At 44.9% G+C, this 71,552-nt stretch overlaps 2 protein-coding genes across 5 annotated transcripts in view; one reads left to right on the top strand and one right to left on the bottom strand.

Annotated features, from left to right (window-relative positions):
- Positions 1-12,898, top strand: part of Nudt9 (nudix hydrolase 9) — an 18,654-nt gene extending 5,756 nt beyond the window's left edge. For all 4 annotated transcript variants that reach the window (XM_052198704.1, XM_052198703.1, XM_052198705.1 and 1 more), the window contains exons 3-8: positions 1,885-1,980; positions 3,120-3,206; positions 5,814-5,925; positions 7,582-7,728; positions 9,160-9,244; positions 12,461-12,898. In XM_052198704.1, the coding sequence (XP_052054664.1) occupies positions 1,885-1,980; positions 3,120-3,206; positions 5,814-5,925; positions 7,582-7,728; positions 9,160-9,244; positions 12,461-12,639 (706 nt within the window). In that variant the 3' untranslated portion in view covers positions 12,640-12,898. The remainder of the gene's footprint in view (positions 1-1,884; positions 1,981-3,119; positions 3,207-5,813; positions 5,926-7,581; positions 7,729-9,159; positions 9,245-12,460) is intronic.
- Positions 12,899-23,782: 10,884 nt separating this feature from the next.
- Sparcl1 (SPARC like 1) lies at positions 23,783-56,970 on the bottom strand. Its single transcript, XM_052198913.1, has 11 exons — positions 56,572-56,970; positions 41,369-41,433; positions 37,660-37,788; positions 36,301-37,278; positions 33,983-34,052; positions 33,235-33,353; positions 32,288-32,408; positions 31,101-31,237; positions 29,730-29,878; positions 29,051-29,199; positions 23,783-24,295 (listed from the first exon to the last, which is right to left on the bottom strand). The coding sequence occupies exons 2-11, from the start codon at positions 41,420-41,422 to the stop codon at positions 24,267-24,269; spliced, it is 1,935 nt and encodes a 644-aa protein (XP_052054873.1). The 5' UTR covers positions 41,423-41,433; positions 56,572-56,970; the 3' UTR covers positions 23,783-24,266.
- Between the last annotated feature and the right edge of the window lie 14,582 nt (positions 56,971-71,552).

Below are 71,552 nucleotides of genomic sequence, written 5' to 3'. Positions count from 1 at the left end.
GTCAGTGCTCTTAACTGCTGAGCCATCTCTCCAGCCTCTGATATTTCCTTTTCTAATGTATTAACCATGTACTAGTCACTACATAACATCTTTATGAACATTGTTTTTATTTTCATATCTGGGAAGCAGACCGTCTGTTGGTCTGACATTGTAGGCTAGGGGATTGCTCGAGTAAAGTGCTTGCTGTGAAAGCAGTTGGGCTCCCGCACCAATGGAAGAAGCCAGGAGGGATGACAGCATGGGCTTGTAGCCCCAGTGCTGGAGAGGCAGGGCAGTGGGACCCCAGAGCTTGGCCAGCAGGTTTGGTCAGTTCCAAGCCTTGTTGAGAGGCTCTTCAACAAGTAGATGAGAGTCCTGAGGCTGACCTCCATCGAGCCTGGCCCACCAACCCCAGGCTTCTAACAGTAGTCAAACAGACCGGTTGATTGGGGTAGATGTTAGGAGAGCGCCAGGAAGCGGAAGTGGATGACTGGATAACCTGCAGCTCCCCACCTACAGGCTGTAGGGAGAGTGAGTTCTGCTGTCTTATGGCATAGTGGGTGTTACTGTTCACAATATGTTGTTATATATTCTATAAAGAGCTAGAGAAGAGAATTTCGAAAGTTCTCCATGTACAGAAATGGCCAGTGTGTAAGAAGATGTAAATGCTCATGCGGCCATCACATCAACATCACAGTTGTATGTGCATCAGATTATCACTCTGTACCCATAATGTTTACAGGGATTTGTATCAATTAACAAGGCAGAAAGGAGGCAGCACTGTTTGCCATGCTGAGCTGCGGTGTGTAACTCTTAGGAGAGCCCCAGGCCTCCCTCATATGCACGCAGTCTGTCTTGTACTGTATGTCTATATGTAAACAAATGTCCGTGTGGGGCGGTGTGGAGAGAAGGGAGAGGATGCGTGCAGGTAGTGGCGAGTTACGAAGGAGCACAGACAGCTAATCTCTGGCTCTGATTCTCATGGAGGGTTTGGCTTGGGTGGTAGATAACTACATAACATATATTTGATATAGAAAGAGTAAATGTAATATAAAAATTCACAGTGTCTGTTCCTAATTTGGGTCTATTGGCAAGGGTGGTTCTGTCTTGTTTGTTGGTTTTGTTCCTTTGTTTTTCAAGACGAGGTTTCTGTGTGTATCCCTAGCTGAGTTTCTGGCTGTCCTGGAACTCACTCTGTAGACCAGACTGGCCTTGAACTCTGAGATCCCCTGTCTTTGCCTCCCAAGCAGAGACTATAGGTGTGCATCATACCTGGCCTGTTTGCAAGTTTCTTAATACTATTTATTTACAGACTGTTTCTGCTGAGGCACAACATAAATGTAGTCAGTGTTCATTACTGAAGTGTGCAGATGCAACTCTGTAAACGTGCAGTTCAGGCCAGGAGCTCCAGCATTTCCAGAGGATTATGTCTTTTTAAATATCATATTTCTTTTACAGCTGATGGGATAAATTCACTCCTTGTGAATTTTGATACTATGCATATTTGACAGTATTAACCAATATGCATTAAATTAAAGTAATTAAAGTTACTTTGGAACAGTAGACATATCGGTGTTCAGAGAAATCTTGCATCTGGAACCTTGTGGGAGCCAGCGGTTGCCATAGCGTGTCCGCAGGCGGTTCTGTGCCATTGGTATCGTGCAGACATTTTTGCCCACGTAGGAGGGGCTTCCATCCTCCTTTCAAGAAGCATAACACAGCTCATAACAGTACAGCTTCTGCTGTGCCTGAAAGGGTGTTTGCCCCTAGAGCCGTTTTTGATTGAGAAATTGGTTTGTAAATCAGAACTCAGTCTGTGTTTATTATGGATAGCCGTGAGTTATATTGCTACGCTGTGGGTGATATTTAATCATTACTTTATGCGCATTGTTGTTCCCATTGCAGCGAGAGCAACTTCTCTCCCAGGTTTAATGAGAAGGATGGGCACGTGGAGAGAAAGAGCCAGAATGGCCTGTACGAGATTGAAAACGGGAGGCCCAGGTAGGAGCTGCGGCGGAGGGGCTGGGTTGGCCGGCAGGTGTTGAGGGAATAAACAGAGGCCAGAGTTTATATGTGCGAAGCAATAACATTTCCACCAAACTCAAATTGGGAAAGAATGTTAGCAGTTTGTATACAACTAGTAAGTGCTGGAGACAGGAATTAAAGGTATGGTTTCACAATTTTATCTTGAAGGTTGAAGTAATTAATTGAATAAATTATAAAAAGGATTAAAATTTATCTTTTCAGTCTAATAAATCTATCATTTATTTATTAAATGAACTAATGGTTTAAAGTAAGAATTTATCCAAACATCTAAGCCTTCTAAGACTAAAAATACTTTGTCATTCCTGGGGTGAGATAGCACAGTGGGTGAGTAAGCCTGAGACAAGGCTGCCTGCACTGGATCCCTGGACCCATGGTGGGGGGAGACATGGACGCAGATAGGTTGTTCTCTGACATACATACACATACATACATGCAGACAGACAGACACACACACACACACTAAACTACATTAAAATGTAATTCAAAAGACAAGTAAAACCCATTAATGTTAATATCAAGGCTCCTTTGCCTCACTTTCCAATCCTGTGATTTTGAAAAAAAATATATTGTCAATTATCCTGGTGACTTTTTTTAAAAAAACAAACAAACAGTGCTTGTGAGTTTAGTACAAGACAATATAAGAAGTTACTCAGTTTTATCAGCAGTAAAAAACATGGGCGTGAGTGTCTTGTGGACTAGATGAGTGAGTTAGTTGAAGGCTGGGAGGATGGCCTGTTGGATAAAGCTCTTGCAGGCTCAGGGACAGGAGTTTGGAGCCCCAGAGCCCACGGAGAGCCGGGCAGGCACGCTGGCTCCTGTAGCCTTAGGACTCAGCAAAGGAGCAGAGACAGGGTATTCCAGGGGCAAGCTGGCCAGCTGGGCTGCCTTCAACTGGCTGATTGCCCTTCCCTTACTAGACAGGAGAGCTGCTGATGAAGACCCCTCAGGCCACTTGTCATGTTCATGCCTACACACCCACCTGTACACAAACATTCACATGTGTGTACACATGTGCATGCAGTGGCAAGCTAGATTTTAAAAAGTGAATGCATTCAATTGATTGTATGGTGACCTTTTGTTCTTTTCTACTCTAGAAACCCTGCAGGGAGGACAGGACTGGTTGGCCGGGGCCTCCTGGGGAGATGGGGCCCAAATCATGCTGCCGATCCTATTATAACCAGGTAAAACTGGGTACGATGTTTCAGTAGCAAAGAGCTAAGTGATCAGAAAAATACAGATGTCAGCTGCGTGTGTGTGTGTGTGTGTGTGTGTGTGTGCGCGCGCGTGCGCGCGCGCATAGAACTATATGTTTGTTCTATAAGAACACGGGACTTTATGTAAAATCACAGTGATATATTATACAGACAAAGTTGTGGTTGTAGCTAGGTGTTGTGGCTTATGCTTGTAATCTCCATATATAGGAGACTGAGACAGGAGGATTGCTGTGAGTTTGAGGCCTGTCTCAAAACCTCATAATCAGCAATCGGCAGCCAGTTAATCAAGCTGCGGTTTTATGTTGTGGGTGTACACCAAGCACTATCTACCAGGCCTGTCCAGCTTACTGCCCACAAGCTACGTGGTGTGCCCAGCGATTGTGGCCCAGCCTAACATGATACCTCCAATTAAAACACGAAATGATGTTGGGCAGCGAGGGGGGTAACTCGAGAGCCCATTTCTCAAGCATGACGTTTGTAAATGACGTCATGTTGCAGTGTCGAAAGTTCGAATACACCTGGCAGATATTTATTAAATATCTGGTTTTTTTTTCAGCACTCAGGAGGTACATTAGAGAGTATAAAAAGTAGAAGAATGAAGGTTTTGGTCATTGAAGAGCTATAGCTTCATTTACAAGGTTGAAAATTTGAAATCTGAAGTAAGAAACATAAAATATGACTAAGTACAGTCATGCATTGCTCAGCACGGGAGACAAGTCCCAAGAAGTGCGTCATTAGGCGATTCCCTCATTGTGCTCCTGTCATGATGTGTACTGATAGGAGCTTAGATGACACAGGTGACACACGCCTGTCATTCAGCCCGTCCTCTTGATGTAAGAGACTTACTGAACATAAGGTGAGGTGTGGCTCAGTGTTCTCTAGGAAACCTGTTTGTTCATAGCGGCATCCGGGAAGGCGTGGCTGTCAGAGAGCTTGATGCCACTGAAAAGAATCCAGAGCTTTCAGTGGAAGGGTGCAGGGAAGACCTTGAGGCCTCTCGGGAAGGGACAGCTCACTCTTACCCCCTGGTTTCAAATGTCTGAAAGAGTAAAGTCATTTGCAAACAGTTACCTCTGAAGGGAGCCCTGGGGCAACCCGCTTGTACCGGGTCGCCACCCTTTCCAGAGAATGCCATGGAGGTAGACGGTCTGTGGGAGCTGAATTCAGTTCCCAGTGAGCGAGTTTATTACAGATGGGGCAGGCAACAGTAAAAGAAATGTAGCGCGTGCCAGTGGTGGCAGGGTCTCTCCTGGCCCTTTGGTCACTTTGCTTGCCTGAGTCACTCCCGGCCTCTGTGGCAGTGAGTGAGTGTTTGCAGTGTGAGCGGCCGTGTTGTTCCCCAGTGAACAGTACTCTCTGCTCTCTTAGGAACACAGAGTTGAGAATTCTGCTGTGTAAACATCCACCTGTATCTTTAGCTTCCCACTCCATCCTCCCTCTCACCTGCCAGACCTCGAGTTTCTTGAGCCAATATTTCATTCTTCTTTGTGATATTTAGGGGTCTGCTATCTTTTTTTGTTTTGTTTTGTTTTGTTTTTTGTTTGTTTGTTTGTTTTTTTGGTTTTTTGGACTTGGTTTTTTTTCGAGACAGGATTTCTCTGTATAGCCCTGGCTGTCCTGGAACTCACTCTGTAGACCAGGCTGGCCTCGAACTCAGAAATCCTGCCTCTGCCTCCCAGAGTGCTGGGATTACAGGTGTGTGCCATCACTGCCCGGCAGTGGGTCTGCTATCTTAAAAACAAACATTGCACTAACTATTCTTTGTTTCTGTCTGCCGATCTCTCGGTCTGAAGCTGCTTCTATAATGTAGCACTTTGGGGTTTAGCTCTGCCCGGGAACCTGAGCTCTTTGATGAGGAGTGGTTGGTTGATTAAGAACTGGAGAGCGGTCCAAACCCTCTGCTTGCACACGCCTCCCTGCGGTGAGAGGCGCCCCCTGGGCCTTCTTTTCCTAGTTGCAAGGACAAGATCCTTACCTTTGTCTAGACTACTTTTAGAAAGAGCCTGGAAGTTGTGGATGCAGAATAGGAAGGGAGATTGGTCTTCAGAAAAGATGATGTGCTCAGAGGTGTGCTCTGAACTGATTGTTGCCTGACCGAGGGATTTAACTCAAGATATAAGCAGTATAAGGTGGAGCCCCGCCCCATCTAAGACGGCATGAAGACTAACACCACACTCAGCTGACACTGAGTTCCTGCTTTTCTGACATCACAGGGTGACGTGACCAACAAAGGCATTGCCACATCCGTTTGATTATTTCAGTTTCTAAAAGGGATTCTCGGTGGAAAACACCATGCAGCACCTTTTAAAACCTTCTTCAAATTATGTTCTGCTTTTAAGCCTTTTCTTTCTTTGGCAGACTTTGAGTAGTGAGAATTGTGTGTGATCTAAATTTTCCTCATAGAGAATACAGCACTCTTGTGTGAACTAAACTTCCTTAACTGGGGCAAACAGTATTTGTCTAATAAAAACAGGTTTTTAAACTGTCCTGTTTTAGATAAATGTGTACTTTGTTTTTCTGATGTCGTTGAGAGTGACAGCCGGAGCCTTTGCTGTTCTGTGTTCCTGTCCACAGGTGGAAAAGGGATGAGAGCGGGAATAAGATCACACACCCTGTCTCCGGGAAATGCATCTTGCAGTTCGTTGCGATCAAGAGGAAAGACTGTGGAGAGTGGGCAATCCCGGGGGTAAGCATGGCGCCCCCTGCTGGGGCTGCTGGTGCGGCATGGCGCCCCCTGCTGCTGCTGCTGTGGCTTGGCGCCCCCTGCTGGTGGCTCACTGCTTACTGCTTTGCTGCTTGCACCGAGGCTCCCATGTGAGGAGGCCGCTCCTTTGAGCTCACTGTTGCCAAGCCTAGGGTGATACAAGGCTCTTAGAATTCAAGGACAATTCTAGTGTCTTTGGAAGGAACATGAGCGTGTGGCTAGATCGAGGCTCGTGTTCTGTCCTGTGCACTTGCCGCTGGGTGAGTGCAGCCGCTCATCTTTAAAATGAAGGTAGCCATATTTACCTCAGAGAGGGAGCCTTTGGATATTTGGCATATGGTTGGCATTCATTATGTAAGGTCCATTTCAATCCCCTGCTCTTAACTCAGTTTTATATTTTTAGTATTACTTATTGGATTCCTATAATTTTTTTTTAAAGATTTATTTATTTATTTATTTTAAGTACACTGTAGCTGTCTTTAGACACACCAGAAGAGGGCGTCAGATCTCATTACGGATGGTTGTGAGCCACCATGTGGTTGCTGGGATTTGAACTCAGGACCTTCGGAAGAACAGTCAGTGCTCTTAAACCGCTGAGCCATCTCTCCAGCCCCGGATTCCTACAATTTTTAAACATAATGAGAAGATGACACTTGTTATAGATTTTTCCTAGAAGTTCTGCATCCCCATCAGGAGGAGTGCTCCTACTAACTTTGTACCATTGATATCTTTGAAGTGACTTTTAAAACATGTATTCAGTGTGGTAGAGGTTTTTGTAGTTTATGCCTTTTGTGAAGCGGAGGTGTGTGATGTGAACAAATACCCTGCTGTGGGCATGACTATGTTTTTCTTTGTGGTGTAAAAGCAGGGTGAGTTACAGATCGGAGCTGACTGATCCAGCACAGGCTGGTTACCATGAGCCAGCTGGCTTCTCTCACACGATAATGATTTCATGGTTTTTATTTCCAATTGAAATTCCGATCGCGGGAGCAGCTGCAGTACTTGCTGGTCTCCTTGACTGACTCTCTGCCTCTGTGGGTCAATACTGCAGACAGTGAGGTAGAACAGCACGTGAACACACACCCCTGTCTTTTGTTACATTCCAAAGGCAGACAATGTCGTAAGATAAGTATCTTGTGCTAGTAGGTGATAAAACTAAATTGGACAGCAAGTAAAAGATGATTTAGGGGAAGTGACATTTAAATGATGTTTCGAAGGAACTGAATGAGTTGGTTCTGGGGAGAAACATTTTCAATGAACCTAATAGTAGTGACGCAGCCCTGGGGGTGCTTCCGGTGTGTTCTGCGAAGGCGCCATGCCATCGCTGCAGTGGCTGCAGTGGAGAGCCTTTGTGCTGTCTCCTTGCCCCCAGGGCTTGCAGTCTGAGTTTGGAAGGTGTCAGGAAAGGATTGCCTGGCCAGTTTGCCATAGCCCAACGATGGACCTGTTACTGTGGCCCAGGCTATGTGCTGCCTTTGTTGGCTGCTTCTGTAGAAACGAGTGTTTTAAGAAGTGCTTCTCAGAGAGGGGTGGGGGTGAGTATTGTGGTTGCATACAACAAGATGTGTTTGTTGTACCACTCAGTAAATCTGTGTGCCGTGAGCCAAAGCTCACTGCTTCTCAAAACTGTGACTGCAGGGGATGGTGGACCCCGGCGAGAAGATCAGTGCCACGCTGAAAAGAGAGTTCGGTGAGGAAGCCCTGAACTCCTTACAGAAGTCCAGCGCGGAGAAGCGGGAGATCGAGGAGAAGCTGCACGCACTCTTCAGCCAGGAGCATCTTGTGGTAAGGGGCTCCTCAGTCAGGCTCAGCAGCGGCCTTGCGATCTGCTCACAGCACAGTGCTGAAGCCTTATAGCCTGGCCTAGCTCATGTGATCATTTCCTACTCTCCACCCGTTTGTCTTAGCTGAGGGCTGACCTCGCATGACAAATGGGCTATTTTCTTACACACTGTGACTCCAGTAAACAGATCTCTTGTTGTTTATAAAACTTCAGCTTGCTGTGAGAAGCTCTTTACATTTTAGATTTTATTTTACATTTTTCTATTGCTAATCATTTAAGGTTTATGTCTATATGACTGTCTGTGTACTCTGTGTTAGGAAAAGAAAGCACTACAGAAAACCCGTGGGTGTCAGTAATGAAATGACAGAGCCTCTTTTCTTTTTGACTGACATTTGGATTGCTTTGTTTTTCTTCCAAAATTGGGCTCTCTTAACTTTTTTTTTTTTAAGGGTTGTAACACAAATCTCAACCTGGTTAAGTATTTGCTGTATAAAGCAGGCTGTCTTTATGTGTGCATGTGTGCGCATGAATACATGTCTGTCTGTCTGTCCGTGTGTAAGGTCGAGGGGGACGACTTCTTCAGTTGTTCCTCGGGCGCCATTCACTTTGCTTTTGAGACAGAGCTCTCATAGGTTAGGCCTGGGTGGCAGGTCAGAAGCCCTGGGATCCTCGGGGCTCCCTCCCTGTGCCGGCCCGGCCTCCGCCCTGCTGCCTGAGCGCTCTCCAGCCCAGTACTGGGGCGCCTGATTCCTCCACCCCTCAGCCTCCCAGGCCCTTCTGTGTTTATATCTGCTGTCAGCATTGACTTACCTAAGTTTCTGTTGGATGATTAGATCTAGATTTTTTTTCTCGTATCAATAAGCTTTACATTTCAATTTATATTATATTTGTATTTATATATTATCTAGGCTTATCAATAATAACAAACCTTTCAATATATGAAGTTAAAATCACAGAAATTATTAAAATAGAAACATGCTTATATTATGGAACTTTGCAGAAAGTGTAGCTCAGAGTGACTCCTCTCAGTGTCCCCTTGGTGCTGTGGGACTTGGGGCCTCCAGCACCCTATGCATGTTCCACCCCGAGCGATGCCCCAGCGCCCTCTCACACTGTGCGTTCCTGAGGACTTTGTGAGTTTTAAAACTGCCTCAAAAGAGAACGTTGTCCCCTGAGAAATATAAACACGTCTATGAAGCTGTGTTACTGATTCTGTCACACACACACACACACACACACACACACACACACACACACACAAACACAAACATGTAGTATAACCGAGTTTAACCATTTTAATTGTCCAGTTCAGTGGCGTGGCGCGCACAGCAGGACATTTACAAGTGTTAATGAGGGAAGGAAGCTTCCCTCCACCCTCCCTCCATTCACGCTGCCTCACCCCAGACTGTTGTTCTCTCTCCTCTTGGAAACAGATCTATAAGGGGTATGTTGACGACCCTCGGAACACTGACAACGCGTGGATGGAGACGGAAGCTGTGAACTACCATGATGAAACAGGTAATTTTATACTCAAATATGACCACAACTGGAGGACCAGCTGAAGCCAAGATGTCAGCCAGGACAGCATCGGATCTAGAGCGTAGCTTCTTAAACCAGTGACTGTTGGGCTCAGAGTTGTTCATCTGCAGGTGAAGGTGTTGGACTAAAGGTGTACTTGAGACAAAGCTTGCAAAGTTTATCAGCAATGACTAAATACAGTCTTTAATCTACCGATGGCCTGTGAAGTTAAGGCTGGATTACAGGCTAAAATAATGCAATGTAGAACCAGCAGTTAGTGCAATTATTGCAAAAGCAGGTGAGACTCTGGGAGGGCAGTTTGTATGAGCCTCCTGGTGCTGCAGCCTTGGGCTGCCTTTCCATGTGGGTCATGAAGCATGTGTTGTTGAGTGCATGCTTTTCCTGATCTCTAGGTTTAAGAATTTATCAGGAGCGCCTGTCTGTTACTACAGAAGAGAAGGGAATCCCTGTCTTCAGAATGATTAGGATCTTTACACATCAGCCCGGTCCACAGAAAGCCTTTCTTGTGAGGCTGGATGGTGTCTTAAGCACTTGGCATTCATTTGTAGAATAATGAATCAAGGCCAGCGTTCAGAGAACTCTGTGTTCTTCTGGCTCTTGGCTGAACTGCCCAATCTCATGCTAATCACTTGTCCTCTCTGGGCAGCCAGGACTTGGGAGGTCTCCTTTCTCTCTGTCTTTCCTTGGCCTTGGGAAACTCCAGCACCGGCTCCTTTCTCTCTGCAGCAGCTCCAAGAAGATGCTGAGTTCATCCCTTAGCACAAGAACCTGGAAGATGTGCACAGACGGGGCTTCCACAGCCTAACTGTGCACAGCCCACTCTATCTGTGAGGCTAAAAGCAAAAGACCTTTTCTCCAGAGATGAACGTGGATTATTTATCTGATGCATGGTTGATCTTTCTTTCTCTGTAAAAAGAAAATTCTTTGTTCATAAATTCTGAGGTCATGGTTTATCTCACAAAAGGAATTAAGGCAAGTGGCGTAGACCTGTACAGGTTTGTCTGCTGGGGAGTATGTTCCATTGACTTGTCTCTTCGCCATAGCTGTGCTGTGGGGGCTGGGCCTGTCCCCTCAGCTCACTGGGCTGTCCTCCCCACACCTTTGGACGTCTCTAAGAGACTCCCTGGCAAGACCTAAAGGGTGTTCCTCCTTCAGCCCATCCCTTGTTGGTAAAATAATTATTCATGAGGGTGGTAACCTGTGTGTTGAGACTTGTTGTTCCCCCTCCCTGCTGTAAGGGGATTTTCTGCCCCAGGGGAGGCAGTGTGTCCCAGGACACGTGTTCTTTGCTGGATCTGAGAACTGTTTTCAGTTCAGCTTTCTTCTTATGAGAGAGGTGGCAGTTGAACTCTGTGTCTTTAAATATTAGTTTTGTTTTGAGTGATATATCAAGTAGTCAGAGAAGTAAAAGGAATTCTAGATACTATTGGTTCAGATAAAACACAGGATGCTGGCAGCTGTCCTGAGGTAAGAGCCTCATAATGGCTGTGGAGGTGCTGGGGCTGCAGTGGGGATGGATGGGGACTGGGGAGCCAGCCTGGCACTCAGCCCCTGTTGCCAGACATTATCCTCTAAGGAGGGCTTTGTTGTCTTACTGCAGTGGTGGGTGTTACATAGGTGGAGGAATTGACATTTACATAGAGACCATATGTAAAGAAGACACAGTAAGCCGCCACCTTTAACTAACATCTCGCCTTGGCTTCTTCCAGACTCTGTAGCTTTAGAGCGAATAGATAAAAAAGGTGCTTACACTGTGTGCTCTGTGTAAGGTCCTTGCTTGACCTTTCGCCTGAAAACATCCTGCACTGTTTGCTGGCAGTGCCTGAGCTCCAGCCACTCTCTGCTTCTGTGTTTGTGTTCTGAGATAGTCTTGCCACATAGCCCAGGTTATCCTGAGCTCACTGTGTAGCCCAGGCTGACCATGAACTCATGGGCAGTCCTCCTGCCGTTGACTCCCAAACACTGGGATTACATTTTCAGACCAGCGTGTGAGGCTCAGTCACCTCCATGTTTAAGGACCACCGTGTGAGGCTCAGTCACCTCCATGTTTAAGGACCACCGTGTGAGGCTCAGTCACCTCCATGTTTAAGGACCACCGTGTGAGGCTCAGTCACCTCCATGTTTAAGGACCACCGTGTGAGACCCAGTCACCTCCATGTTTAGTGAATGTGGCACTCTATTGTATATCACTGCCATTTCTTTAACCTGTTTCATAAAGGTGAAAAGTTTGATTCTGCCCATTTTTAAGAATGAGAGGTGCAATGGTCCTGCAGTTAGAGCACTGGCTGCTCGTCTTGAGGTCCCAGGTTCAAACCCCAGTGTCCTCTTCTGGCCTCTGCCAGCACCTGGTACACATGTGGTACACAGACATACATGCAGGCAAAACACCCATACACATAAAAATAAATAAAAATTAAAGAATATAGAGTATAATACTAAATGTTTATATGCACACAAAGCACACATATATGTTTATATACATACACATATAAAGCACATACACATGTTTATATTCACACATAAAGCACACATATAGATTATATATGCACATAAAGCATCCAGGCTGTGTCTGAGCAGCAGCAATGCTTCCGCCTTGGGCCTCTGGGGCACTGGCATTGTTCCCCAGAGTTTCATGCTTGCTAGGCAGGTCCTGACCACTGAGCTGAATCCTCGACCTGTAAACGCCTCATATCTCCAGTGCCTGCTGTAAACACATTCACACCTATTGAGAAAGTGGGAGAATTCATTTTCTAAAACACTGGGCACACACCATCAATTTGACCTGTAGAAATAGCCATTTACATGTCTAGCAATGATGACATTTATAAATAATAAATACAGTTGTAAATATATTGTATTTTAGTTTGTGGTTTGGCATCCATTATATAGCATTAGACCACAAAATGAGTTAGAAGTTTGCTTTTAGGCTATTTTTAATTCTAATCCTTCTGGAGTTCAGTTTTGTAGAGAGTTTTCATATAAAATGGCATCTATGCCTCTCTTTGTCTAAAGGAGAAATGCTTTCTTATTAGTACTTTCATTTAATATTTAGTCTGGTTTTTAATTCCTTGGTCACCTAATAATGATGAATTAATTTTATTTTTAGTAAGACTTTTGAAATCCAGAATTGCATTAAAAAATGGCATAAACAGTCCCCCCTCTTTTTTTTTTTGGTGCTGTGTCTTTGGAAACTAGGGGAGACGATGGACAACCTCACCCTGGAGGCCGGAGATGACGCCGGGAAGGTGAAGTGGGTGGACATCAGTGACCAGCTCAAGCTGTATGCCAGTCACTCTCAGTTCATCAAACTGGTGGCCGAGAAACGAGATGCGCACTGGAGCGAGGGCTGCGCTGCTGACAACCGCGGGCTATAGCCCGTCCCCGTCCCCGTGAACCAGCGGGCTGCAGGCCGCACTGCAGACCTCAGTGCCGCATAACTGACGCCCACGGAGGCCACCTGGCAGTGCTTGCAACAGGTGAAAGGCCTGGATATGGGGAAGAACATTAAATGCCCAGCTTTCTTCTCAAACGGATTAGAGACTGTCATTTTGTATATATTTACGCATGTGTGAACAAGATTTAAATAATTAATGTTCTTTGAAAAGTTGTAGTTACAATAAATATAAAACCTAACTGCTGGTGACTTGTGTTTGTGGTTCTTATTGTTAGCTTCTTGCACTGCCCTTAGAGGCGAGTGGTGTCCTGTTGAACTGGATGTCCCTTGGAGGGCCCTCAGTGCACTTAATGATTCCCTTTGCTTCCTATTGTTCCACGTGCATGCAGTGCCTGAAGAGGCCAGAAGAGGGCGCTGGATCCCTGGAACTAGATTTGCAGATGCTGTGAGCCTCCATGCATTTGAGCCCTCATCTTGTGCTGGGAATCAAACCCCTGCCCTGGAAGAACAGCCAGTGCTCTTAACTGCTCAGCCGCCCCTCTAGCCCGAGGTAACAATTTTTACAATGGAATTTCAGTTATCCCATTGATTGATTGATGATTGATTGATAGGCAGAGTCTTACTTTGTCTCAGTTATTCTTGTAGTCAGAGATCAAAATGAATAGAAATTCATATTCTCATTTTTAGCATATCTGGAACTTAAAAATATGCCTAGGTAAATTAGTAATTTATAGAAATATCACTTGATTGTATCTACTGTAAGACAGTGAACAGACACAGCAAACAACCAGTCAGCGTGAGCAGGAACCTTTGTGATTCCAGGTGGCCTTTGACAGGAGGGCAAGTCTAAGGACTGAAGGTTTTGGAGAGATGTGTAGGTAATATTATAAATCTTGGATGAAGAAGAGAATGTGTTGGGTGGGGTCCCTTCAAAAGAAAAAGGGAGGGAGGGAATGCTGCGAGCTAGTGTGAACTAGTTACCCTGTGAACCCGGTGTCGCATGCTGGCCTGGGCTGTCCCCTGCAAGTCCAGTCAGCTTGAATGGGGGACTCATGCTGGCTTTACTCCATCTGGACTGCAGTGGGACCTCTGAGGACTCGGGGGTAGGGAAAGGATTTGGTGCTTCCGTCTTCTGGGGATTTGACAATGCCGATCACTGTAGCTAGACGGTAACACAGAGGGTAGAGTGTGTGTAAACGGGAACTTCGCTGAGCAAGTGTAACGATGTCTTTGGAGGAGCTTTGAGATATTTGATTTCAAAGTGAACTCTTTTTGACGTTATTTTTCAAAGTCCAGAAATGCCTGGCACTGAGGCCTATCACGGGCTCTTGGTCTTGGTAAGGAAGGCTGCTCGGGGGTGGGGTGGGGTGGTAGGGGTGGGGTGGGGTTCTGGGTGAGCCTGGCTTGGAGGGAATGCTGTTTCCAAGCACTGAGACTGAACTGCTTTCAGAAGCTCTCAAGAAACTGAGTGGTCACTACAAGGCCGCACTGGAACCCATGCAGGTGTTTTAGCGGGAATTTTATTTAGAGCATATGGCTGTCGATAGTAGATTTGCCTGTGGTATTCGATGTTTTACAGAATGTTCCTTAGAGTCTACAAGATGGTAAGGTGGTTCCAAGCTGCTGAAAACAGAGCAGGTGACCGGATACCTGCACCATCTGCAATAGAAATGTTGAAACCGTTAGCTTCCGGCCTTCCAGTCAGGAGTCCTGTCAGGAGGTAGCTGGGGGTCGGCCCCCCCCACCTGTACTCAATCATATATGGTATGAGCAATGCTTTCTCTTCTTAGAGGCACTGGGAGAATCACTAAGAAAGCTAGGTTACTCTTATTGAGTAACCTCTGTCTGATTGGCCAGTGCTATTGAATGTATAGGCCCTGTCTGATTGACTAGTGCTATTGAAATTGTGCATAACTTTGGGCCAAAGAGAGTTTATTTCATAATTTCTTAATCTAAGGATAATGGCCATTATTATTATTATTTATTATTATTATTATTATTTTATTATTCCACACACTGGGCAAGCAGTCTTCCCACTGAGCCACAGCCCAGCCCACTTAAATACAGTTACAATACATTCTTGGAGAAACACACCCTGTGTAGTTATATTGGTCTTCTGAATTGTGTTTATCATGGTGTTAATTCACTAACAGACACCATCTGTGGTAGCAAAACTCTTATGATAAAAAATTGAAATATTTAATTTACATATTAGCTCATGAAAGATTTTTGAAGATTGTACTCACCGTGCATGTCTTCTGATGTAGCAGTGAAGATTATCACTGTTGGAATAGACAGTACATTCACTTACTGTCAATACTGAGACATTTTCAGAATTCCTCCTCTACCTCCATCAGCCTCTCCCATCTGATGATTCGTTTGTTGTTGATGTGTTAATACTGGTATGACTGGGCGACTGGCATAGAAAATCATGTGCTTTGGTAATTTGTGGATGCGGAGAAACTGAATCCCTAAGGATCTTGTGTTAAATAGGAGGCAGTTTCTTCCACATGGGTGTGGAGGCCTGACCGAGGGGAGTCTTCACAGTGCTAAATAAAAAGTACTAGTAATATTGCAGGGCAGTGAAACTTACTACTAGGAAGGCTGGTGGGTGAAAATACATTTTTTCCCATTAAAATTGGGATTGGGCGTTGCCGTGAGGTCAGGCCATGGCTGCGTTTGGTAATTTTACAATAGGCTTTTCTCAGTCTGCTACTGTGAATTGCCCATTAGTCAGAGGTAAGCCCAAGGTAAGGTGTTAAGTACTTGAGAGTTCATGACCTAGTGTTATGTTGATGTCTATAATCTTAAATTTTGTGAAACCCGCCTTGGAAAGGATACTTACTGTTAGAGATGCAGAAACTCAGATCTAAAGGTCTGGGAACTGGTTTGTGATTGGCTTAATGCATTGGGTTGATTTAGAGGAGTTATTCTCCCCTTCCCTGACAATGGATGTCACCTTTATCAATATAACCAGGAATAAAATCTTACCCCAAGGAAGCCCTAAAAATAAGAAAAAAATTAGTTAGATACTAACCTTAGTTCACTTAGTGACTTTGGAGATTATGAAAATAAGATTTACCTGCAGTTGGTTCAAAATAGAAGTGATTAACTGCAAAGGAAGAGAAGGGTAAGCACTGTCAGTGGGTTGGCCTTCTAATTTATATTTACCTTAGTACATGAGTCAGCTGAAATGTTTTATATGTGAATGTTTAAATGGAAATTATACTTGACTCATACAAGATTGGAGATAATTCAAATTTCTTTAGCTTACAGAAATACTTTCTTCTACCTTCTATCTATATTTACTGTATTTGAAAGTTGGAATGCTGAAGAAACTCTGGTCCACTTTGAGCTCGTGGCATTGTGGTCGTGGATGAGATGTCCCGTTGAATGGTTTATTCAGCACAGCTGTGAACGGGAGCTCTGTCTGGATTTGCTTACACAGCTGACTCACTGAAGATGTGTTGCTCTGCCGCTTCCTTAAGAGCTCGGCAGCTTCCTCAAGAGATCGGACTGGTCTAACGGTGAATCCCGTTGTGTACAAAGCTGCCTGCCCCAGAACATGTAGAACAGTGAAGCCACCCTCAGAGATCTTATGTATAAGCTGCATTCTGAGTACTGAGTGTTGGGGGAGGGTGAGAAAGGGGAGGAGGGAGGTGGGGAGGAGGGAGGTGGGGAGGAGGGAGAAGGTGGGCGCTCTGTGGGTATTGTTGGGATTCTCTAAGAAGGACCCTGGTGACTTGAGTGAGCCAGAGTCTCTGAAGAGAGCACACACTCACTCAGGTCAGGCAGGTCATTCTTTCCATGCTGGCAGACTGAGGAAAGCCACCAAGCTGGGTCAGCTCTACAGGTGACCCCAGGACCTAGTTTCCCAGCACTGGGTGCTGGGTGCTGGGTGCTGGGTGCTCCTGCAGCCAGGCTTGGACTGGAAGGCCAGCTTGGTGACTTTATAATCACCAGTAATCAGTCACGGAGGGGGGTCCCAAAGCACATTTAATAAAAGGGTGCTTGGAGTTTTGTGATTTGATCTTTGGAAATGGACTATGACATAAATGAGGTGTGCTGTGGGAAGAGCGCCAGTTTCTTGCACTGAAGTTGACTTCCTGGCATGTTTAAATACTCAAGATGACTTGAGCCAGTCTGTGTTTTAAAATCCTGGGAAATTTTATCTCACACACATAAGCTATTGTGGCACAGCTTTCTTACCTTTAGAAGAATACTGCGTGTCTATGTTTCTAAGACACCAGTAACTATGAAAATGCTTTTTATTAATAGTATTTGAAAGAATAACATGTATTTTATTTATTGTGAAAGATATTTCTATTTTAGAAATGTTTGTGTATTTTGGACAGAACTGGAATTTTATTTTTTATAATTATATTCAAAGTATTCCTCTGATATTTTTATAAAGTGATACTCTAAGGAACTTACTAACCAGTAAACAATTCATTAAACAGTTGAATTATGTGCAGTTAACTAAAAAAGCATCTTGTGAGTCAGACATTGTAGTGTATGCCTTTAATCCCAGCACTGTGGAGACAGAGGCAGAGAGGCAGAGAGGCAGAGAGGCAGAGAGGCAGAGAGGCAGAGAGGCAGAGAGGCAGAGAGGCAGAGAGGCAGAGAGGCAGAGAGGCAGAGGCAGAGAGGCAGAGAGGCAGAGGCAGAGAGGCAGAGAGGCAGAGAAGCAGAGGCAGAGAGGCAGAGAGGCAGAGAGGCAGAGAGGCAGAGAGGCAGAGAGGCAGAGGCAGAGAGGCAGAGAGGCAGAGAAGCAGAGGCAGAGAGGCAGAGAGGCAGAGAGGCAGAGAGGCAGAGAGGCAGAGAGGCAGAGAGGCAGAGAAGCGGAGAGAGGGAGAGAGAGATCTTAGAAGTTGAGACCAGCCTGGTCTATATATTGATTTCCAGGGTACCAGAAGACTATATAGAGCTTGTCTCAAAAACAAACAAGCAAGCCTCCTTTGGGGTTTAGATTTGATAAGGCTTCACATATTACATGCTGTGGCAATTCATCTATCTTCTCTTCCTAAGCCTGTTCCTCTAGGTTTTCTGACCCCTCACTTTGCCACCTAACTTGCACCAGTAATAAAGACATTGTCTTGTCACGATCGAGATGGATGAACTGAATGAATGAAAAGAACTCTTCTCTGCTCTGGGTTGGTTTTGGCCTTTGGATTTAACAGGTGTCCCGACTGTGGGTCAGGATGGTTTCTAGAATGGACTAGGTCATTTTTATGCTATTAAGTACTGTATTCTTACAGACCCTATAGATGGACAGAGTAGAATATATTTACCGTTAGAAGTTGATTGGGTGTCAGAACCTTGAATAAAAGAAACAAAACAAACCAAGAGTTTCAATTTAGTATTTCAACTTTGAGTTACAGCTTTGAATTAGCCTGATAAATGGAGGAAACATACTTTTAAGACCCTTAGCAGTTCTAAAATTCGTCTCACTGACAGTTTGCAACCCCTCCCACACCTTTTAAAAAAACATCTCTGGAAATGTGCACTCTACAGTGAGTGAGGTCTCAGCCCAGTAGGGACGTCTTGTGATGATAACTTGCATATGCTCACTGTGTTATATTTAGGAGAAACTGGTCATGAAAGAAAGCCAGTGGTTTCCTCTCACAATTCCAATAGAATTTAAAAATTAGATGATGTGGTATAATAAACACACAGCATAGGCACTTCATCACAGATGTGTGGCAATTGTACACTAAGTTCTTTAAGTCGAACAAAACAAGTTTTAAGTTTAAGTCATTTCAGTATCTTTTAAAGGGAGGTTTTAAGTACACTTACTTGATTTGGATCAAAGGGGAAAGGAAAAGGAATCGGGATCTACAAAAAGGAAAGAAAGGGTGAGTTGTGGGTGAGACAAACCAAGCCTGTTTCTCCTGCTGCTTTCTGTGTTTTATTCCCTTTAACCTCTGGTATGCAGTGTGCTGCGTGGTTTTCTGCTGCTAGGACTGGCATGGCAATAAACGACTGTCCTCACAAAGCCCTGGATCAGATCTGCTAGTTTCCTTTTAGGAGTCATAATTATTTTTTGCTTAACTAAGTGCCCAGGGGTCTGTCTTGTGTCTAGTGATTTTTTTTCTTTTTTTTCTTCTTCTTTTTTTTTTTTTTTGTAAGCCCATCAATTTCTTTATGCTTGCTTTAACATACAGGTGGTCACCCTCTGCTGGCGGGAAGGAAGAGCTTCCTCCATACACTGTGGATTTCTTTTCGTTGCCCAGGGCCTGTCTTTCTTGGGAAGGATTTGAGTTAAAACCTAGCCAACATCGCCTTTCATCTGGGAGCATGTATCAAAAGCACCCCTGTCATGTCCTCAGTATTTCTCCAGCCCTCACCGGGACTGGAGAAATCCAATGGTTAGGAGACACTGAGGGGTCAGCAAAGAAGAACAATAATATTTGCTTTGACTTTTAACAAAAACTTACAGAAACCCCAGGACATTTTTATAGGAGAAAAGAAGGCTGAAAAGCGGTTTAGAAACAGCCAAAGAGTGGCTGTCACAACGGCCACCATTCCACCTCACAAAGTGAGCGTCTTCACCATCAGCGTCATTGGCACAAGCATGTGTTGACTAGGAGGGTCATGGAGAGAGGCCACAGTGCCAGAGGCAAGTCACAGTGCTAGATGCAGGTTTACCAGTTGGCCGTCACTGTCTAATACAGGCTGCGCTGGCAGAGGATTGTGAACGGCCGGCAGCTTTCTTCTTTAGCGTGTTATATTTCTGGGTCACAGTTTGGAAAGTTTGATAGCCATCACCCAGCTGATAGATCTGAGACTTCCCACACCCTACTTACCAGAGGAGCCTGCGGAAGGGGAAACTGAGGAAAGAATGGCAGGATTTGTGGCGGGTAGAAAAATCTCTGTAAACAGAAACACAGCGTGAACTGTTCCGACTGTGAACTCGACAGTTCTTACGTGGCGAATGTGCTGTTTGAAGTACAGTGTACCTGCTCGCTGGAACTTCCGTCGGATTGTCCAAGCTTGAAAACAAGAAAAGCAGTAAGGTGAAGCAGCCGGAAGCTATATATACTATCCATCCAGACATTTCATTTTATACGAGAACAGCCTAAAAGAGTCCTGTGAGCATTCTGCCTTGATCCACCTTGGAAGTAAGTTTCATATTTAACGGGGAAATGCTTAGATGATTTTTGTCCAATGACTTAGAATGACACACACTTTTGGCTTTAAAGTTTTACCCCAAAAAGTTCTTTTTAAGATTACATACTTTATACTGGTAAGGTATACATGCCTTCAGCTGGCTCTAAACTTGTTTCCAGTATATAGAAGTTCAAGGTAAGGGAGTATGAGTCTTAGCTTAAATTCTGTAATCTCCCTACAACCTCATTCCTTTGAAAGCCCCCGTGTTGCAAAAAATGTGCATGGGAGAGGGTTTCATGCTTAACTGGTGCTGGACACTGTCTACAATAAATATAAGTTGTTCCTACAGGTCTCCCTTATTACAAATGTGGAGAGTGTGGCTGTAGTCAGTGCACAATGAAAGGTTCAGCTGGTGGTGTGTTTTAATGCTGTGTCTTACTGTTCAAAGTGGTGTCATAACACACACCATTATTTCACAGAACAGAGCGAGTGTTGCTATTAGGTGGGCAGGATGCGTTGTCACGCAGTGGGTGAGACAATACTCGTTTCAGAGACACTCACAGAAGAAGAAAGCGCATGTATTCGCATAGGAAAATGTGTATGCACAACAGTCTCGTTAGCACAGCGCTCCACAGAGACAAGTGGCGTCTCTCATTTGGTAGGCAGGACAGTCATGCTTGTAATGTAACTGGGCAAAAGAGAATATGCCCTGAAGGTGTAGTGCCCTGGGTTTGAGCCCCAGTTCTACCAAAAGTATACGCTACCAAAAGTCCTTATTAATGGTGCAAGGAGAGACACTGATCTAATACAACAGACTGGTCTGTTATCTGGGCATGCTGCACACGGGCATAGGTTGTTATCCAAACTCTTTTTCTAAGATGGTACAGAAAAGGCACCCACATGTAATATTCTAATGATTTGTCATGCTCCTGAGCTGTATATTTCAGATATAACTTTGTTTATTATTAGCTTAGAACTAGTGCAGGTAGTCCTAGATATCCTTCTCGGTGAAATCACGGCTGCCAGGCAGTAGTCTTTGTGTCAGGACATCTTTGAGAGAAGCCTTTACCCTGGGCGATGTAGGGCAGTATAAACTGAAACCCAGGTTACCTGCTAACTTCCCACCTGTCCCTGTAGAGTACTTTGTTTTATACTGCTAAGAGCTTTCTGTTGCAAGTAGGATTTTCAAGTGTTTTAGAGCCATTTTTAATCATTTATACACCCTGGAATCGTTCTAACTCATTCGACAGGGAAAGCCCCAGGTCCACCCATCTAGCAACTGTCTGCAGAAGCTGAGCTTGGACACACAGAGCCTTAGACCCAGGGAGATTACGGCCCCGCCACATTCCTGAAATCCACTTTCCTCTTTGGTCAACTGTGAAGATACTTCCTAGCCCAGAAATCTGAGGACTCTCCGCCATGGCGGTTGAGGGAAGGCCTGAGTACTTACAGGGATTGGCTGAGAAGCCGCAGCGCTCAGCAGGGCGGCCAGGAGGAAAAGCTTCATTCTGAAGGGAGACTCTGGAGGTGAAGGACTAGGTGCCCCTCTGGTTTCCTTCCTCGTCCTGTTTCTGTAGTGAATGGATGATTGAGGTAGACTTGCCAGCAGTGGGCAGGAGAAATCCTGCCTCTACACTTGCATTTTTTTTTTTTTTTGAGCTTGGAAAACCTCTGAAAAGCTTTTAGGGTAGACATTCTCTGGCTTGTTATAGTACTGGAAGCACCCCCACCCCCACCCCTTACACCTTACAGTTCTGCCTACAACCAGCTGTGCTGCCTTGAACTGACTTGAGACTGTGATGTCTGTGAGGCTCTTTTTGTCTTTAACGTTACGGCGAGGGCATGGCCATCCCGACTAAAAGGAGAGGACGGGTTTTTACGGAATGTATAGATAAAACTCGTGCCCCCAGGAGGCTGACCAGTTCCTACACCCTGCATGTTGTTGACTTCTAGGAAGGAAATTATATGAGAAAAATTTGCAAGGCATAATAGGCGGTTAAGAATACGCACAACAGAGTGAAGCGATAGAGCAACTGAAGGAGGCCTGCTCTGCCCTTCACAACCAATGTTTCTGAAGTCAGCCTTCACGCTTGTAAAATCGTGTTTTGAGTTAACTTACCCGCTGCAGTTTAAGCTACATCGTTGTACTATGGAGTTTGGTTATGAAAGAACAGCTTTGCCATACTTTTAAGGAGATTGGTGCCCAGCGGTTGAGACAGTCCCACCCGTCTACGGCTTACCCGCCCGCTGCTGAGACACGCTTAACTCGGGCTGAGCTTGAATCCCTCTGCTTGACCGTGGGCTCCCGTTTCTGCTTTCCTTCCTCATATTTTCCCTTGGTATATTTTCAGGATCCAAACTCTAAACTTTCTTATTTTAGTAACTGAACATGATATAAATCATCGAGCTACTCAACCCAAGAATATCACGCATACTTTGAATGGTAATAAATGATATTGCTTTAATTACCTGTGCTTCAAACGGTCCTTGGAGAGACAGATTTGGGAAGCAGTGTGGACTGACATCCCCACACCGGGCTAGTATTTAAGCTGTATCACTAATGCCTACATGGTCATGGGCAATGTGACTCACCAATTCAACACTAAACCGAGCAGTTGGCTTCAGACCAGGAGCTCAGCCTTCTAAAAGATCACAATTACAGAGATAGACTTAAAGACTGATTACTAAGAAGACGGCTTCATCTCCTGGGCTGGGATCAGAGTGATTCTTTATCAAAACCAACTGGTTATTAAAAACTAACTACCAAGAACATGAATGTGCTTCTGTGGTCTTCTAGGTCTGCATGTGGGGTCCTTAGATTCCTGTAAGATTTGAACATCTCTAGTCTTAGGATTTACGTTTCAAAATGAAAATGATTTTTCACATAAATGTTTTAAAGTAAATGTTTAGCTGGAAACCTTAACAATATTAAAATCAGTTTTCCTTATTTTTAAGGCATTTTTTACAAAGCCGCCTGAAAGTAAAATAAAATTTAAGTCTAAGTGACATCTCTAGTATAATTATAAAGTGTAGTTTCTAAAACTTAACTTCTAAAGAAGACTTCTAATTAAGAAACTTTGGCATACAGAAATGTGGTCAGAAGTTTAGAATAATTTCTAAAATTAATTTCCTATTTGATAAAAATTAATAATTAGATTTTGGCTAGTCAAATTGAACCTAACTATCTAGAAAGGACAAGTGGTTTGATGCGGTTTTAGTTAAAGAACAAGTGACTTATTGGTCTCCTAAAATATAAAAACTGAAGCTATTTATATTGATAGCTTTGATTTCAATAGAAAAACTACATAACCTTCTACTTTCTTATAAACATTATAAAAAGCAGAATTAAATGGATCCAAGGAACTTTTGGTAGTTTGCTTCAGATATTGGAAAACCATATGGTGCTTTTTATAATTATAGGCATATAATTATAAATATATTATATAGGTGAACATATAATATATTATGTATACATATAAATGAACAATATATAAGTATGTCATTGTAATTATATAATTGTTCTTTTATGCCCATGTTTGTAGCATAACAGGAAAGCCCAGCTAGAAGCATACCTTTCTAAGACACAATCAGGCCCTGGGAGTAGTGCTTCTCTCTTGCAGTGTTGGCCATCACAGCAACCCCACGTTTTCCCCTTTTTTCCCTTTCACTTTGAGAAATGAAACATGGGGAGTTTTCAGACCTCTGTCTTTCCAATGCACACGCCCTACTTTTGAATTGGTTGGATAAAGCAGTGTAGAATCACCCACATTTTAAACTGAACTTGGCTATAAAGCAATTAAATTCAATCCATTCCCCTCTCTTCCTGCTACATCTTACATAGTGACAAAGGCCATTCACAACTTGTAACGATTTGTTTGCCACAGAAAACACCTCTATGGTTCCTTTAAAAGCACTTTTTATTCCTAGGAGTAAACAAGCACCGTTCTGTTTTATTCTCTAATGTAAGCCCCGGGTTGGTCTTTTATATTTGACTGTTTTAAAAACTGGAAATAATCTTGAGCAGACATTTGAGATTTTATAGACTTTTTATTAGGGCATCAAGACACTGAAAAGGAGGCATGTTAATCTCAAAAGAGCAGTATTCCACTTCCTTAGCATGCTTAAGATGGTATGGACAATACAAACATTATTTTTTAAGTAGTTTATAATTATCAATTATAAATGTGGATGCACAGGGTGACATTACCATGGCTAACTGTCCCCAGACAGGGTAATCTTTTACAGACATCGACTCTACTTAATTTTAAAGTTTTATTTCCTAGGTTAATGTTAAGTGCCTGGCATATATATATATATATATATATATATATATATATATATATATATATCACCAAGAAGGAATTACTACCACTGTCTTCTCTCACATGCAGACAGATGTTTTGCTCCATATGGATGCGTAGCGTCACGGCTGCTCACATCTGCAACAATTGAAGCAGGCGAGGCGGATGGAAAGTTCCGATTCTCTCAGATCTTAATTCAAAAGAGGAGGTTTTCATCTATGTCCTCTGCAAAAATGAATAAATAAATAAATAGACAGACAGACAGACAGACAGACAGACAATGCTTTCTAAAGCCATCCAAGAAGCCACAAATCCGAGGAAGGCTAGAGCCACGAGTGAGCGAACTCATCTAAGAAGGCGATAGCACAGTGATTCTCATCATAGTTTGAACTTTAGAAGATGTTTCTAGGTTTCAGCCCTGGCTTCTGGCATCAGAATCCCTGGGGTAGACAGCTGTCAAATGGATCTTTAGGTGTGCTCCTGACATCCCTTGTACCGTTGAAGACCATCGACAGAGGAAGGGCAGGTGATTAGGAGGATCAGACCAAGAGGTGCCAAGTACAGGGTGGCTATAGGGTGGCTGAGGTGCTGCAGGAGGAGTCCAGGCACAGCTCGGCTAAGTTTGAACGGAGTCATCTGCTGATCGGCCTGTAGCTGTTGGATGGCAGACACAGCCTCGCCCTCCCGGACCCCCCAGTGGACGCTGGACCAGGGTGGCCTATCGTGACTGCCTGGACATCCCTACAAAGGTCTCCATCAAAGGACCTGTGAGCATTTCCTGCTTTTGATCTTCCTACAATCGGCACACTCTCCTTCTCTCCTTCGCACTACCTTCTTTGACTTGGAATGATCCTGCAGTCCTTCACTTTGGGGGTGATGCCTCATCCTCCTTTCTGAACCCCTTCTCTACTGTCTGCAATCCACACTTTGTAATTCCTTGGTCTTTAATTATAGACCGTTCCCTAATGATGTAATCAAGTTTCTTTGGCATTTTTTTTTTTCCGAGACAGGGTTTCTCTGTGTAGCCTGGCTGTCTTGGAACTCACTCTGTAGACCAGGTTGGCCTTGAACTCAGAAATCTGCCTGCCTCTGCCTCAAGTGCTGGGATTACAGGCGTGTGCCACCACGCCCGGCATTTCTTTGGCATTAATAATCTCCTTCCTTAGTTTCAATTGCCTCCCATATGCCCAGATGCCTCTTTTCCTCTTGCTGGGGATAAACCCAGGGCCATGCACATGAGAGGTAAGAATTCTACTGCTGAATTACATCCACAGCTCTCAGTGTGTATATTTCAATTTCTAAACTTTCTGTTGAAACCCAGACTCAATGTTGAGCTATGGGTTTTATTTGTCTTGCAAGTAATTAAAATTTCATCATGTCCAAATGGAATTTGTCATTGCCTCAAATCTGCCCCTAGCCTTCCGTTTCCTACCTCAGGACAAAGTGCCTGTAGTTATCTTGCTGGGTCCAAGGCAGGTACGGGGACACTTGTGGCCACTCTCTGGATTGTCTCAGCTGCCTGCCTGATGTTTCCCTCCAGCCTTTGGCTCCTTATAGCCCAAGGCTGCACAGGCTGCGCATGCATATTTTTTCACCATTTCTTGACCATATTACTTTCTTCTCCACAACCACAACTTTCCGAGTGAGGTTCTTATCAACTCCTGGTTTTACCACAAGATCCTCAACATTCTTTACTCTTTCTACAATGCAACCACAAAACTCTCCTGTTTGGAGATGCCCCAGCACTCTTAAAATAAAGTCTTTAAAGGGCTTAGGAGACCCTGTGTGGTCTGACTTATTGCCCTACTAGTTTCCTTTAGAAGTTTTTCCCTAAGAATAATGGAAGTCGATGTTAATAGGTGGCGTATTGGTTTGGTTTTTTGTCAACTTGACACAGGCTGGAGTCATCCAGGAAGAGGGAACATCAGTTGAGAAAATGTTCCTACCAGATGGGCCAGTAGACAAGCCTGTGGGGGCATCTTCTTGATTGATGATTGATGTGGAAGGACCCAGCCCACTGTGAGTGGGGCTACCCTCCCAGCAGGCGGTCCTGGGTTCTGGAGAGCAAGCCAGTAAGCAGCATTCTCCATGGCTTCTGTGTCAGCGCCTGCCTCCAGGTCGACTTCCCTTGGGGATCATGTGACCCGAGGGTTGTAAGATGGAAGGAGCCCTTTTCTTCCCATGCTGTTGATCATCTCAGTAGAAACCCTAACTAAGACATGGTACATCACCAGTGCTAAATAAAGGAAGACCCTCCCACAACTTCTCTGGACTTGTTTTTACAGCTAAAGGTGAGACCGTCTTGGCATGGCATGCCCTGATGCACATAGCTGGCTAATGGCGGAACTGTGCCATTTGGGTGTGGCTGGTTTAGATCCCAGGCAGCTGAAATTCAGGAAAATGCTGGCTAAAGTTTATCATCTTCTTCTGTGTCCTTATTAGCTTCCCCGGGGAGGAAAGCACAGTTATAAAGAGATGCCATTCTCTCTCTGTCCCGCCCCGCTATATCCCAACGTGATAACTTGTTTACTTTTTCTAATGGAACATTTAATGATGGCCTTATTGGCTTGGTATGTGTTAATCTTCTCCTGACTGCAAAATAGCATCACGCCAGCCAGACCACAGGGACAAACAGGACAATTAGTAGTTCTGCAAGTCTCTGGGCTTTGACCTCTTTTGCTCCTCCCAGACAACCTCCCACTGCAGAGCCTGGGGAGTCTGAGATGTCTAAGAATTGCAGACACTTTTTGCAAAGGATCCAGAGAAGCAAAATTCTTTCCTTAAGTAAATTGCCTTTATGCACATTTGCCTTTTTTTTTTTTTTTTTTGGTTATTTGTTTTTTGTTTGTTTGTTTGTTTTAAATCAGGTCTTTAAAAATCCCAAGTCCTGTAAGAAAACCTATACAAAAACGTCCTGGCCCAGCTTAGTTCTTTATGCCAATATGCATTGGGTGACATGAACCTCAGCTGCGGGTCACTAAGGGAGAAACAGGTTCCATGCCGCAGGTGGCTACCACATGGTAGGGTCCTGAGGGCAGCTGCAGATAGCCCGCTGGGTTACCTTAGACGCTGATCCTACAGATGTCCACTACACTAGCTCACAGATTGATTACATGACCCTAAGCCAGACCGGTCCAGGCCAGTGGCTTCCAGACTCCAGACTCAGGCAGGAGGTTAAGCTCCTACTCTGGGGGTGATCTCTTATGTAGAATAGCGAGGTTCCCACAGAAACAGGTTCATCACGGTGTTTGCTCAGAACTGTTTACAGCAGCAGGATCTCACAGCAGCTGAGCTATAAACAACTCAGTTCTGACGCGGTCAGGTCTTCACTTCAGGGGATTCTGACCTTTGATGACCTTGCTTTTCTTGCTGCTTGAATCATCCATATGTGTTTTTAAATATACCCATAAAGCATCTCTGTGTGTGTTTGTGGCTGTGGGTGGGTGCACACATGCACAGGTGTTCACGGAGGCCAGAAGACAACCTCAGTGTTGTTACTCGGTATTTTCCTAGTTGTTGTTGTTTTGAGACAAGGTGGAACTCACTGTGTAAACCAGCTTGATCTGGAGCACACAAAGATCTACCTACTTCTGTCTCCTGAGTTCTGGGATTAAAGGCCTGTACACACAGACACACAGACACACAGACATGCACAGATACACACAGCTATACACACACATAGCATATATTATTTTGTTTTTATGAATATGTGTCTGTGTGTTCCTGAGTGCGGATGTGTGCTTCACGTGTATTCAGGGGCCTTGGAGGTCAGAACCATCAGGTCCCTAAGAACTAAGGCTGCGGGCAGTTGTGAACCTTTACCTACTGCTGGGAAGTGAGCCTGGGTCCTCTCTCAGAGCAGCAAGCACTCTGAACCACTGAGCTGTTTCTCCAATCCTTTTACCCATCTAGAGACATGGCCTCTCTACAGTCTGGAACTTTGTAAGGAGACTAGACTTGCTATCCAGGAAGCCCCGGAGATCCTGTCAGCACGATGATGACAAATCCTTGCCAACGTGCCTGGCGTTCTCACACGGGTGCTAGGGATCAAACTCAGGTCTTCATGCTCACATGATAAATAGTGTACCAAAGGAACCATCTTCTTGGTCCAACAATTTCTCTTTGTCTCTGTCAGCCTGCTTGTCTGTCTGTCTGTCTGTCTGTCTGCCTCTCTGATGATCACTGTTGATCCTATGAACAGTTTCAATGCACGGTGTTGGGGCATATCATAATTGGTTACCAAAAGTATTTTGACTCATGAAAGTCAACTCCTACTTAAGGAAAGGAAAGGATGTAGATTAAGATACAACGGAGTACAACAGTATATATATTTAAATTTGCTATTGTTAGAGTAATAAAAACCTTCTTCACTTTCGCCTGTTACTGAAGACACAGCTATCAGCCATTCAAGGAATAATACCTATGTTGTGCTTGTGATATGAGATCCTGTGTTGAGTTGGTGGATTCTGAATTCCAAGGTGTCACCAATACTTCCCCCTGTCAGAAGCCTGCTATTTTATCCCTGTATGACTTTGAAAGGTTTGACCTGTCCTCAGGCTAATGAAGATGTAAAGTTTTCCTTCTGAGATTCTGCATAGAACCCACATAAAAAGGCTGATGTGGTGGTGCCTGCTCGCAATACCAGCACTAGGAAGAAAGTGGTGAATACTCTAGGGCTTGCTGGCCAGCTATTCCAGGCCTATGAAAGACTTTGCCTAAAAAAATAAAAAAACAAAAAAACCCAAAAACAAACAAAAAATGAAAAAAAAGTAGATGGCACTCGAGGAAAGACAACCGAGGTTGTCTTCTGCCTCCATACGCATGTATATGCGTATGCACGTCCAAACGAACACATACACATGCGCACGCACCCTCGCACGCTCACACGCACGCACGCATGCGCCTTACATCAGGATCCAGTCCTTAGGCCACAGGATGCAGTGTTTATCTGAAGACATTGTTCTTTGCTAATGAACTTACCCTCTTTAATTCCGAAGCAGTGGCCCCATTCCTTCAAGGTGATGTGCTTATCCTTGTTGGGGTCACACTCCTCAAAGAAGCGCGTTATGCAGTGTTCCATGGGCACCAGGGAAGCTCGCAGAGGAGCAAGTTCAGAGTGTGTCAAGATCCTGCGAGAGGACAACGAACGTCAGCTAACTGCATGGCTTGTGCATGAGGACAGTCTCGGTCACCAGGGACATTTCCTTCTGCTTTGTATGCCAACAGAAAAGCTCCGGGCGAGAAGGGGTTACGGAGCCCGAGGCTCACCTCTTCCTGGGAATCCTCCAATCCCCGTCTCTGAATGTGCACCCGGAAGTTGTGCTTGGGAGAGCTGTTTTTCATTTCCTGGCCAGCCTGGTTTTTCCTAGAAGTGGCACTTGACCCAAGTTGGGCCGATAGATTACCCTGGGGATTTAGTTCAAGAGTGAGAACTGAAGGCATCTCTGTGGGAAACGCAGAGATTTAATAAGGAAACTCAGTATGGTAATTCAGGAGCTGAGCTGTTGCCGTGTTCAATTATATTCAAAGGGATTTTTTAATTAGCTTCCTAACCCGATGGTTTTATATTTAGTATTGGAAAATGAAGCTGGAAACGTTTCCAACTGGGTCTCTGTTTCACGTAGATATCATTTCATTAGAAAATGTAAAGGGTTTCTACCTGTCTGCAGGATGCTGATCCAGTTCGTTAAACTGCCAGTGCACAGGGTACACATACATGTGGTAGTTCTTCTTAAAGTCCCTCAAGAGAAGTTCGATGGGATGGTCTCCAGCCAAGAGTCTCTTCTCATCCAGGTAAATTTTCTTGACCTGAGATTAAGAAGGGAGAAGGTTGTCAGTTACCAGGTGACTGTGGTAGGACTGTCCCGTGTCAATCTTGCTTGAAGGGGAACAGAGGAAAGCCTGCACAGGGCTTGAAGCCTGGTTCAGAAAAAACGGATTCTAATCAATACAGCCAGCCCACCTGCCTTTCTTTATCTTTATTTTTGTTTTAGAATAACCCAGCAGAATAAAATTCCAGTTTATTGCCGGACATTATGTATATGCATTTTTGTATAGTAGTCTGTCCTCTTGCCTTGAATGTAAACGTCTTAAGGTGGAAATTTTATGTGCCCGCTGCTGTATCTTCAGAACTTAGGTCAATTCTGGCATCTAGGATATATTTGATAACTACCTGATGAATGACTCTTCTCTTGAAACATTGGAATCAATGCACTGCACTTTTAAACCCTAACATGTTGCTGATATTATGAGCAATTAATTCTCCGTATAGCAGAATTCATGTCTGCTCTATGAGGGCAGACATGTTAGATGTAACCATGTTGGGACTGAGAAGACAATGTCCCCCAAAGGCCCAGGACTAAACCTCCACAGACAGAGTCCCCAGCCCACGGCACTCACGGAGGTGGTGAAACCATTCAGAGACAGGGCCTAGTTGGACATTTGCTGGTCATATGGGGGCACACCCTTGAAGGGGATGTTATGGTGCCCGAGGCTCACCCCTTCACTGGGAATCCTCCAATCCCAGTCTCTGAAAGGAGCCCAGCACCTCCATTTTGTTCTGCTCCTGGTCCACCGTGAAGTGAATACATGTTCCCTGCCACAAGATCCCATCTCATCACAGGCCCAAAGCAACACAGCTGAGCTCAGTCACAAACTACAGCTCTCCAGTCAGCCAAGGCACCTGTCTTCTTTCTATAAGTTCTGTTCTTTCCATATTGGTTCCAGTCATGGAAAACTGTGATCACATAAAGGCTGAATGTCTTAACTTTGCTCCATCCCAGCTTTCTGTAGACACAACTGAAGGGACACTTTCCAGGCCACTGCCATTGAGTAGGATGTGGCCACTTTGGCCACGCCATGAAGGTAGTAACATGGAGGGTGACCACTGCGCTGTGGTAATGCATGCAGACTAACTGTATGCAGAGGGGAGAGAAGGCTTTCTCCGCCGCGCTATGCGATGCTCCCGCCACGCCCTTGCCCACTTAGGCTCTGAGGAGAGGCCATCGGGCAGCCGACCCAGGACGCTTACCTTACTTCTTTGCTTCTCGTTGAGATAGCTGCTGTGCTTGGGATTCGGCTCGTAGAGCTGCATGAGGATATTTTTGAGCCAGTCTCTCATTCGCAGGGGAAACTGAGTCACTTCGAAGTCCGTACAGGCGGGAATAGCTGGGGTAAGCAGGAAGCACGTGACTGACTATACTTCAAATAACAAGTCACAGGAGGCTCCCTGCATGCTCCAAGTTGTTGGGTAATTTTTTGTGCCTGGATTTCAGGATGTTTTAAGAGATTTCTGAATAATTTTGACATGCTGTAAGGGACTGAGGAACACTGTTATAAAATCAAGGACTAGGAGTTTGGAAATGGAGGTCACCTGGGTTGTCATTGAGCCCCAGACGTTAAGTCGAGCCGAGCTCCCGTGCAGTAGCAAACCACGCTACATCTCTGCATTTAAAGAGGCCAGCGGCTGTTCCCAGACCACCCAAGTCTGTGCCTCCTGCCGGGGGGTGGGGGGGATCATTTCATCACGGTCTCCCTGGGTCTCAACGATGTGGCTACTACTTCACCACAAGGCTTCAGAGTGTGTGGTGACAAGCGGAGAGAACACAGAGTAACACGCCAGCCTTCACGGGCTTCTGCTTAGGATGTACATGGCTGAATTTGTCCACATCAGTGGATGGAGCAAGTCAGAGGCTAAATACTTAATATCAAGGGGCCAAACAGTGTCCACCTTGTGTGTGTAGAAACTGAGGAGAAGCGAAAACATGAGTGGGCTGTACTAGTGTGGAAGAGCCAGGGGAGCCAGACACGACTGAGAAAATCCCAGAAGATGGTGTTCAACAACTTCTGGAAGAATTTACTGCAATTCAATTCTCGACAAAGAAGTTAAATTGAGAGGAATGATTCAGACAATTCCCATCTTTCATGTCTATAAGTGCTTATTACAATGGTGCCTCTGGACTTGGGGTGGGGAGGACTGGAATTGTCTAGGTTTCTTGAAAAAACAAATAGTAAAACAAAATTATGCTTCCAACATGGTCTCATGGAATCAGAGTCTCCTATGATCAGGGCCTGGGAATTCCTGAGCCCATCTTAGTTTCAGACTGCTCTCATAACGATAAAAACTTTTTTTTGTCAGTACATATAGAATTCAGAGAGGCACAAAAATCACCCCAATTCACCCACAAATGATGGTTGGCAGTAGTGGTCATGTCTTACATTTGCAAGCTCCAAAATAATCCAGCTGCAGTTGGTGTCCCTTTTTGGTCCCTTCCAGCCTGCACTTGGTAGCGAACAGGTGACAGGAGCTGGCGTAGGTCTGGTTGTCAGTGCCACAAGCCTAGGTAAGGAAAGCAAGGAGCGGACACTCACTGGAGAACATGTGCCTGAGGCTCACAGGACACCTGGCAAGGTGCTGTGCCGAAGATGAGCTCTGGTAGAGTCTATAAAAATAGCAGTTCTCCAGTTTGGCACACACACACACACACACACACACACACACAATCTGCTAAGTTAAACCAAGGTGACAACTTAGCTCCAGACATATCTGCATGGCACTATAATTGTCCCAAGGAAGGAATTCGAAATTTCTCCTCCTCAAATGCTAGAACCATCTTTTAAAAGTATGGGTATAATGCACACCACACTCCGTGTTTACGTATGTATTCACAGAGATGCACATGTGTGTGTGTGTGTGTGTGGCTTAGGCTGGTGTTGGGAGAACCTTAGCTGAAGATGGGTGGGGTAGGGGCAGTGTTAGGGCATGGTGGGAAGGGTGGGAGGAAGACTCTCTCAGTTGAACCCAGAGCTCATCTATAGCACCAGTCTTCTCAGTCAACTTGCTACAGCAGCCCCATCTCTGCCTTCTGAGTGTCCCGGAGTTACCACTCCCACCTAGCAGTTATGTGTGTACTGGGGATCCCACCTCCCGTCCTTAGACCCACACAGAAGGCTTTTCCCACTGAGTCATCTCCTCCACCCCACCATTAATTTTTAATGACATGGTTCAGATACTTCGATTTCTGTGGTATCTGTTCCCATTCAATATTACTTCAAATATTAAAAACCTGTGCCTCTATTTATAAAATAGATTCAATAGCAAACTGTTTCCAATCAAGAAACTAGAGTTTTGGTGTATCTTGGGGACCATTCTTCGGAATACTTACTTGGTCAAGGAGTTTTGCAGGGGGACAAGTCTCTGGATCTTGGCAAATACAGTGAGGTTTCCCTTGTGGATCTGTTTTGCAAGTGTGTCCTCGTTTGCATTGGAAGTTTGTGCAAGAATCTAACAGGAAAGATTGGAAAAGGAACAGAGACACAGAGAAATTGTGTATTAAACACACAGTCATCCAGACGGCCAGTTTCATTTTAACAAAATAAGACAGGAAGTCAGATCCTAGAGTATGCGAGAGCAGGAAGATGCTGGAAACCACTTTAATTGATGTGCTAATCTGCAGATAGATGCGTGTACAGGAGCTTAAATATCTTCTTACAACAGACTGGATTGGAGCTGGAAGAGGACCCTAGCTTTGCTTGGCTAGCCTAAGGTCCTCCACATCTCAGGCGTAGAAAACAAGGTGCAGAGAGGTCTGAAGCTAAGTCAGGAGAATTTAATTTATTGAGATTAAAGATGTCTGTGGTTGGGGAAGGATGGGTTTGAGAATAAGCAGCAGAATCAATCCTTGTCGGAATTGAAAGCGGGTGGGTTGTGGGGGGATAGAGATAACTTTGTGTATCATCTCAAAAGGTCGTTCAGCTTGTAAGCACATCGGCTTATCAAACATGTATTACAGATACCAACACGTTATAAACGATTTCCTTGGGGAGTCTGGGGACGGGGACTTCTGGGTCATAATGGAAGGGGTGCTCTGCATCCCTCCTGGACCAGTCGCAGCTCACCCAACGTCCACTCACCAGAACTGTGCCCTCTCGCGTCGCCCTCATCTGAAGGTTCAACCTTTGGTGAGCTCTCTGCTTCCTTGGCCTTTGAAAAGAGCAAGAGCAGAGTTTCAGTGCTGTTGAGAGAGCAGGAATTTGCTTTCTGTCCTATTGTGCACTGTGTCTAACTCCACAGGGCTGGGCAAACCCCTGAGGAGCTGTGCCTACCACTACAGAGCTGTGCATACCTTTGCAAAGCCATGCATACCCCCACAGGGTTGGGCATACCCCCACAGGGTTGGGCATACCCCCACAGGGTTGGGCATACCCCCACAGGGTTGGGCATAGCTCTGCAGAGCCATGTATATCTCCAAAGGGCTTTGCATAGCTCTGCATAGCTCTGCAGAACTGTGCCTACCTCCACAGGGCTGGGCATACCCCTGAGGAGCTGTGCCTATCACTACAGAGCTGTGTATATGTCTGCAAAGCCATGTATATATCCACAGGGCTGTGCATACGTTTGCAGGGTTGGGCATAGCTCTGCAGAGCCAGAGCTGTGCATGCCTTCAGAGTTTTTTTGCATACCTCTGCAGAGCCGTGCATGTTCAGATCTCAATTGGGAAACCCATGCAACAGTAGAGCAAGACAGTAACCCTTGGAGGGCAAGAGTCACCCCATGTGAGGTAGGATCACCCCTTTCATAGTTGGGAAAGCACTGTCTCCAAGACATTATTTTGGGATTCTGTCCCAAATGGGACTCTATCAGTCACCTACGTGGAGGTGTTGGTGAAACTTTCTTAGCAGATTTTGAGGTGTAAGACATTTCCTACCTTAGAATAACAGGAGAGGTCTGAGGACTTAAGACTGTTTGCCACCCTAAATGAGGTCAGTTTCTATGGGGTGCTGCTAGGAAGCTCCCAGAAAGTCCAAGGTGATTAAACCACCAAATCAAAGCAGAATCCTGCTTTCTCTCCACTGCAAGTTCCAGGTTTCCATCTGGGCATGCGTTTGTGTAATAGAGCTAGCTGTGCTTTGGTTTTTGTGGTTAACTTTACAAGTGTCGATGGCTTTCTGATTCTGTTGGGGGTATTCTGAGAGACACAGCGGCTCAGCAGGACCAGTGTGATGCCAGCTTTTGAGACAACAGCTCATTCTTCAGCTCTGTAAAAAATTTCCAGCCAGCTCCAGGCATGAAGTTGCTTGTGTATTTGTTTCATTTATTTATTTCAGAGACAGGGCTTATCTGGGTTTATTCTGAAACTCACTCTATCCCAGGCTGGCCTGGAACTCAGAGATCTGCCTGCCTCTGCCTCTTGAGTGCTAGGATCAAAGGTGTGTGCCACCACCAGGCAGCTGCAGGGATTTTTAATTCTATCTACATTTCTGAGCTCCCTCAACCATAGACATGTATGTGGTCTGTTCAAAGGACAGACTGCATGTGCTGGGGAATTATTACTTCTCTATCAAAGCCCAGACAAGCGTGCCAGCTCCCTTGCTCCCAAATGGAATAACCCTTGGAAGGTTTTTGTTTGTTTGTTATTTTATGAATTTAATGAGCGTTTTATTGTTAGTTTCTTTTCCTTCCCCATGTAACATTTACATTTCTATCTCTTTGTTTCTTGTTCTTCTCAAATAACTGTCACTCAAATTCAAGGTCAGCTTCTAATGGGAGGGCCAAATAAAACATGTTTTTGTCTGATGCTGGAGACAGGCAGAAAAAATATATACTTGTACAAGGTGAGAATCTCTAATCTGAGCACTTGAAATATGTAATTCTCCAAAATCCAACTCCTGTTCGAGTGCTGACATGGTCAGAAAAGTAGACTTGACACATGTGACAGGTCACAGTAAAAAAAAAGGCACATAAAAGATATTGTATAAAATGACACTTAAGTATATATACACACACAGAGAGAGTGTGTATAAAATGAATAAATTAAACAGGGACTCTATTTTCCAGATATCTCGTTATGTATACGCATTTTCCAAATCCCAAAAAACAATCGCAATGCTTTTGGTGCCAGTCACATCAGATGAGGGATGCTCAGCCTGCCCTGTATTTTAGTAACATACTGCTACAAACCCACACAACAGGGTGCGGGCTGCGGGGAGCACCCTGTTTTCTTTTATTGGATTTAGTTTTTTGAGACAGGGTTTCTTTGTGTAGCTCTGGCTGTCCTGGAACTCACTCTGTAGACCAGGCTGGCCTTGAACTCAGAAATCTGCCTGCCTCTGCCAGAGTGCTGGGATTACAGGCGTGCGCCACCACTGCCCGGCCTTTTTTTTTTTTTTTTTTTTTTTTTTTTTTGATCCCTGTTAACCGATTGGACAAGCGTCATCAGCAATAAGCTCACCCCGTGGTTGTCTCCAGCCTCACTTCGGTTCTCACTCTCGCCCATCGTTGCCTCCTCACCGTACTTGAGGTAATAGGAGAGGGAATGCATTCTTTCGGCCTCTAGGGATTCCTGGCTGGGGATGAAATAGTCATCGCTCGCAGCATGCTTAGAGCCTTCACCGTCCCTGTCATCGCCGGCTCCGTGATTCCTAGGCACCATGGCAGCATCGGTAGGTTCTGTGGAAACGGCCTTTCCGTCTGTGTCCTTCTGGCTGTCAGTAGCTTCAAGGCCGGCTTTCCCCTCTTGGCCTTGCCACTCTGTGTGTGGAATGTGTTCCCTGCTGCCTGCTGCCTTGTCCTCGCCTTCCGCATTAGAGTCACCCTCCTGCCCCTGGATTCCTTGCTCAAGCTGATTCTTCTGTGTCTTGCTTATCTGAGTTGGCTGACTGGACTCTTCTAAGGTGTCATCAGACCGGTCTCTGCTTCCCTCCTGATTGCTGGCAGGCTGCTCCTCGGGGAGTTCTTTTCCCTCCTGTTGGTTATCACTGGGAGCACCAACGTCTTCTGCCTCTTCTTCCCCTTCTTCCTCCTCCTCCTCCTCTTCTTCCTCCTCTTCATTGGAAATGCCAGGATCTTGCATCTGGCGCTCTTCAGCCATTAAGTCTTGGGTCTGCCTGCTGCTCTCTTTCGGTTCCTGGTGTGTGTCACTTAGAGGTTGCTCCCGACTCTCTTCTCCCTTTGTGTCGTTTGCACGTTGGTTAGAATCCACAAAGGAAGTGGACATCGTAGCGGGGAAATCAGCGCTCTCCGGGAGACTTTTCTGTTGGGGCTCACTTGTACCTTGTAGATCCACTGTTCCTTCCGTTGGATCTACACTTAAATCCCCATCTCCGTCCTCCTCGTCCTGCAGGTCCACCTCGAAGCTGTAGGTTTTGTCCTGCTCTGTTGGCTGTTCATGGGTTTCCTCTTCCGAGTTCAGTGCTGAATGCTTTTCAGCCTTAAATGAAAATGATAACATGGTATTCTTATTTATCGCTACAAAGTTAGCATTAAATATCCTTCCTTCTGTTTCTTCAGACGTTATCACGTGAATATATTTGTGTTATTTTTTCCATTGTAGAGCACAGGGTTAGCCTGAATTTGGATTTTGTAAAAGGGAATGGGTGTACAACACTTCACTGCAAGGTGACTATTAGTCACCATGATATCTAGTGTTTACAGATAGTTGGTGTGACTATCATACTTACAAAATGAAACTGAGAAATGAATATATTAAACTGGTAAGCATTTTTTGAAACTGAATTCTCAGAGGAAATGAAAAATGATAATATATATATATATATATATATATATACATATATATGATGATTATTTTTACCTTGTCGTTGGGATGGTTTTCTATGTCTGCTGTAGCTTCCACCATGACAAGAGGGACTGTAGCATCTTCTGGTGTCACCAGCGTTGCAGTAGTTGGGTTGGAATGATCAGAGAGAAACCCTGTACCTGTCTGAAAACGTGAAGACTTTATGTTACTAATATGTAGATGCCAACTGAAAAAACAACTGAGTTGTTCTTGTCATTATCACCAGTACTGGGACCTATCTTTACTGATAATACTAATGAATGCTATTCTCTAGAATTTTCTAGGCTACAAGCAAATGCCTGAAACATACTGTTACCTAAAAAAAGATTATAGTCAGGTTTCTGAAAGATAAAATATATAAAGACTGCCTGGAAATATTTCAATAATGATCATCCTTGAGATTTGGAGTTTTCAAACGTTGACAAAAACAGTTCTATTTTATAAACTTGAAGAGTGTTATTTAACACAAAGTTGAAGAAAAACAAAATTAACCTTGCGATATAGCATTGTTCAGCCCCTGGGTTGCTTTTAAGTTCTCACAGATAATTAGCAGAAAAGATTATTAAATTTTTGTTAAATGCTTATTTGTTTTCTGTTATTGGTTTCACATACATCAGGACATCTTTGACTAAAAAGCGATTTGATTTAGAACTAACTCAAAGATTTCGTGGGACAGGGTCTGGAGCCGGATGGGGAACAGCAGCCGTGGAGGCTGGCTTCAAAGAGCAATGGCTTCATTCAAAAGACTGCAGATGTCAAGGAAGAGCTGGTTAGGGACACCAGCACCGCACCACAGGGAAGCTGAGGAACTAGGTTTGGAGGGAAATCGCTCTTCAAGCATTGACTGCTTGTTAGTCTCCGCTGGGGCTTGACAAGTGGCTGCCTTGTCTCACCACTGATGAGGTGAGCAGGAACACGGAGCGAGCATGTAAACTATTCTGTAAAGTTCAAGGAGTCAGAATGACTCTCCCTGACAGGAGCGGTCCATGATGATAACGCAGCGCTGATGCTGTCAGTGGAGGCAGCTATCTGAGGGCTGACAGTGGCTATGGAAGCCGGGTGGGTGCAGAATCTGTGAGGATTTGGCTGCTGTTTTGCATCCCACCTGCTTCTCAGCTTGGAGGATTAACACTGAAAATGTTCTGAAAGAAGCCAAGGGAAGAGGGGAAGGAGAAAGAACGGAGAATGTTTTGGTAAATCCCCTCATCCTCGGAGTGTCCTGGGAGACACTGGAGGTAGGGGGGACCTTAGGCTTGTTGCTGAATGCACGCCCCCTTTCCCTGAACCTCCGTGTTCCTCCTAGGCCCAAGAAGTGCCCCCTAGTACAGCAGGCAGCTCATTTCTTTCAGAAGTTTCTGGTGATTTAAATCTAGCTCGTTATCATGGCCACGTCTATTTTTATTTCTCACGGACTCTTGAGAGACCACTTGGAATCTCCCAGCTACGCAGAAACTATGAGTTGCTGAAGAATTAATTCGAGTAGAGTTGGAAAACACTACAGGATTTTAAACTGGCTACTCTTGTGAAGTTACTTAGCTTTTCAGCATCTGGCTGGGGTCTGCTTATAATAAATTGTCCCAGAAAGGAAACATCTGGCTTGTGTCTATGTGTGGGCATGTCACTAAACATTTGGTTCAAAGACTCTGGGTGCCTGTTTACAAAGCTGAATCCATTACCACTCCAAAGGGGAAACATACTTTCGGGGGGGGGGGGGGAACGATTATTCTGTGGGAACTGTGTTCTATGTTAGTTTGTCCCACATTTCTAATTTCAGAGTACAGTGTGTAAATTCGAATGGACTACTCCACATGAGTTAAGCATGATTCTTAGCGTCTGTCATAAATTCTTTCTTTCGGTGAACAGCTTGATCAGGGTGGCATGGTGCTTGGTTTTGCTGATTCAGCTAAACGCAAGGACAGAATTTTAGACCAGAGAAGAGAGGACGGTTGCTTGTCTATTTAGAGGAGGTTGGATCTTCCACTGGGTGAAGAAAAACAGCCGGCACAAATGAAAGATGGCACAGGCCATCTGTGGGACACCAGAAATGATCACAAGGATCTGTTTTTAAAAGGAAACCTTCCTACAGTGCTCAGGCTGAGACACAGTCCCCAAGAGTGTGACTTAGGTGCAGTGGCTTTATTACTTGTAGATGGTGGTGTGGTGGCTGCGCCTGACCAGGAAGTACAGTATGCTCTTGTTAGGATTCTGTCTAGGCTCCACCCCACAGTTACGTGGCAACAGGCAAGTATGCCCCTCCCCACGGTCACCTGGCAACAGGCAAGTATGCCCCGCCCCACAGTTACCTGGCAACAGGCAAGTATGCTCCTCCCCACAGTTACCTGGCAATAGCCAGGTAGGCCAGGTCCACTATAAAAGGGTCTGCTTGGGCTCTCCCCTCTCTCTTGCTCTCTTGTTCTTTCACTCTGTTAGCCTCTCTCTTTCTCTCCCTCCCTCCCTCCCTCTTGGGCTCTTCCCTTCCCCTTTCCCCTCCCCCTTCTCTCCCCGGGGTCATGGCCGGCCCCTACTTCTCTACTCTCTCCTTCTCTCTGCCTTTCTCTGCCTCTACTGCCCCCTTAACTCCCCGCCCCATGCCCTGAATAAACTTCCCCGCCCCATGCCCTGAATAAACTATATTTTATGCTATACCATTGTGTGTGTGGTTCCTCAGGGGGAAGGGACGCCTCAGCATGGGCCCGCTGAGACACCCCTTCCCCCACACCGCCCACAGAACATAGTCTTTACTTATTTCTCTTTTTGGTCCCAACACCTCTAGTCATACCTACTTGGTGCACCCTTTCTTGGAGAGCCCAGAGATGAGGTAGCAGCCATCCTATGATTACCACCACAGCACTGGTATAGTCCCACCACACTGATTCCTGTTTTCATTGTTAAAGATTATCAGGAGAGAGTCTCAGTCTGAGAAGTGAGACAGCATGCACTTGATCTTGGAGGAAATACTGGAGGAGGATGGTTATGGAACACATGTTCAATTCTCTATTTTCCCGCAGATCTGTAAGTTAATTTCTCCCTGGCTCTTTGCTTGGGGTGCACTCTGTCTAATAAGATAATAGTCAGCATTTTCTGCTACATGTTTATCTTACCTTATTGTTTAGAATAATATTTTTAATTGTTTTTTTCTTATAAATTTACCTCTTGGGCAATAAAGAATGCAACTGGGATGAAAAAGAATCCAAAGCCATGTGTGTGTGTGTGTGTGTGTGTGAGTGTGTGTGAGTGTATGTGTGTGTGTGAGTGTGTGTGTGTGAGTGTGTGTGAGTGTGTGTGTGTGAGTGTGTATGTGTGTGAGTGTGTGTGTGAGTGTGTGTATGAGAGTGTGTATGTGAGTGTGTGTGTGTGTGAGTGTGTGTGTGAGTGTGTGTGAGTGTGTGTGTGAGTGTGAGTGTGTGTGTGAGTGTGTGTGTGAGTATGTGTGTGTGTGAGTGTATGTGTGAGTGTGTGAGTGTGTGTGTGTGAGTGTGTGTGTGTGAGTGTGTGTGTGTGTATGTGTGCGTGTATGTGAGTGTGTGTGTGTGAGTGTGTGTGTGTGGGTGTGTGTGAGAGTGTGTGTGTGTGTGTGTGTGTCTTTGTTTGGGACTGGGTCTTTTTAGGCTTGCTTGGAACTTGAGATGGAGCCTCCTGCTTTAGCATCTCAAGGACAATGCTCCCAAAGGCAGACAGACAGAAGAGGGAGAAGGAGATGTACCACAGAGGAAAGGACGTTTACCGGGACTGCAGCAGCGGCTCCCAAGGCGTACAGAAGGAGAAGCACAGTCTTCATGCTGGCTGGATCTGCAAACCAGGAAGACAGCATCAGTGACCGTGGAGGATTCCTTCAGCAAGATTCCTAGATAATTTCACGAGGGCTAGTTGGACACTGTCCACTCCAGAGATGACTGCGTTCTAGAAGGCTCATGCATATGAATGGGCAGATTTATTTTAGTTCTTACTTCATTTTTTTTTCCACATAAAGACTGTGCCTTCGTGTTTCTGTGTATAATGTGAAAATGGAGACCTCCAGCTCAGCTCCAACTGGAGTGTTTTATTGTGGGACCGTGAAAGGCAGCCTGTTTTCTGGTTGAGCTAGGTTTAAACCCCCGGAGACCCGGCAGATAACTGCAAGGGACGGAAGGCGTTTGCTGCCACACTCCTAGATCCAAGGCTCCTGACAGGAGGCCTCAGCTCTCCTTAATTCTGTGGCCATCAGTCATGTAGGACAATGCCCCAAGCCCCACCACAGGTAAAGGTGACTACACACCTGGTAGCCTCAAGACAGCCTCCATTTTAATGAGGTACCTAAAGGCCCGAAAGGCCTGAAGGACATAGCCAATTAAGCTCTCCTTCCCAGACACTCCTCCCTGCAAAAGGCATTTAACCTCAGGCCTGCCCTGAGAAAGTGGGGTAAGGTTTCACTCATTACAACTCTTCACCAAAACAAAAAGTGCTTTAAAACCACGGGCTGCCTCTTCTCATCGGGATCCACCATGCTGGAGCAATAGAGCCTCGTCTAACCTCCCTCAGGAGGGCCTCTCAGTGCTTCCAGAGAAGGCTTCTATAGAGACAAGCAGCCCACTTGAGCAAGCCAAAGACCCTCTCCTCCCCTTGAGAACCAGTGGGAGCTCTCCTCCCAACCCTTTCCTTTGGCCCCAGGCTAGAACCTGGTGGTGGTATGGGGTTCGAGCAGTCAAACTTCCTGCCACCGCCTCGCCCAGAGGCCGGAGCCCTGGACCAGATGAGGACCACCCTTTTAACCCACATTTTATCAGAAAACCAATGGCATCCTTATACATTTCATAACCTCCAGACGATCTTTTCTCTGAAATATATTTTGACTATTTTCCCAGGGGTAGGGGACACCCAAAAGGAAGAAAAAGGTGTTGAAATGATGTAAATATAATACTCACACGTAAAATTCTCAGATAATAGAAATTTAAATAACACAGTTTTATTTATGGGATCAAGAACAAAAATAAGACAAATTTAGAGTAAATACTGAATTTAGAGGGAACACAGATGTATCTATGACTGATGATAGTTCAAAAGTCCTTGATTCTCTCAGTGAGTGCTAACTATAAAGAATCATTTAAAAAAGGCAGTATCCTTTTTCTTTATTTCAAAACGTAATGTTTAATATGATGCAAAAACCGTTAAAGATGACACACTACCAGTAAGCCACTGGAAAATACTTGCGTGTCTAATATTTAAAAAAATAGATGGTTCTTGTGTGTTCCTTACCCTTAAGATAAATCACGGGGCATGCTGACTCCCCAAGGGCACGGTGTTTATCTCACATTGAGGGGAACAATTTCATGGTCTGTAGGTTCTGATTTGAATGTGCTGATTTGTATAAGGAATCAGATGACCATGCTAGGAAATTCGAGATGCTTTGAAAACAACTGTCAGCCTGAAGACTCAGAAGGCTTAATCTGCTGATGCTTGCAGAGTGCTCTGAAGATGAAAACCCACGATGTCCTTGCTCAGTATGATGAATGCCATTTATTCTGGGATAACTGTAACGATCCTTTATTTTGAGACATTCAGACTTGGTGTGCTGTCTCTATAAATGCAGACTTTGTTTTCAAAAAGACCCAGATGAAACTCTAGAAGAAAGATGCAGAGAGGGACAAGATTTTGCACATGTGGAATTATACTCGACGACTCAATTTTGTGCCATTGGGGTAAGATGATGGAAGTTCTTCTCCAGGTCTATCAGCTTGCTCAAAGCAGTATGTCAGAAAGAGCGGTGGGTAGGGAGGTAGAGTCTGAACTGCGGACTGGAACTGCCTTCCAACAGCCCTGTGACCTTGGTCAAGTAATTTCTTCATCTACAAAACAGGGAAAGAAGTAGTCTTTCCCATGAGACTCAAATGGGAACATCTAGCCATGTGGGATTCCCCCACAGCTATGACAAGAAGTGAGAAACTATCTGTGTCTTGAAACACAGAACATGATCCCTCTTCCCAGACGGAGGACTTAAGCTGAAAAGCTAAAAGGTGCCAGCTAGACTCATGCTCTGGGTAAGGCTTTTCTAGGGAAACCCAGCATTGAGAATCTGGGATGTCTAGAATTCTGCCATTGGCTATTCAATATGTGCCACATCCAGATGTAGCATTTGGCAGCAGACAGAGACATCCTACTAGGAATCAAAGCTGCACGGGTATCAGCCGTATCCCAAGAGCTGCTGTTTAGCTGTCTGGAGACCACGTCTCACATTTCTCTATGGAACATTATGGCGTGGAGGTGGTGAAGTCTTTGCTGCTCTTATCGAATGCAGTTTTGTTTTTGTCCTCCAATCTGGGCCGTCCTCCGTGACTTGCTTGATGAAGTGATCACAGTAGCAGCCGTGTTCCAAACTTCTGCATCCAGGTCACAGAATTTTAATCTTTCTCTCTTGCGGCATCTGTGTCGGGAGCTCTGAGCTACTTGACAGAGAGCGGTAAGCCACTGAAGACACTGTTTGCCAGTCCTGATGCTCTCAGGTTTTCTCACGTGTCCTTGGTCAAGCTTGCTGATGTGTGAGTGACACTCTTGATCAGACCAGATCCCTGATCCATAAAATCTAGAGATGTCAAAAGGGGTACTGGTTGGGGTCACTGTGGTATTCTGCAGCAGATGACTGAAATACAAGTTGAGTCTCTTAGTGCTTCCTAAAATATAATTTTATTGAAAAAGTACCTTCTCTCCACAGTTGTTTTTAAAGACTTATTTATTTATTTATTTATTTTATTTATTTAATGTATATGAATGAATATACCATTGCTCTCTTCAGACACATCCTAAGAGGGCATCAGATCCCATTATAGATGGTTGAGAGCCACCACGTGGTTGCTGGGAATTGAACTCAGGACCTCTGGAAAAAGAGCCAGTGCTCTTAACTGCTGAGCCATCTCTCCAGCCCTTTCACAGTCTAAATAGTAGCTAATACTGCAAGTCAGTGCTCTCCCTGTGTGCCGCCAGGATACTCCACCTGTGACCTCAACTCCATTCCTCAGCGCTGCCCACCAAGGAGAACCTCTGGAACACTTCACTTTGCCCCTTCTGGTCAGGGAAATCATACATATCCTCACGGCTCCCTTCTCTCACTCAGAAGACATGAGCACGGCCCCTTTCTTCTGGGCCGTGTTATTGAGGGATTACTTTAATTATGTTTGGAGGATCCCACAGGCTTTTCAGGGTAAGACCGCAAGGAACACCCTGGCGAGCCTCTGTGACATCCCTCTCAGAGCGCCTCCTTCATCACACCACCTGATCTACCTGTTTCTCACCCCTGCCCTCCGAGAGGCACGGACCCACCGAGGCAGTTCTTGGTGTTTGTCCCCTCAGGAATTGGCCTTTAGCATACCTCTGTCTTGCTCCACCTCATAATGTAATTAGGGAAGTCATTTTGGTCGTATTTACGCTTTGTCTATTCAGTTGTAGCATTTGCCCTGCTCCCCTTCTCTGTGCATGCAGGGCGTCTTCAAGTTTGCATTATTTACTGCTCAACAGTATTTTTGCATATTCTTTTAGATATAAATACCCCAAATCATCTATCTATCTATCTATCTATCTATCAACTATCTATCATCTATGTATCTATGTCTCTATCAATCATTTTCTATCTATCATCTATCTATCTATCTATTATCTATCATCTATCTCTATCTCTGTCTGTATCTCTGTATCTCTGTATCTCTGTATCTATCTATGTCTCTGTCGACTATCTATCTATCAATTATGTCTGTCTGTCTATCTATCTATCTATCTATCTATGTATCTATATATCTATCTATCTATCTACCCATCATCTGTGTCTCTATCAATCATCTATCAACTTATCTATCTATATCAATCCATCTATCATCTTATCTATCATCTATCTAACTAGATGCTTGAGTGACAGTTGTATTGAAAAACCAAGTAGCTCAAGTTTCAGAGTCCTCTCATGAGTTTGCATGAGAGTTTCAGAGTTTGCATGTGAGTCACAGGGAGTTCAGAGCCTGATTGTGATTCCTTTATTTTAACAAAGAAGGCTCTATACAATACACAAACCCCTGGCTTCACGTATTCTGTACAACTCAGCGTGGCGCCTCTGGAGGCCCCTTGCACTTGACACCAAGAATGATACTGTGGGACTTAATAATACAGTGATGTGCTCATGTTGCTAAAAGCTTGGCATTTCTGCCGGGCTCCTGCTGTGGTCAGATATCCTGTTTCTACCTTTAGATCTCTTTGCCTCCCTCCCCTCTAGCTTCCCCCCCTCAAATACCCAGTTCTGTCTTTCTCCTCTGACTGCTTTTCTTTGAGTTTCTCTTAGTAGTTTAACTCCATGAGTATGAAATAAAGCTGTTGGCCTCAGTGGAAATTGTCCCTTTCATTAAAGAAGTCAGTTGTCCAGTTCTAGTTAAAAGGCATTTCAAGTGCTTTCAGCTGTGTGAATGGACCAAGAATTATTCACTGGGGGAGTTCTCTTTCAGGATGAAGGAAAACAGCAAATAATACCTAGACACAGTTCCAAGTAGCCCGATTCTCATGGTCCCAGGCGCCTTTGGGGAATACTGGTGTGCTTTGAGGAGGTCTTGGCTCTTGTGTGAGAACCTGGAATGAAAGCACTCCGAGCACTCAGTCCCTCCAGGACTTAGCACAAGGTGGGAGTGTCTCCTGTTGCCTGGTCAGGGCCAACACCTTTAGGAAGACTAAAGGTAAAGCAGCTGCTTACCTGGGGATGCAGCACAGCTCACCACTCACAGTTGTGAATACGACTAGCTCTAATGAGCTTTCCAGCTGGAGCTACTTAGAGGAATTCTTGGGGAAAGGGTAGAGGTTTTACTTCTGCCTTAGGAAGAATCCCCCCTCAGCAAGGCAAAAGCACAGCGTGTTCTCACCAGGTTCACAGCCAGTTGTGACTGTTCATGGTTTCCCTCCATTCTGGGAAGAGATCCCACGCTCTCCTACCCCCCCATCTTCATCTGTGTGGGGCCCATGGGATTAAGATCAACAGGTTTCCTTATCCAGTTCCCTGTGGGTTCAGCCAACAGGGAACCATGAAAGTTAGAGTTAAAGGCAAATCAGGCTAGGGTCTGCAGTTTGCAGTCCTCTTCAGGTGCCTGTGCTCCTAGGGTTGCTGTTTATAGCTCCCTGCGAGTGACTGTGCTCAGTCTTGAAGGCCATAGCCCCCCCTCACGACTTTCTTGCAGCATTTTTATCTGGGTTCAGAGAACTTTCAATCTTTTATTTACAAACTTAGTTTTTACCACCCTGTTCCTAGAAGCCTCACCCTTCTGCACACACTGCCCACACTTTGGTAAATAATTCATAATTATATTCTCGAGTTCTCAAATTTGAGTTTCTTGCCTGGAACCATTATTTCCTCTCTGTGTTTTGAATTGATAACAGCCTTTGATTAAACAAATGCAGGAGTGGTGGGTTTGCGTATCCTCTGATCTCATGTTCCAGAGGATGTCATGTCCTGGGCCCTTTAGATGCTGTGTAGTTCACTCATTTTTGTGTTTTGTTCTGTTTACGTTTATGCCAGGTCCCTTTCACACTACGCTTAGTCCTAAGACACGCACAATTTTATCCAATCAAAAGCAATCCAAATAGCTGAATGTAAATATAATTATATTTTGGTTAATTAATAGTGGACATGGAAATCTTTTTTTTTTAAATGACAATTCTGGCTTCATAGTACACACAAAATAATGGGCCCACCACCTTCACCAACTAGACTATGGGTTCCTGGAGCCCTTGCCGTTTTTGCTCTTGCGATACTGGAAGCAGTGAGGTAAATTAGACGTTATCTCCAATGTGAGCCAACTGATTGACTACAGTCAGTCTTCAAACACAGAGGGGTTGAGAAAAACACAATAACAAAGAGCCAAATACAATGGAAGCACACACTGGCTTCCTGTGTGTCTTGTGGGAACATCAACAGCAAAACCAACAATGTCTAGATGTCAGGTCATGGGTAATATGTACATTCTTGCTCAGAAAAACAAGGGGCGGGGGGAATAATACAACACTTGGAGAAAAATCAGCAGCTTCTCACTAATTGCAGGTCACAGAGAGACATCTGTTTAGAAAACTACTGAATAAAGGTGATTGGTGGCACTGATGTTAGCGTTTTGTCTAGGTAGCACAGTTACCTGGCAATAGTCAGGTGTGCCTGACTCAGGATAAGAGGGACTGCTCGCCCCTCCTCACTCTCCTGCCTTCCTGCTCTCCCTGTCTCGGTCTTCTCCTCCTGTTCCCTTTTCTCCTCATTCCCCTCCCCACCCTCTCTCCATGGCCTCCACTCTTCTCTGTCTCTCTGTCTCTGTGTCTCTGCGTGTCTGTCTCTGTGTCTCTGCGTGTCTGTCTCTGTCTCTCTGTCTGTCTCTGCTCTCTCTCTCTGTCTGTCTCTGTCTCTGCTCTCTCTGTCTTTGTGTCTCTGTGTCTCTGCGTGTCTGTCTCTGTCTCTCTGTCTCTGTCTCTCTGTCTCTCTCTGCTCTCTCTGTCTCTCTGTCTCTCTCTGTCTCCTCTCTCTCTCTCTCTCTCTCTCTCTCTCTCTCTCTCTCTCTCTCTTCTCTCTCTCTCTCTCTCCTACCCTTTCAACTATCTGAATAAATAACTTCCCCTCAGGGAAGGGATGCCTCAGCATGGGTCTGCAGAGGCCCCCCTTCCCCCACACCTGACTACACATCCACCAACCATATTCCTTCTCTCTATCTTTTTATAAAACACAACAACTGAGGTCAAAACTAAAGGTTTTCCTTGCTTTAAAAAAGTTTCTAGTGTTTTATTCTCCCCGTGTTTTAGGGAATTATTGGAAGTTTTTGCATAGAGATTAAATGGCACTCCAGTGTAAGGTCTTCAGATGTCGTGATGCCTGTGCTCTAGAGCTGGGGTAGGTTTGTTTCTTCTGAATGCAAACCAATGCTGCATTCATTAGAGAGAGTTAGCTCAACATTGTTTGGTAGCCAATAAAAGGTTGGGGGAATGGCTTGCTTCAGAATCACAAATGGCTCCAGCGTGACAGCATAGCATGGCTGTATGTTACAGGCACCCACTGCCATGAAGAAGGTAAATTCTTGTGATGTTTTTTCTTTCAGCTCTTGAACATGAGGTGACTCCCAGGGAATTCCTGTCAGAGAATGTCAGTAGCTGGCAGCTCAAGTTGGATCGATACAGAAACTCTAATTTGACCCACCAGTACCCCCGGAGCAAACAGGGACTAAACTATCAACCACAGAGTACACCTGGAGGGACCCATGGCTGCAGCTGCATATGTAGCAGAGGCTGGCCTTGACGGACATCAAAGGGAGGAGAGGCCCTTGTCCCTGAGAAGGCTCGATGCCCCAGTATAGGAGATTACCAGGACAGGGAAGCAGGAGCGGGTGGGTTGGTGAGCAAGGGGAGATGGGGGGATGGGATAGGGTGTTATCGGAGGGGAAACCAGAAAGGGGTTAACATTTGAAATGTAAATAAAGAAAATATCTAATAAAAAGAAAGAGACTCTGCTTTGACTTTAGAGCTATGTTGCACACGCATACGTGTGTGTGTGTGTGTGTGTGTGTGTGTGTATGTGTGTCTGTGTGTGTGTGTTGCACATTTATTAACTCAAATCATTCTGTTAGGGTACTTCACTTAGGGTAAAGTTTATGCTATTATAAAAAGGCAAACACTTCTCAACCTGCATTCCATTTGTTTTTGTTTACAGTCCAGTAGTGGGATGGATGTTTGTAGGCAAACCAGAAATTTGCTTATTCTTTTCTTTGTAAGTTACAAATCTGGAGACCTGTTCCAGTGGTTGGGTTGTAGTGTGTGACAGAGATTTGGATGGAATGTACAATTTCATTATTTTAGCCAATTTATAAACATTTATCTCAAATATTTATAAAATGTGTATTTCTATAAATAAATTTGTCTCCACTTACTTTAGTTGGGCTTGAAGAAGTCAGGGAGACCATTCTCCAGACCACACCACTGTCCTGCACTACCCACCAGTGAAGAGGTACTGTAATGGCGGCAGCACATAGCGTGCTAGCTAGAAACAAATTATGGGGAATACTGGCCTACATAACTTATCCTATCTATTGACTTACTTAACTTTGCCTTCTAGGTTCAATGGGGAGAAATCCATCTTTTAAAAATACTCAAATTTAATTATCTTGATTTATGTGTATGTCTGTGTGTCTGTGTGTGCAGGATGAGGCTAGAGAGAGTGTTGAATCCCCAGGAGGTGGAGCTACAGTTGTTGTGAGCTGCTAGCAGTCGGGGTGTTAGGACCTGAACTCAGGGTCCCTGGAAGGGCAGCGAGCGCTCTTAGCGGCTGAGCATCTCTTTAGCTCTGGAAAAGTCATCTTGTTTAATTAAAAAAAAAGTTGTGTGAAGGGACTAGATGCTACCTCAAAATGTATTTTGTTGTAGCTAATCGATCTTCAGAAAATTCCCTCAAATTCCTGATATCACATATAAATATTTCTTTTTTCTTTTCGGGGGCAAAGGGATAGCAACAGGTCATGACGATTATTCCTAGCCAAGGTCCTGACAACCTCTCTACATAGTCACCTGTGCACAGTTATGCTGTTATAACAGGGAAGAGCACACAGACCTTCTGTTTCGCTTCTTGTGTTAAGAGGATTGCTTTTCAATGTGGGAGAGGCTGTAATTATATTTCACCATGAAAGGAAATAGTAATTAGATTTCTTAGCAGCTCCTCCGAGCTCCATGGAAAGCAAGCCACGGCGCTGGAATGCCGGGCTCTTCAGATGGAAATAGTCCAGACAAGCCTGGAGACATGGGTCTGCAAGGCAGCGAGGGGCCCTGTGACAGCCAGTGCCTCTGGGGAGCAGGTCTCACTTTGGCCTATGAGAACAAGGGGAGAGTCTCCCAGACTGAGGACAGGAAGCCGGCAGGGTACATTCCCCTTACTGGAAGCCCTGGATTCATCTCTAACTCTGTCTAGAAGTGTCTGTCTCCTAGAGGGCGAGGTGTCTAAAGTTTGGCACACACTAGACCATCACTCACCATCCAGATTAAATAGTCAATTCACTGTGTGTTCTTTTGTGGTTGTAATTGTTTCCATTTCAGTCTCTGTAACATTTTGGAGACATTTGTAGCAACAATATGGCAGAGTAGACTTTTTTTTTTAATTGATTTCTTTCTAGTTTGTGTAGTTTTTTTTAGAAGATTAATTAAACCATGTTAATTTAGAACATATATAGATTTAAAGTAAGTTAAATTTTATTTAAGTTCTAGACTACGTCAGCACTCAAGCCTGCTTAGCAGAGCCCTCAGGCCTTCCTTTGGCCACTACAACTCTCCTTCCTCTCCCATGCTTTAAAAACCAGGGTGCCCCTGCAGTCTGTCGCACCTCTGAAAGATTCCTCTTTTCTTCAGGTCTCATCTGGCTACGTGGAAACCTGGGTGCCGACAGTTTTGCCTTGAAAAGGCCTCATTTTGCCTTGAGCCCCTTTCCTTCCTGACGGTGGAGACTGGCTTCAGGATCTGGTCTCGAAGACAGCCAGTCATGTGATCTGTTCATCTTTGTTTCAAATTGGGCACCTGAGAAAGATTTACCAGGGAGACCCTTGCCTTGTGTATCTTCTGCTTCCCCCCAGTCTCCTTCTTATTAACATTTTATTTCCTGGAGCACGTACATCTGCACTTCCAAATAAGGCCAGGTATCCTTTACTGAGGTTGTTTGTATCAGAGGAAGCCTGTAGGCCGCTATTTTTAGTAGTTACTGCAGCTATGGAAAATTTCCTTTCTGGCTAGGTAGTAAACAAATGGCTATTTAGGCCCTTCATGGTCAGACCCAGAGCGCTCCCCTCATCTTCAGGACAATCAGAGTCTTCGCTATCCCAGAGCAAATCCTTATCCCAGCTACCGAATGCATGCTGCTACCTGATCTAGAGCTAACACTGGCGAGTTGGGGCTTTTAAAGTATTAAGGAGTCTCCAGGGAGAGGTCTACAGCCCGGCATTAAAATCATCTGAAGGATCAGACAAAGCTCTTCTATTTTGAGTTTTCTGCTGAGTCATCGTCTGACATCAAGGTGTGCCTGTTCTGGGAGTGAGCGACATTCTCAGACTTTACCAGACCACAGAAACCTCTGTCTTTCCCAATTGTATCTCCTATCATGTGGATTTTCATTTGGGGTAGATAAGGCTCATGGCCGTCAAGGCTTTGAATCTAACCAGAAATCCATAGGCACGTTTTAACTGCACCTGCAACCTAAATCAGGCAGAGTCCCCATACTTAGTGCTAAAGTGACGCTTTGTGGGAAGTTGAAGACCTGCATCTCATTCTCTGCTCTTTCTTGGGTGATTTGATTGGCTCTTCATCAATTTGTCACGTAGGCTGTGGTTCTTCCTGTTCTAAGGTCTGTGCACAAGATGTTCACATTCATTACTCCCAGCTACCCTGCCACACACAATTAACCTCTGTGTAGCCTTCAGTGGGGGAGGAGGAGAGGACGGGAGGGAGGAGCAGGGAGAGGCCACTTTTAACTTGAGTAGAGGTTATGCTCCATTGAACTCTCTTGGAACAAACATGCTTTACCAAGGCATGGTCTCAACATACCGTTATATACAATGTGTGTTCAGATACAGGGTGCTTTTTTTAATTTTTACACTCAAACCCCACGCTGTATAAACGGATTCATTTATATGCCCCTGCAGTCTTTCTCACTAACGTACATGGTCTGAATGACTTCATTTTGAGCAACAAAGTACTGTTCGGGAAACCAATCTGCAGTGTCCTCAAGCTTTGCCTGAGTTCATTCCCACAACCTTGACAAAATGCGAGAGAAAAGAAATAAAACATTAAAATATAATGTTTAAATATGAATAAAAGATTTAAAGCACGATGCTTAAGGAGTGACTTCATCACTGTGGGTGTTGAAATGACACAGTTTTAGAGCCTCAGTCACAGACTTAGGTGGTTTTACATAGAAGCCTTTGCTAGCACAGGAAGAAGCAAGCTGGGAAGTGATTAAAATTCGATGAGAACCCGTGCCTGGGGCTACTCAACAGAGTCAGCCTGTTTTCAAAGGTAAATCACAATCTGCAGGATTAAGGCGCTCACTGTCCATCAGCTACTGGGTGGATCCAGTCCACACAGGCTCGGATGTAAGCAAAGACCCCGCAGACTTTCCACAGAATTCAGGAAGTGTGAGATAATAAAATATAGCAAATGATTAAGATGAAAGATGTTTAAAATCTCCACGAAATGAGTTAGACATCTTACGGATGCATTACCTTGCCCTGCTCATTTGTACATTTAGTTGGGCCAAAACCGCTAGAAAAATGAAGGTGGCTTTGTCCCAAGGTCACCTACGCTTGCATTTGCAGTTTCCATTCCTGGGAAGGTTTGATTAATGACCATTTCCCTACGCTCTGCCCCAGGAGCCCTGCCCTGCTCTGGTTCCATCCCTTGCTGCCTCTGCGGCGTTTCTGGATAAGGGAAACACACCATTGCTTTGGGGCATCAGATAAAAATAGCATTTAAGCAATTTTCTGACCTAAAACCTGAGAAACAGATGTTGTGAAAATTAACACTTCAGGAAAGACAAAATGCCTTACACCTTCGTCTAAGGATTAGGACAAGAAAAGACTTTTTCTCCTCTTTAAATGTAAAATAAATAAACAACCCAATGAACTCCTAAACTGATAACTATTCCCTTTCTTTCTTCTCTACAAATTCTCAGGTCCACAATTAAGCGATGATTCTTCTGAGGCAGCTTCTACTCTCTGGGAGACTCCAAGTTCAGAAGGGCCATCCCTGCCGGGGCTGAGCTCATGAGGAGCATGGAGTGCCGGGCTGGCGGGCGCTTAGCAGGTTTCGTTTTGTCACCCTCTTCAACCACAGGGTAAACTGAGGCTTTTGAAACACGGGTTGGATGCTGAGTAATATCATCGGCTGTGCATGTCAGCAAGCAAGCCAAGTATGGCGCCCGCCGGTTCTCCGTCCCCTTGCAGGCTGCTTGCCCTCGCATCCATGGGAGATGGCTTCTGCTTTCCTCTTTGCTCATTACCTCCTAGTCACTGAGTCCTTGAAGGAAACATTTAGCTACCGATGCACAGAAGTTGGTTGCATAATTGGAAAGAAACAAGGCAGGACTGGATACCTCATCTCTACAGAGCATTTTAAGGCCAGCGAAGGCTGTTTCACAGAGCTGGCCATGACTTGGGACTCCCTCTATACCCTTTCATCACTATGACAACAGGCAGCTCCTACTTCACACAGCCAGGAAAAGCAGCTGACATCTCAATGCTAGGAACATAGGGGAGAGGTTTACAAAAAACACAACAACCACCACCAAAAAAGCCTTTTTGTTTGCCTGTCAACAGAGAGGACACCCCCAGAGCAAGTCAAAACCTCTATTCTTGCCTTCAAGAAAGATCTGAAAGGAAAGTGTTGGGGCCTTTTCTTCTGGTCCAAGGGGACCCCTCAGTCAGGGCTGACTGCAGACTGGCACGGCTCTTCCGGGCCTCTGGAAGGGCTGGCACTGAGAACATGCCCTTCCGTTAGACTTAGCCATTGCAGAAGCTGCTAAGTGACAAAGCAAGGAGACTTAACAAACACCCTGCGCTGAGGTTTCTTTCATGTTTCTTTGGATAAAGAAAAGATAGCTTAAATAATATTTCCTTCTTTCTTCCTAATTTTGCCACTAGAAGCCTCATTCCAAATTCATAATAGATAACTTAGGGTATGGGATTTCCAATGGTATCTGGTAAATCTTTTGGTGAGTCTAGTGTTCTGGTGGGGGCCATACTTCCTTGTGTTTAATAAATACCTCATCTGATCCTTATAACAACCTCACCCGTGGGTATCATTTGCCTAGGAGATGGTTAACTGAGCCCTGGAGGTATGATGTGACTCACACAGCTTGGGGGAGGGATTGGGGTTGGTACTCAGGTGTATCAGACTTGGCAGCCATGTCTGCCACACTCCATGCTGTCTTGGAGACTCCTTTCTGAAGACTGTTAGAGCAGAGTGTGTAAGTACAGGGAAAACCTAGAGTCCACGCCCTTCCAGAGCTTAAGTAGTGAAATAAAGTCAGACCAATACTTTCATGCTTTCTATCATTAATATATATGAGGCATACATCCTTTTCCAGTTTATTCACCCATTCAATCTCTGCAGTATCTATTGCTTTTATGATTCTGATTTATGATTATGACAAAGGGTTCTTAGGCACAAAAAGGCAAAGTCATTTGTCCAGAGTCCCTGAGCTATTTCTTGTGACAATGTGCATATAAACCACATCCATGTAGTCTAATATAAGCCAGAGCTATATGATCATCATTATGAACCAAAGCCCATTCTATCTTTATCTTGTTAATTGCATTGGCTGTCTTGGGAGCAGTCCCTTTCTTCCAGAGTTCTGTACATCCTTTGATGTGCACGACAGACAGACAGGCTGTGGCTAGGTAGTGGTACCAGCACCACTGGAGCCTGTGCAGAAGGCATCCTGGGAAACCCGTGAGAACTTCTCCTGGACTTATGGCTTTTTTTTTCACCCGCTAAAGGTTGTTCCAGAATGATAAGAAAGCCCAACACACCTCAAGCTTTTTGACAAGTTGTTTATGTTATCCAACATGTTTTGGATGTTATGCTAAACTTAACCAAAGCAGCCAAGTCCATGTCTGGCTGCAAGTCAGCTGGGAAAGAACACAGAGTCAAGAGAGAATGGAAGGGACATTCTGGAATTCTCCAGATGCTCCCCCATGCACTTCATCTGTCACCACTATTGATTGTTTTACCTTGGGCCTGCATCATGATAGCCTGCTGGGAATACACTGAAGGGCAGGAAAAACACCCCAGTATTCTAACTGCTCAATGGCTGTACAAAAACTCCTTAAAAAAAGTGGGGGTGGGGACATGATCTTCAAATAACACACACATTCTTTCCCCAGATGTGGGAAGTCCTGTCCAGTGATTGACAAGCAGAGGAAACAGACTGCTCTGCCTGGCTGGACTTCACTAGATGATACAAAATTTAAATCTTTCCTAAGAAGGGGCATTTGGTCTTTAAGAAAAACAAAGGAAACCAGTCAGAAACAAAGATTTAGCTGAGTGAGCTTTAAACTGAAAACAAGATACTGGGATCTGAGAGAAAGGAGAGGATTTTTTTCTCTGTGGGGACATTTCTATTCATGTGGCTCGAGCTGTCCCAGAGGAGTCTGCAATGTCAAGGCAGCACATTTGACCTCTTTGCGGACAAAAGGCACTGCAGATGACACTCTACTGCAGGACTTCTCGGGACCTTTTCAGCTGTATTGATGGCAGCTGAAAGCAAGGTTATAGCTTTCTCCTGCAGGGTGATCTTGTTCCTGAAGGAACGAGCAAGCAAGGCTTGCAGTAAATGTTGTGTTTGGGGAGAGCCAGGTGGGAGAATCTCCTCAGAGAAGGCACAGTTGTTAGGCCCTAAGTCTCCTTTTGCATTTTGCTTTTCTAGAGAAGATGTAATCAGGAATTGATCATATTCCATACCTCCTAACAAATGGTAAGGCAGGAGGCGAGAGAAATCTGTTAAAACTGTTAGGGAAAGGTTAATTTGAAAATAACTGAAGAAGAATATACTGTTAGAGAGATTTCCTATCTAAAAAAAAAAGAAAGCATTCTACTTCTACACTGCAATCAGGTCCATGATGATGACAGATAAAGCTAGGTAATTTAAACATGGCAAACGCACATTTTTTGATTTTGAAATCAGTTCTGGTTTGGTCATTACTAAAACTATGGTTTATTAGTACTTGACATTTAATTTTAAAGGAGGAAAAGAGACATGACCATACAAAGTAAAATCTATTTTTCCCCCTCATATAAATCACTCAAAATGGGATTTTAAAAATAAACACATGGCTTTGAATTATTTAAGCAGAATCATCAAGCAGTCTTTTCAGATCAGGGAAGTCAGTTTAACACATGCAGTTGGGTAATATAAACAAATTTAACATTTACCTGCTGAGAGGTGGCTGGACCCAGAGCCTTAGTAGCTTGAAGCTGAAGTTGAATCCTCTCTTTGCACGCAGCCAGGAGGTAAAACTTTGACAAATGCCCAAGAGGAGCTCTTCCAGCCCCTCCTCGTTAGCTTGGCTTCTTTGCCTAGAAGCACATTCAAGTTTATTGGAGTTGAAATTCTGCTTCTTTGTCAGCCCAGTTGGGGTCTGAAGTGACAGATGAGAATTTGGAGGTTGGCACCCCGGGGTTTTTCAGGCTGTCATGGTTTCTGCTGCAGACTCCTGGATCTCGTGCTCCCTCTGTGCCGCTGTGCTTTGCAGGCAGAGCAGACCCAGAGGGAGAGAGCTAATTCTGCAGCATGCATGCAGTGAACAGCCCTCCCCTAGCCGCTGCTTCTCATAGGCTCCTAACTTGGCCAGAGTGTAAGCGTTTGGCTCTTCACGCATTTTTTTTCCCTAAACAACTCCAAGAGATCGTATGATCGGGATCCCTTGGGGTTGTGATTCTGAGACATTGAAAAAAAAAGGCTTCACATTATTGTTTATTCCCAGGGCGACTGCAAAGCCAGGGTTAAGGGACAGAAGGATCATTGCAGCGGATGCGTTTTTTATATTGCTCGATCGGAAACCGTCCTCACGACCGCAGCCTCAATGTTAACAGAGAACCGTTCTGGCTGCTTGAACTGTCCTACTCATAAGCAGCTCTGGAAATGGAAGTTGCTGCCCTTTAGATTTAGAGAAGCTGTGATTCACAGCCTGCTCTTCCCCAGCCCAGGCGTCCTCTGCAAGCCCAGGATGGTACCGTGCTGTGCAAGAAGAGGTCTTCCTGGGGAATGGACTGCAGACGTGCTTATCTCTGACTTTGCACTCTGGTGTTTATTTATCAAGGCAGGGTCTCATTATATGGCCCTGGCTAATCTGGAACTCACAGAGATCTGTCTGCCTCTGCCTCTGCCTCTGCCTCCTGGGTGCTGAGTTTAAAGGAGCAGCAGTAGGTCTGGCTCTGCTTCTGTATGTATGTGTGTAACCATCTCAACAGCTGTGCCTGTGTTTATTGCACATTTGTGTGTGTTGGACCCCACACCAACAGCTTTTTATGCATCATGTCAGTTGAGTCTGACAAATCTTTGGAGGTTTTACTATGTTCCCATTTTAAAGATAGTTTAGAGCAATGTTAATGTATGGAATTTAAGACCAGGCAGCTTGGATTTTCTTCTTGGCTTCCCCACACCCTAACTGTATACCCAGGAGCGAGTTATAACCTCTCTCAGCATCTGCTTTGTTATTTATAAAATGAGGCTACAGATATGGGAATGATCATGGAGTCCATCTCAGGCAATTGTTCTGAGTTTAAATAATTCGATGCAGACAAACTGCATAAAACTCCTACCACGTCGTAGACACTCAACCAGTGTTGACTGCTTTGGTCTATATCAGACAACAGCAAAGCTCTGCAAGGCTCAGCGCTTCCTCTCGGTCTCTAACTGTAATAGCAATGTTATTTTCCTTGCTTCCCACCTGCGTTAGCCCACTGAGCAAGCAGTTCCCCGAGGGGGAGATGGTGGCCCTCTCCTCTCCAGGTGACCCTCTCCTCTAGCCCAAATGCTTCCAATACCATACATTCTCCATTAACATTGGGTGAGACGTCTTCATAATTCTCTATTAACATTGGGTGAGACATCGTTACTTAATGTAGTTTAGGCTTTTTGAGTGTGTGACAAAGTCAACAGGCAAACAAACCTATAAAAGCAAAAGCCAACTGAAGCAAATAAAACCCTGAGCTATAAAAGTTTGTAGACGGTGCCTCGGCCAGTTCTCTCTACGGACCCCAGAACGTTTGTCTCACTTATCTTCAGGACACTGAAAGAGAAAGGTAACACTTATCTCTGTTTTGCAGTGGGGAAGTCTGGGGGCAGAGGAAGCCGGGCAGTTTGCCAGAGCCCTTCCATCTGGGAAGGGTGCACGTGTCTGGGATCAAGATTATTGCCCCTAAAAGAAAGGGCTGAGGATATGACGTCTTGGTGCCTCAGACAATGGAATGTTTTTTCCTCAGCTCAGGTCTGGAGTGTGAGCAGCTCCTCTGAGGAAGGAACAAGGGTTTGTTTCTTCCAGGGTCTCCGTACACATCTGCACGCATCTCTCTGGCCTTAGCAGCGTAGAGGACCCTGGTGCCATTTTTGCAATGGTGTCCTCAGGGATCATGGAGCGGTGAGACCAGTCAGGTCATGTAAAAAAGGATTTGACTTTTTTGGATAGAGAATTTTCTAGAAGACTTCAAAAATTAACTTATTTTTAACTAGCATTCTCCATTTACTTGAGGTGGCTTTGTGAGTTTGATTCCAGGCAATGAGATTGATTACATGACAATAAATATAAAGTTTTAGTTGGAGAGAGCTAAAAAAACCATCTTGACCAACTCAATTTTGTTTTCTTTTTATTTTCTTTCTTTTCTTTTTAAAAATATTTATTTATTTATTATATGTAAGTACACTGTAGCTGTCTTCAGACAGCCCAGAATAGGGCATGAGATATCATTACAGATGGTTGTGAGCCACCATGCGGTTACTGGGATTTGAACACAGGACCTTTGGAAGAGCAGTCAATGCTCGTAACTGCTGAGCCATCTCTCCAGCCCTCAGATTTGTTTTCTAATACTAAATTTGACATATTTTGTTGAAATGCTGAAAACAAAGTTCCTTGCAAACAGATATTTCAAGGCAAACTGGAACATTTAGGGCTTAAGTGTATCATGTATGATAAGAGCAAGCTTCACTTGTAAAGCTTGAGGATTTTGACTCAGGTTTATGACTAGAGAGACTTACTGTTCAGGTATAAGAACTTCAAGACATTGCAATATATAACTACTACAAACTCATACAAAGGAGGTTAAAGGACACTGACTAAAAACAAATGAAAGTGTGTTTACTTCACGGTGTCGTTAAACATGGTTTTGTTTTTGGAATGTTCACTGGCAGAGACCCAAGCTCTTACGGGCTCATGACACTGTCATGTCTAGAACAGTTCACAGTTTTCCATGCTGAGAACAATGAGTCTACAACAATAGCCACCTAACAGATGGAGCAGGAAACTGGACCCAGAAAGGTTACATGATCCTTCTAGGAAAGCAGCAGAACTTCAATAAAGAGTAGACTTTATGATTGCATGTGAAATGACACAAGGATGCCAACTTTGGTCAGATCTGACACAAGCCAACATAATGTTCTGTTTAACCAGTAGAGTTGTCTGTGGACCATCTCCAGTTTTCTGGCCCACTCAGGACTTCCAGGAAGATTAAGAACCCTATTTCAAGGAAAAGATTTGAGAGCATATTTCACCCAAGGTTTTCATTCTATAACCATGGCCTCTGGATGTGGGGTAAATGGAATCGTGTCACCAGACAGCAAAACTGGTAAGGTCAAGCAGCCGGCCTGTAGGGTTGAGTTTCCCTTTCCAGACCTTCCTTCCTGTAAACGGTATTTAATCTCTGGTCTTCTCTGAGTACCTGGTATGCATCCAGTTTTCACCATGAATAAACAGTTTGGGCAAGCAAGGACTTCTTTCTCTCATCAAGAGCTACCATGGGGGGACGCCTGTGTTATGGAGTCACACAGCCTAAGCCTCCTGCAGAAGGCCCCTCTGTGCACCTGACACACTGAGCTAAGCCGGATTCTCCTGTCCTGCTCTGTGTTCACCGAAGGCCTGCAGTCGGCTCTCAATTCCCTGAGGTTCCCAGTGGCATCTAAGTGTGTGGGAGTTAGAGAACCCCAGCCTGACCCCAGCCTCTGTTGTTTCTCATGGGCTGGGGTCCCCAACTTAGGATTTGTTCTACACCTCCCCTGAGCGATGAGGACACACAGTCCCTCTATACAATAGGGCAGTACCTGTATATAACCCAGGCACATCATCTAAATCAACTTTAGATTATTTATAGTACGCAATTCAATGTCAATGCCAAGTAAATAGTTGTTATACTGAACTGTTTAGGATCAATGATGAGAAAAAGGTCTCTGCATGTTCAATAATGACAAATTTTATAAATATTATTTTTGGTTTGTGGATGGTGGAATATACTGTCCAGAGGTGGGTCTGCATTTCCCCTTACTGCTTGGGTGTGTGAATGCTGCTCTGGGAATCGAAGTGCAGAGGCCTTTCTTTCAACCAGCCCCTTCCGTGGGATCCTTCCTACTCTCTCTCTGTCAGGTCTGAAAAGAAGCCTTGACACAGAGGAGCTGATTGACAATAAGGGGGTGGCCGGATATATGCAGTGTTTTGGTGAATATGATGTGGGTATTACAATTAACTGCTGCTTTTCTAAGAATCATCTTTAAAAACCAAACAAACGGACAAGTAAAAAATAAAAATATGGAGCTGGAGAGATGGCTCAGGGGTTTCCAGCACCGGCTGCCCTTCCAGAGGACCCAGGTTTAGTTCCCATCACCCACATGGCAGCTCTTGGCTATCTGTGACCCCAGTTCCAGGGGACTATAGGCAGAACACCAAAGCACATAAAATAAAAATAAGTAAAAATAATAAAAATAAAAGAGGAAGACTGGTTAGGATTAGGAACTTTTTATCTGTCAAACTGAGCAGTTAGACTGGTAAAGAGAGTTCTAGACAGTTTTGCCGTAGAAGATTCAGAAGTACAGGAGGTGCTCAGTGTGACAAACAGCTCTCTAATGAGAGTGACTTACAGTTACTCGGGTTTTGGGTTTTTATTGCTGGTTTGTTTTACTTGTGCTTCCTGTGCACTGCGAACCTGTTGTATTGTAGACCTGCTGCACAGTGGACCTGCTGCTCTGTAGACCTGCTGTACTGGGAACCTGCTGTACTGGGAACCCACTGCACTGTAGAACTGCTGCAATGGGAACCTGCTGCACAGTAGACTGGATGCACTGGGAACCCGCTGTACAGTGGACCTGCTGCACTGTACTGTGGACCCGCTGTGCTGCACTGTGGACCCGCTGCACTGTACTGTGGACTCGCTGCACTGTGGACCCGCTGTACTGCACTGTGGACCCGCTGCACTGTGGACCTGCTGCACTGTACTGTGGACCCGCTGCACTGTGGACCCGCTGCACTGTGGACCTGCTGCACTGTACTGTGGACCCGCTGTACTCCACTGTGCACCCGCTGTACTGCACTGTGGACCCGCTGCACTGTCTACCCGCTGTGCTGCATTGTGCACCCGCTGCACTGCGGACCCTCTGTGCTGCACTGTGCACCTGCTGCACTGTGGACCCGCTGTACTGCACTGTGGACCCGCTGTACTGCACTGTGGACCCGCTGCACTGTGGACCTGCTGCACTGTACTGTGGACCCGCTGCACTGTGCACCTGCTGCACTGTGGACCCGCTGTACTGCACTGTGCACCCGCTGCACTGCACTGTGCACCCGCTGCACTGTGGACCTGCTATGGTTGTTTCTTATTCTCATGCAGCCGACCAGGATGATGGACCGGGTCCCTTTGGGGAAGAAAATAAATGGCAAACAGTTCTTAGAGCATCTGCCCGGGTATGATGCACATCACTTCTACCTGCATTACATGGCCTAATGAGTCATGTGACCACACCTGACATCAGTGGGAGATCATGGGTGACATTCCTATGCTGAAGAGGAACAATAGGCCAGAGAACCAGAAAACAGATTGTCACCAGGAGTGGAAGTTCTGGTTTGAGTCTGAAGTGGTCCCTACAGGTTTGTGTTTTGAGTACCCATTGCTTAGATGGTTATGATGTTTTGGAGGCTATGAAAACTTGAGGAGGTAGGCTGTGGCTGGAAGAAAGAGGTCACCTGGGACGAGCCTTCTGGAGTTATGTTTGTGGTTCCAGCTGCTCTGCTTTCTCATCCACTGCTGTGTGAACAGCATCTGCCTCACACCTCCACCGCCATACACGTCACAACCCCACCAAACCTTCCTGACAGTGATTCGCTGAATCCACGAGCCAAATGAATCTTCGTTCCTTTCAATTACTTCCATCAGGGATTTAGGTCATGGACACACAAAAATAACTAACACAGAAACATTTTGTTGAAAATAATATCAGGGAAAGGGAAGAAAATAATATAGGTGAAGCAGGAGGAATACTTTACAAAGTAGAGCAAAGAAAAGATGGCGAGGGGCAGGGGACAAGGAGGGAAAACGAGAGCCATTTCTATGAGCTGGGATGCAGGTCAGAGGGAGAGCACTGGCCTAGCATGTGTGAGGCCTGATGATGAACACACAAACACACATAGACGCACACATACACAGACACACAGAGACACACAGACACACACAGAGACACACAGACACACATAGACACAGAGACACACAGACACACATAGACACACAAACACAGACACACACATAGATACACATTCCCAGACACACACACAGACACACAGATACACACACACAGACACACATACAGACACACAGACACACAAACACAGACACACACAGACACACATTCCCAGACACACACAGACATACACAGACACACAAGAACAGACACATATACACAGACACACACAGACATACACAGACACACATAGACACACAGACAGACACACATACAGGCACACACACAGACACATACGCAGACACATACACAGACACACAAACACATATACATACACAGACACATATTCCCAGACACACACTCCCAGACACACAGTACCCACAAACACAGACACAGACACAGATACATATACAGATACATACACAGACATACACAGATACACTCACAGACACGCACACAGATACACACACAGCTACACACACAGACACACACAGATACACACACAGAAGGGGTGCAAATTTATAAGACACAAAAACAGTTGAGTAAACTGGACAACAGAAATATAAAGTTTTAATATATAAAATACACAAGAATTCAAGTAACTTAATAGCAAAAACAAGAGGAAAACAGAGAAACTCAAAATGTGCAAAAGACATTTTTCAGTAGGAAACTGACAAATGGAGACACAGAAATGAAGGGTATAAAAGATGAACTTCTGATCATCAGCAAAACCAGATAAAAATCACAACCAAACATCACTTCCCTCCAGCCAGAATGTGTCAGCTCCCTGACTTGCACAGCTTGGCTTTGGAAAACTGACTGGGATGATGAGGGAAGGGACAGACACACAGACACGTACAGAAAAGGGGGAATCAGGTACACTGTGCTTGTTCTGACACAGGGCACCACCCACAGCAGCACCCTGGAAACTGCACATATGTATACACTTGACTGAGCAGGCAGCCTCGAGGTAAGCAGCTGAACAAGTGGGCAGGTTAGGTAATCTTGGTAGGAGGGCTCATGGTTATCGGAGAAGAGGCAGCTAACACTCTCTGTACACACTGTCAAAGTCTGTACATTGGAAGGCATTGCCAACTCCCTGAACCTGAACTGGGGAAGGCATGTGTAAGGGATAAATATAAGCAATATAAAGGAAATTACAAATGTAACCCAGCCCAGAGTGTTAGTGTGAAATATGATAAGGTAAATGCCCTGACTCGGTGAACACCTCAATTTTAATTGACTAAAAAGATACATACCATGGAGACCAAGTCTGGAGTGTGTGTGTGTGTGTGTGTGTATGATAAAGCCTAGTGTCAGATAAAGTGGTGCTGAGGACCTGAGCTGAAAGAGACTTAAAAACCCTGGTCTGGCAGCTAAGGTTGGGCTCATTCCCGAGAGCTCCAGACTCTTGTGTTGAGACTGACTCATTCCCGGAGCCAGCCCGCTGATTCCAGACATGCCAGCTCTGGGCCGAGGCTCCAGCGGGATCCAAAGCACAGTGAGGGAACACTGAGGGCCTCACTGAGCTTCCATTGGAACCAGGCTACAGCACTTACCAGACCAGAGGTGAGTGTGTGTGTGTGTGTGTGTGTGTGTGTGTGAATGAATGTGATCCCTTTTCACTTTATATTTGTTCATTGTTGCTTATGAATAAATATTAGTGTAACCTGATTCTCCGAGTCATTGGCATTTCTTTCTCTCACTCTCAGCTCCATCCCTAAACCTGACTTGGGGCAGCATGGCAGCTCTATGAGTCTGAGTCATTTGGATGTGTGACATGGCTATCCTCATGTCAACAATACACATTCACCCAGGACTTCATGTCTCCTTCACATCCTCTCAGGGCTCCCTACACTCCACACATTAGCTTTCACTTGATGTGACAAAAATGCTCATGGATTGGCAGGATTAACATAGTGAAAATTACCATCTTACCAAAAGCAATCTACAGACTCAGCCTAATCCCCATCAAAACTCCAACACAGTTCTTCACAGACATGGAAAGAGCAATTTTTAACTTCATATGGAACAACAACAATACCAACAAAACCAAACCTGGATAGCCAAAACAATTCTCAACAATAAAAGATCTTCTGGGGGAAACCATCCACGACCTCAAGCTGTACTGCAAATTAGTAATGATAAAGACTGCATGGTATTGGTACAGAGGCAGACAGGACAATCAATGGAATAAAATCAAAGAGCCAGAAATGAACTCACACACCTATGGACACTTGATCTTTGACAAAGAAACCAAAAACGGACAGTGGAAAAAAGAAAGCATCTTCAATAAATGGTGCTGGTCTAACTGGCAGTTTGAATGTAGAAGAATGAAAATAGACCCATATTTATCACCTTGCACAAAGCTCAAGTCCAAGTAGATCAAGGACCTCAATGTAAAACCAGATACATGGAATCTAATAGAAGAGAAAGTGGGAAAGAGCTTCAAACTCATTGGCACAGGGTGAGATTTCCTGAACTGAACACCAGTGGCTCAGGCTCTAAGATCAACAACTGATAGATGGGACCTCATGAAACTGAAAAGCTTCTGTAAGGCAAAGGTCGTTGTCAATAGGAGGGATTGGCAACCTACATACTGGGAAAAGTAGATGTTTTGTGCTCTCACCTCAGCAGGGTAACAATGTAACATTTGATGGTTTGTTAACTGCTGTGCAGCATCAAGCATCATATACAATGTTTCAGCCAGTGATGGGGCAAATATACAGTGGCGCTCCATTAAGCCACATTGCCTTGCAATGTCCTAGTGACCTTAGTTTGTGTAAATTCCTCTGTGTTTGCACAGTGATACCAACTAATGGCATATTCTTTTGAATGTGTTCCTGTCATTAAGCAACACAGGGCTATTATACTTCAAAACATCACGTTAGGCACAATAAAGACGTGATGTTATTTGTCAGTTAAAAATTAAAAAAAAAATAGGGCCACGAATCTGGCTCTCTGGGTGATGGCAGTTGTCGCTCAAGCCTGGCACATGATGTCATTGCCAGACCCAGCATAGAGGTGGGCGGGGAGAAGCAATTCCTTTGCCTTACAAGTGCTCATCACTGCATGCTGCCCCTCACCTTCACACATGATAAGAAAGAAAATAAAATGCAACAATAAAATAAGTGGCTAGTGCTTCCAAATCTCTTCACCTTGTGGATGCTAAAAAAATAAAATAAAAAGCTTATCTTAGTGTAGAGCAATGCCAATCACATGATCCTATGTAATTTTAAGAGCCGTATGCCCCATTCCTAGGGTTGTCCTTACAGCTTTCTACAAACTGGAGAGCCTAGATGGACAGAAAAAGAAGTGAGTTCTGTAAGCTGAAGGGCACAGCTGAGATGTCGGCAGGCCCGTGCCCCTTCCAGATGCTGTTCCAGAGTCCTCTCTGTTGTCCTCTCTTGGCTGGCTCGCAGGATCGCCGATGTGCTTTGGCTTGTAGTTTCATCAAGCCATGTCTGCTTCTGTGCTCTCATGGCTCTGTCCTCCATCTCTGTGGGTTTGCCTCTCCTTACAGGGACACCAGTCGTTGCAGTGAGTTTGACATAATTTAGTAATGATGCAATTTTATGTTGACCACATTTGCAGAGACCCACTTTCAAAGGAGGTTGTTCTCACAGGTTCCAGAGTCGGAGATTAGTGAATTTTGGGGGGTTACAGTTCAAGTATAGTCTGCCCTCTGGTCCCCCAAATTCACCTCCACATGACATGGCAATTCATGGCACCTCAATATCCTTAATGTATTTCACTTTCAAATTTTGTAGTTGTTTATTTCATTTTATGTGTATGAGTGTTTTGCTAGTACGGATGTATGTGGACCCCATGCGTGCCTGCTGTCCACAGAGGTCAGTGTTGTATCCCTGGGAATTGGAGTTGCGGGTGGTTGTGAGCCGTCACGCCAATGTTGGGAACTGAATTTCTCTTAACCATTGCACCAACTCTCCAGCCCCATTCATGTGTTTCAAATGCTTACTCCATCCACCACCAATTAGAAGTCTCTAATCTCATGGAAATATGATCAATTCAAAGAGCACCGACCCTCACTGTCTGAGACATTTAGACTAGGGACGTGGAAGACTTATTCCTGGAGGAAAAATATTTATCTGCTTTCCAAACTGTGATGAAATGTGGAGACATTCTCGTTCTGAGAGAGACTATGGGAGGAAAAATAGTATCATTTGTTCCAAACAAGTTCAAAGCTCAGCAGGACTAAGCCACTGTGCTTCAGGCTAGTTGGTCTTTGATGGCTCTGTGCTCCTGCCTCTGGCCTGCAGAGGCTTTTGTGGTCTCTGGGTCTGCAGGATCCCAGCAGACCTTCTGTTACCTTTGAAGTTGCCAGGGCTGTCACAACAAACACTGAAGCCCAGATGGCTTAAAACAACAGGAACTTACCTCATCCTAGCTGTAGAAGGCTTGGGACCCAGGTGTTGGTCTAGGCCCTCCATCCGTGGCTTGCGGAGTTCCAGTCTTCTGCTGACATGCGTGGTCTTTGTTCTGTGTGTCTCTGTTACCCTCTTCCTCTAAGAACAGCAGCCATATTGGATTAGGGATTTTACCTTACTTATGTTAAAGATCCTAACTCTAAACAGAGTCAAATTCTGAGATGTCTGAACTGATTCTGACGGGAAACAAATTAACTTCAGCAAGAGCACTCGTCCCTAGCCCTGACTGACACACGACACTTTGGCAGCCACAGACTCTTGAAAGACCCATAGCGTTCCTTGTGTCTGCCCCTTTCACCGCAGGCCAGTATATTTGCTGATGACACAGTCTTAGAATCGTGCTGATTTATTTTGCAGTTGATGGGGCCCTAGCCACCAGCCACGCTGTGTCCAGGACACACACCATCTGTGTTTCTGCTTTGTGCTGGAGAAGGCGGTTGGATCTCCTGCTCAGAGTCACACACCCAGCCTCTATTGTTAAACTACATCTGTGCTGTTCTCTCAAGAACACTTTCTCATGTCTTTACTATCTCATATTTTGCTGAGAATTTTCAAAGTCACCAAGTTGCTTTAATGGTTTCTTGCTCTGTTTATATCTTTCCTCTCACTTCTCAGTATGAACAGCAAATGGGTATCAAGCCACACTTCCCATGCCTCGTTTGGAAATATCCTCAGCTAACAGTGCAGTTTATCATTTACGAGTTCTGCTTACATACTTCAGGTTTGCGATACCTTGTAGCAAGAGTGGCTTCTTCTCCAGGGTTCAGTAACCCACAGCATTTCGTTCTCAGTCCTTCCCAGAAGCACACATATTTCTGTGAATGTTTGAGTCGTGATAAAGTGCAACTGAGATGACTAAGAGGACACATTTATTTCAGCTCCAGCTCCTTCTTTTTGTGCCCTTAGTAGACTCTCTTTAATGTCTGTTGTTAGGTTTCACAGAAGCTCAGGACAGATGGCTGAGGTGCCTATTTAACTTGTCAGAGCAGACACTGATCACCAGGTTCTCAGTATCGTGGGTACTTGTACGGGATCCTGGCTTCTCTCAGTGTTAGCATCAGAACCGTCGCACAAGCCTCCTGCGCATGCGTTACCTGCGTCGCCTGTGTTACCTACCTCATTGCCCGGATAAGAGACACGGACTTTTCCTCAATTTTTCCCTCACCCCTACTTCCCTTCAGAGCTGTCTTTGTCAATAAAGGCCCCTCCGGTGAGATCTGTGCTGGCGTGATCAGTCCAGGAATGTACTGCTTCATCTAACACTCAGCACCTCTCACGCGGACCTACCCTAAACCTTTCCAGGCCCCGAGCTTCCTTCCCGCCCTCCAGCCTCTCTTTCTTATGTAATTCAGCCATTGTGGCTGTACACCCTTGGCGCTCCTGGCTCCTGGCTCCCTCTCTCCTTTCCTCTCTCCTCTTCCTTCTCTTTTCTCTTTCTCTCTTGCTCCCCCAGCCTCATTCCTCTGATGGCCTGGTCTTTCTGCTGGCCATGTTCAGTCTAGACTCTTCAGACGCCTCTGGCTGCGCTCTACCTCACATCTACAATAAAACCTTCTCCTCAACCATATGCAGGTGCAGTCCACATTTTCATTCCTCAGTATTTCTCTCAACAATCCTTCACGGCCATCTAAGCATCCTGTATGCTTCAAAATTCTTCCGACCACTGCAATTACACAAGACCACTTTAATATCCATTGAAATTTATTTTGGTCACACCTGTGGTGTTTTGAATGATAATGGCCCCAGAGTCATGTTTGAATACACGGATCCTAGTATTGGATGGAAGTGTTTGGGAGGGATTAAGAGGTATAGTCTTGTTGGAGGAGGTGTGTCTCTGGGGCTTGGCTTTGGAGTTTCAAAACACTCTGCCATTCCTATTTTACTTCCTGCTTTCTGTTTTTGGAAGGGGATGTAAGCTCTCAGCTGGTGCTCCAGTGCCCGCCTGCCCGCCCGCCTGCCTAACGCCACGTTCCTTACCATGGTGGTGGTGGGCTCTGTTCAATCCCTCTGGAACAGCAAGCCTCTAATAATCCCTTCCTTCTGGAAGTTGCCTTGGCCATGGTGTTTTATCACAGCAACAGAAAAGTAACTAAGACAGCTCACCATTCTCGATGCCAAGACCATTTTAGTTTGGAAGAATGCATAACATATCACCATCAATTTTCCTAGCTTTAAAATGTAAGAATTTACTTTTGCTTTGTTATGGATTCAAGAGGCTAAATGTGAGAGACCCAAAGCTGTGCTGTTCCCACGGCTTATGTGGAGCACCTCCCTACACCCTATAGCCTGGCAGTTCCAGTGGATTTTGCATTCCTTGGTTTCCAGCTGTGACAATTCTCCCTTCCCATGGGTCTTTTCTTTTTTGGGTCTCTTCTAAATTTCTAGGTATTTTTAATTAAACAATTATTTTTATTTATGTGTACGAGTGTGTGTCTAAGTGAGTGTTTGCCACATTTGTTCAGTACCGTGGAGGCCAGAGGAGGATGCTAGGTTTTTCTGAAGCTCAAGTCATCGTCATTGTCATTGTCAGCTGCCTAAGTTGGGTGCTGGGACCCAAACCTTGACCCCCCCCCCCCTGGAAGAGCAGAAAGTACTTTGAACTTTTGAGCCAAGTCTCTCACCCCTGTCCTCCCCATTTTCTTTAAAGGACACCAGCCACTGGATGTAGGGGTCACCCTAAAATCCAAGTTTAGCTTGACAACATCTACAAAAATCCCATTTCCATGTCAGGTCACAGGAACTGAGGCTGAACTGAGGCTTTGAGGATACAGTTTATCCTATTACATGACAGGCTACAAGTCTGACTCTAAAGAATGAAGCAAAAGACTCAAAATCAAAAACTTTCTTGTTATGACCAAATTCCTGAGGAGAAGCTTCTGAAGGAGAAGTTTGTTTGGGCTCACAGTTTGAAGGGTATATAGCTCAAGGTGGTGGGAGGGCCTGTGACAGGAACATGAGCTGGCTGGTCACATTGCATCTGTAGAAGTTGGGGACTGGCTGGCTCTTCCTTCCTGTCACACCCTGAGATGATGCAGCACGCAATCAAGGTGGGGTGTCTCTTCTTCTCGGTTACACTTTTCCAGAGACACCCCAATCTCCACACCCTCAATAAATTTCCATGGTGATCCTAAATCTAGCCAGACTGACAACGAAGGTCAAAGGTCGAGCATCATATATAAACACATAAGCTACTATGCAGAGCAGCAGATCTTTAGAATGTTAAAGTTCATCTTGTTCCTACAGCATTCCCAGGAGGATGGGTAATAAGGCAGTGTGGTCCAAAGCTGAGAGAGAATTATCTATCATCTGTAGTTCAGTTTAGAATTTAGTGAAATTCCAAATGATATTTCTACTTGCAGTTAGATTGTGATCTCTACTTTTGGTCAGTTTGAGTCTTGTTTTACACATTACTGCATAAATTTGGACGGGTCTGAAAGTTGACTGGGATGTCCGTTTAGCTCCTTGGAAAGGCTCACTCTAAACGAACAGGAAGTCAAGCAGACAAGATCGGCCCCAGAAGGTCGTTGCTAGGGTAATGGTCTGGTTTAATTCTCTTAGATGTGACCCCACCCCAACTCTCAGAGGACTGGATCACAGCATCTTTGAAGGAAGGATGCTTCATTTAAACAGGGCAAGGCGTTTTAGTCGAATCTCATGAGGACCCACAGACTATGGGACCCAGAGTCAGCATACATATAACTGAGTATAACAGACGAAATAGCAAGCTTCTGCATACAGATGGAGTGAGAGCACACAGAGCCATTTTGTCATTGAAGCTGTGCTCTGAGCCTTTAGCAAGAGCATAAAGGCTTGGGTAAGAGGATGTGGTGTTGATGCCAGTGACATCATGACATTCCATGATTGGCAGTGGTAGAACTCAGTGGAGACAGGAGTTCTGGGGAGGCTGGCAGGGGGCAGTAATGTCAGCAGTGTCCCTTAGAAGGGGCAGTGTCTGGAGAACACAGTGGGGCTTGTCAGGTGGTGGGGATGCCTGGTGATAGGTGGCCAAACCATGGGACTGAGTGGTACTAATCTCATATAAGCAGGTAGTGTCTGTCCCCAGAGGGGTCACAGCAAGAAATGACAAAGCAGATGTCATGGGGTAAGTACGTGAGACACCTCTGAGGAGGGGGTTCAGAAAACAGTGACTGGGTCTAACTCTGAGGTGAGGGCTAAAAGCTCAGAGTTAAAGAAGGAAAGACACAAAACTTAACATAGATTTCCCCCTGTGGAATGACGTCAAAGCCCACAGC

This window comes from Apodemus sylvaticus, chromosome 11, assembly GCF_947179515.1.
Source record: "Apodemus sylvaticus chromosome 11, mApoSyl1.1, whole genome shotgun sequence".
Classification (NCBI taxonomy): Eukaryota; Metazoa; Chordata; class Mammalia; order Rodentia; family Muridae; genus Apodemus; species Apodemus sylvaticus.
Note: the sequence above shows the minus strand (reverse complement) of the source record. Positions and strands in the feature narration are given on the sequence as shown.

What these genes read in the sequence shown, in the direction of transcription:
- Sparcl1 (XM_052198913.1), bottom strand. Translation starts at nt 41,422, where the DNA reads ATGAAGACTGTGCTTCTCCTTCTGTACGCCTTGGGAGCCGCTGCTGCA. An exon ending in AAAACCATCCCAACGACAAG is followed by an intron (nt 37,279 to 37,659) that starts GTAAAAATAATC and finishes TTTTCATTTAAG; the next exon opens with GCTGAAAAGCATTCAGCACT. An exon ending in CGCGAGAGGGCACAGTTCTG is followed by an intron (nt 33,354 to 33,982) that starts GTGAGTGGACGT and finishes CTTTCCTGTTAG; the next exon opens with ATTCTTGCACAAACTTCCAA.